The following is a 72,089-nucleotide window of genomic DNA, read 5'->3' as shown; positions in this document are numbered from 1 at the left end:
AAATAATTTTAGTTATAAAATTGCTCTTCATTAAAAGAGAATGCAATAGATAGACTATTCAATGAGTCTCTTGATATATATTTTTTCGTAACACACTAGTTCTAATAATATCCTTCAGATTTTTCAAGTTACACTATGAACTTGCAGTTGCTTTAAAATATTTTTGACTATGACCTATAGTACTAAATATATTTTACTTCATACACAAGTACAAGCAACACAAACATATACAAACATTTGTATAAAATTGAATTAAAAATCCAGCAACAATTACCCTTTCCTTTATAAGGCATGCTAATGTTTCCTCTTCTATTAGGTTCTATCCTATTCTATTTCATTGAAAAAGATACTGAATGCAAAATACCAAAATTATTTTATAATCAATTAATGCACTTACCAAAATGATTTTATAATCAATTAATGCACTGCAATTCGTAATTTGTAAAACTTCTTCTATCCAGTAATGGGTGCATTGGGGAGCTATCAATAAACTCCATGCATCAAATATTGAAATAAAAATATGAAAATATTTAATTGCTTGATTTTCTCATACAATGTGTGATATTCAGGCAGCTATTATTTATATAGATAGTATTTATATTGCCACATAAATAGATGCATAAGTTATTTAAGTTAACCTCATGCTAAGGATCATTCATGTTGAATTGCAAGGAGATTTTGAGGAACTTTCTTTTCACATTTCATTTGGAGGTATATGAATGAAGCTCTGATGTCTATCTTAACTTCAGAAATCCTTTAAATTTTGATCATCATTAAAAAAACTATTCATAACTCTCTTATGGGCAATTAATCAGACAGATCTCAAGTACTAATTCTAAGCATGCACCATTACAGGACTGAATAACTGTGTATATGAATCATGTGACTGCCCTTGTGTATCTATGGTTACTGCAGTTTCCTCTTATGTTGTACTTTGTAAAAAATATTCAAGAGAAAGTGTTTATAAATTGTAGGGTGTAATTGTGACAGGTGGGTGAGTGGGTACAGGGCAAGTAAGCTAATAGGATATAAAATAATCTGCCTCAACTGCAAACACCTGGGTGCACCCACAATGAGTCTAGGTAAGACAAAGGGATCATGGGGAGCTACAGCCAGGAAGGCAGAAGAATTCACAAAATAGATCCCTGAAACCCACGTTTTATCTTTGGGTAATAAAGAATACCTATAGCTTCTGTTGCATTAATGGTGAGTATTAGACATAAGTGTGTAACCTACACATTATTTTAGGTCACGACCCACTGGGGTAATCCTTCTATCTGTTCACAGTGTGAAATTCTACTATAAGGCCATGGTGGTGGTGTTTTCTTCAACCTTTCTTGGTGGAAGAAAATTGCCATTTCAAAGCTGCAATGGGTTCTCTGGGTCACACGAATTGGAGGATGATGGTTTCGTTGTTTTGGTAAAAATATGAAAACCTGAAAGGAGCTTTTAATTTCACAAATGTAATACCAGACCCTCTTCAGAAATAGGAAGATTTGAAATGCTGTGATTTTTCCAAGGTCACAAAGGCAAAAATCACGTTTCCTTTGGAGAAATGGTTATTGGTGCTGCATGATGTAAAGCTTACTGTATGTGAAATGTTGCTTGTCCTCACGGGTTCTATGTAGCTTTGTATGAGCTATTTATTTGCAGGAGACATGGAGCTGAGAAGCAGGGGGGCTGCTAGAAGACTTATGGACAGAATCCTCATCTCACACAGTAGCAAATGGCAAGTATTAACAGTATCAGCTGTTAATGATCTGACGTTTGTATTAACAGCGGTGGGAATCTAGGAAGGATGGCTATCCTGAGAAAGCAATCATCTAATGCAAACCAGCGGAAGCAAGGCAGCAGTGTGGTGGACCAGAATTAACTAGAGGATAATTGGAGTGGAGAGGAGGGATGAATTCCTGCATGAACTTGTCTTAAGATAAAAATAAATCAATTTGTATACTTTAATGGAAGTCTGATTTATTTATTCTCTCATTCTGCTGAGGCCTGGATATGCCATATAAATGGGTGTTCAATAATAGAATCTATACTCATTGATTCTCAGTGAGAACTCACCAAAGAATTGGGTAGCAATGGTTGAATGAGAAGTGAATACATATCAAACGACATCCATATGAAATAGTCAGCTTCCTTGTTTGATTTAGGAAATGACTTGGGAAAAGAAAGCTTTGTATTTTGAAACCTCCAAAGTACCACCATTCAGTTAAGTTATGTTTATTTTCAAGACTATAGAATAGCAGGTTTACCTTCATATGAAAAAAAAGTATATATATCAAAGATAAAATGTTAAATGTCCTCTTGCAGGTAATACCAACAATAGAAATATATCACTAGTGATTTTGTTCCAAAATACTTAACATACTTCACACTGTGAAGTACTTATTGAAATGCCATATGTCCGTGGCGCAGTGTCATGCAATATTTTGCCCTTGGGAGCTTGACACAAAAGATCATTACTTTCTCTTAAAGAAGGCAATGTTTGGCAGAGAAGTAAAGTGAAGGTTACAAATTCAGTATCAAAGTTGAGTCTAAAACGTATCACTAGTTCAAACATTGTTTTCATACTGTAATAATGGTTTTAATATTTTAATAATTGTTGGACCTTATTTCACATAAATCATCAAGATGCTTCATAAATTAGTCTCCATATTTACATAATTGAAATCAAAATAATATTACAGTATTTATGCTATATATACTCAATATTTACAGTATTTAATAACACAATATTTATAAAAATTGTGTTGTATTGACAGGTATCATTGACTTTATTTTAAATGAGGCTTAATTGACAATTATCATATTCAGATTAAAGTAATAATGTATTTTGTGATTTTTATGGTACTCACATAACTTGTTAAACTTTGAATAGGAATTTGATGGGCTATTCTTACTGCTGATGTCCCCTCTGTCCAAGAATTCCTCACAGATTAATGTCCACCAATGAGGATGAGAATGATTATAATTTCAATAAATACTTTTTTAAAAAATGTTACTACAGTATTAATAGTGAGGTAACAACTCCATGACCTTAGAACATTTATACAGCTCTGGTAATATGCGTTGGAACATTGGCCTTAAGCTTAGATACCTAAGTAAGCTTCCTGCCAAACCACCATCTCCCACCTTGCAATGGGATTATATAAATATGTGTTTATATATCTATGCATGTATTGTATATAGTGGACCCCCAACTCTATCAACTAACAATGAGAAAAAGCATGAGTGCAAGGACAACAACTCAGTTCACTCTTTAGGATAGCTTGGAACCAGCACGTTCTCGAGGCAGCAGGTGACAAAATGGCTCATAGTCTAAGCTGATTTATAAAAGCTACCTGTGAGGGTTTTTAAAATGTGGCTTCAAATTCTTCAATATACTTTTCATTAAGAGGTAGGATCTGTGTATCATTCGCTCGAACCTGATTTGGCATGTGAGGCTTCAACTAATATAGTAGGGTGGGAGTGAATCTGTGTGATGTCTGAGGCCGGCTCATAAAAGGCCATGCAATGTCACCCTTGCGTTTGCTGGAATACTTGCTCTTGGAGCCCAGAGCCACCATATATGAAGTTTGAATACCCAGATGTTGCCATGCTGAAGAAGCCATACCTATTGCTCCAGTTGACAGAATCAATTCTGAAGCCAGCCTCCTAGCCATGTCCATCTAAGGACAAACTTATGAGTGAAGCCAGCTTGGCATCATCTTTCAAGCGAATACCACTCAGAGACATCTGTAAATACCATTGGTAATGAAGAGTAACCCAGCTGGACCCCGCTTGCCCTAACATACAAATGTGTGAAATATACTAACATGATTATTGTTTTAATACACTAAGTTTTGATGTAATTTCTTATGTAGCAATAGATAACTGAAACACCATCACTTCAGGAAAATGGGATCTTCTTCTCCCATCAGTGAATTATTTTTCATTAGTGTATACATTTAGCAAGTATTTATTGAGTGTCTGCTATGTGCACATATCTGTTCTGGGTTATATGGATATAATGGTAAAGAAAAAAAACAAAAGATCCTATTTTTATAGAGCTTACATTTGATACAGGAAAGACAAAAATATAATACATATAATACAAAAATATGCTACATGTCAAGTGGTGGTAATTGCTAAAGAGTAAGCAAAATAAAGCAGGATAACATATTGGAGAGTGCTCGAGGTGAGTTACTGTTTTATATACTATGGTCACAAATGGCTTCTTTGATAAGTTGTTATTTAAGCAGAGAACTGAATGAAGTGAGGGGTGTGAATCATGTGAGTATCTGGGAAAGACCATTACAGGTAGAGCGAACAGCCAGTGAAAAGTCTCTGAGGTGAGGATGTTGTTGGCATGTTTGAAGAAGGACACAATAAGGCCAGTATGACTTGAGTATGGTGATCTATAAAAAAAAAGAGTTGGAAGTAACCCCAGATAGATAACAAGGTATTAATTCCTGTAGAAACTTGTAAGCCATGGTACAGCCTGCGAATTGTATGCTTAATGAGAAGAGAAGTCCCTAGAGAGTCTCGACCAGAGGAGTGATGTGTCAGGATTTAAATTAAAAAGGGGGCTCTCTGGGTGCTGGAGAGAGAATAAAGTATAGGACTCTTTGGACATGAAAATGAAAACTTGTAATTTCTGCGATAGTCCAGGTAAGAGATGATGAAGTAGACTAATGCGGCCCTTATGGAAGTGATGAAAGTGGTAAAAAGTATATTTAGGACATATATCAAAGACAGAATTGACAGGGATGCACTCCATGCAGCAATGCATTCTGGGAGGAAAGGTTGAGAACTTGCCATATGACATTTAGCCCATTTAGATGTCTACAAGATTAGAGAAAGAAATGTTTACTGGACTTAAGAAGTTGCTAGGCATACAGACTCCTCACATTGCCTTTTGTTTACATCCCCAACACCATCTCTCTAGAGAGATCAAAAGAATCAAAAGAGATCAAAGATTAGTCTATTCTTCAAATTTCCATGTCTGGGTGCACGGGTGATTCAGTGGTAGAATGCTTGTCTGCCACGCAGGACACCTGAGTTCGATTCCAGGCCTGTGCACAAAAAAAAAGAAAAGAAAAAAGAAAGTTCTCTATCTCCCCCAAGCAACTCTCCAATTTAGAACTAAAGATCTGGCCTCTTTGTCCCTACTTACTATCAACCTCATCGTCATTTGCATTTTCTCATTATAATATGAATAAAATGCTAGGCTGTAGTCATGGAGACTGTGAGCTGAGAAAACATAGTTTAGTCTTTGTTGAGAGCATCATTCTACTTGTCTAAATTCTAGTCTTGTCCTTGGCTCATCTTCAAAACAATTGATTCTTCTTTATCTCATTTCTATCGGTCACCCATATACATTTATTACATTTATATACTGACCAGGACATTATTGGCACAACAATTAACACTCTCCAAATACTCCACATAATCATCTGTACCCTCTTTATGGGCTGCTTTATCAATATATTTACATATATTGCACTTTATATGTTTGCTCCTATTCTATAATAATGTATTTCTTCTCTTTATCAGATCTTAACAACCCTGACTCCAATAAAACCATGGTCTATTCAACACCTCAGACTCTGAGGAGTCTGCCTAATATCATGGTTTGGATACATGCATGAGTATGTGGGAACATGGGAAATTACTAGGAAATGGAATACGAACAGTTTTCCTTTTTTTTTGTAGGTGATTAATGGAACACAACTGAAGGGATAATTATTTACATCTTGTGCTGGTTTGAAAGGATGTATGGACCCTAGAAAAGCCATGTTTTAATAAAAATCCTATTTCATAAAGGCAGAATAATCCCTATCCAATACTGTATGTTTGGATCTGTAATTTGATCATCTCCCTGGAGATGTAGCCCAATCAAGGGTGGTTGTTAAACTGGATTAGGTGACGACATGTCTCCACCCATTTGGGTGGGTTTTGATAAGTTTCTGTAGTCCTATAAAAGAGGAAACATTTTGGAGAATGAAGGAGATTCAGAGAGAGCAGAACAGAACGGCATAGCCATGAGAAGCAAAGAAGCCACAAGTCAGCGACCTTTGGAGATGTAGAAGGAAAACGCCTCCCGGGGAGCTTCATGAAATAGGAAGCCAGGAGAGAAAGCTAGCAGATGACACCTTGCTTGTCATGTGCCCATCCAGCCGAGAAAGAAACTGTGACTGTGTTCGCCATGTGCCTTCTCACTTGAGAGAGAAACCCTGAACTTCATCAGCCTTCTTGAATCAAGGTATCTTTCCCTGGATGCTTTTGATTGAACATTTCCATAGACTTGCTTTAACTGGGACATTTTCTCAGTCTTAGAACTGTAAACTAGCAACCTATTAAATTCCTCTTTTTAAAAGCCATTCCATTTCTGGTATATTGCATTCTGGCAGCTAGCAAACTAGAACACATCTCTTCTCAACACTTATAAGCATGGTACTAGATATATTTCCCTGTTCCTAAGAAATGATATAATACTAATAGTTAATTCCTGTATTAATATTTAAAACATAGTCTAGAAATCAAGAAACCAAGAAGATATAAGATTACAGTGAGAATAAATTTTATTTACATTCATCCTTTATTTATTCATATATCCATTCATATGTACATCTACAAAGTGCTAAACTCTTTGCTACTAGTTCCCATAAATTGGTAACTAATTAGTAGTAAAGAGGGAATACTATTATCTAGTGTGATAGGGTTAGATAATATAGATAAGCAAAGAAAATCCAAGTGTGAAGGGGTACTGTGTCAGAGAAAAGGCTATGTGTTCACCAAATGTTATGTTTCCTCATCCTGAAAAGATCATATTTCCAAGTCCCCTAAGTACTTAAGTTGGGGTCAAGTGTCACTTCCAGGCCTGGCCATAAAACTGCCTGTACAAATCATCTACATTCTCTCTTTGTCCTTCCATGGCAATCTTGAAAGTCATGTGCTTTAAGGTTTGGCCACATGATGGAAGGAACTTGGATCCCTAAATTACCTCTTGAAGTACCGCACAGGTGAGTCACTCTACTCATATTGAAGGGTGACATGAGGAAGGAATAAATCTTTTCTTATTAAACCACTGAGATTTCATGGTTTATTTGTTACTGTAGCAAAACCTAGCTGTATTCTATTGGAAAGAATGAAGGAAGGAAAGAAGGAAGGTTGAAGGAAAGGAAGGAAAGAAAGGGCAGGGCAAGAAAGAGGGAGAGAGGATGTAGGGAAGATATTTTCTTGACCCAAAGGGTACATGTATTAGATACATTACATTCTCTCATTCTAATCAAACAACCCCCAAAGCAAAGAATTTCCCCATTTCTACATGTTGAGATGAAGATTATACATGTTTGTTGACTTCACATTGATTTCCTCAAATTAAGCAAATCAATTCCCAATTGCCACAGTGTAACTTTATTTGTCGATAGCTTTTGATTTTAGTTATTTCCCAACAATTTCTCATTGGTCAAACTCATACTTTAATGAGTCTCAGTAGCATCTTCTTTAGCCAGGAAACTTATACGTGCCTCATTTCAAGTCAATACACACTGGCAGCTGAGGAAAGGCAGCTGTTATCCAGCCTCTATAAATGTGCTGTGGAGGCTGAACTTCAGAATCACCAAGATTCTTGGTGATTTTGAACCAGCTGTGTTTAAACACTTGCATTTTGATGAGCCTCTCCTTTTGCTGCCTTCCATTATATAGATATATAAACATGGTGACAAATCAGATGTCTAGATTCAATTCAGGACAAAGGCAGCTTGTATAAATGAGACATGCTTCCTGGTGAAATGACCAGATCCTTACCTTTGAAAACAGTGAAGAAATCACATTTACTCTCCCAAATGTCTCAAAACACTTGTCCTAACCATCATAAGTATTGATTTCATGCTGATTCCTCATATGCAAAGCATCACTTTTTGTTTTTACTGAACAAATCAGTGATGCTCCTTACCCTTCCTTCAGCTGTAATATATCCTTCCCTTATTTCAACTCTTCAGGACTTAAGATAGCATCTACAAATATCTGATGTGTCCTAATAGAAGAAGGGTAAAGAACAACTGTAATATACCTACTTTCTTTCTTTTTTTTTTTTTTTTTGTATGCTATATGGCGGGGTCACATTTCATTAGTTTTCCATGTGAGTATCCTATTATTGCAGCACCATGTGTCGAATTTTTTTTGCTTGTTTATTTGTTTTGGGAAATGCATGGACTGGGAATCAAACCTGGGTCTCCCACATGGCAGGTGAGAATTCTACCAGTGAACTACCCTCACATGTTAGTGTGTTTATCATTTTATTGTATGACCCACTACTGACTTTTATGTATAGGTATCTGTACTGATTGGTTCTTCTCATGCCACTTCTCTCACTGAGTCTAGCTGATATTCTGTGAACCAACATGTTTAACGAGTCTTGCTGGTACTGTGATGGAGAAAGAAGCTCAGAACTCACCACATTACTTCTAGATCTCAAAAGGAAAATGAGATTGAGTATGATTTCACATCTTGGAAAAATAAGGTAAATGGTCCTTTAGTTAAGCATTCCTCTATGGCCAGGTCACTGTTCACGAATACCAGAAATAAAACAACTTCAGTGGCTAAAGGCAATTTATGCAGCAAATCCAAGTTCCTTGGCCTTGTCTAATGTTGGTTGCATTCATCACATGGACTTACAATTTGATGGCACTCTCATGTTAATCCATTAGTGCATTTTAGTGGATGATAAAAGATGTTATAGGTAATCATAAAAGTATGTATTTGAGAGATGTGTCTCATTGAAGTAAGAAATTTAATTTTCTGTCGAAAAAAGCCAAAGGAGACCCCGCTGTGACAGAATGAAATTAATTTATTAGGAAAACAGATGAAATGTTGACAAGACTGGCAATTCAAGAATCATAAGAAAAGTAAAGTTTAGGGAGAAGTGATTAAAATTGAGAGTGAAGGCATTTGAGAAGTGAAAAGTGATCTAGGTCCCAAGAATTACAAACCGTGTGTAATGCATTTGACCAAAGTTAAAGTAACATGTTCTTTCTCCTTGTGATTAATCACTACAGTAGCCCTTGAGCACACAAAGTAAAGTGAGACATAAATCAAATTGACCCAAAACACCACTCAGTAACTCTAACAACATAAACAAGCAGTCAGCCTTTACCAACACCTCACTGCATTTGACAGTCCTATATTGCGACTCTGTGTATGGAAACAACACAGCAAACCACAAAAGAAATTGTAATACAGGATTCCGGTTTTAGAGCCCTCACTAGTTTACTGTATTAGGCAAACTGTGAATATTGCAGCCCTCCAGTTCCCCCTACATAAGGAAAATAAGAGGACCCATTCTTCCTTAAAAGAAATGTTTCTGGAGAAATTTGTTTGGATGCATAGCAATGGATGGTTCTTCCTGGGGAAGACAACTGCTAGACATCAATTGCAATCTCATATCTATAGATTTCAGGTAAATCCAAGCCAGGTTTTAATAATAAAAAGAACTCAAATGAATCATGTAGGCTATGCATAAGGTGATGATTCAATTTAATTGATTATGAATGTAGGTCCACATCTGTGACCCTCAGTAGACTCTAATCAGCCTTCATTAAGACACTGGGACTTAATACTGGTTTCCATGTTTTATAAAGAACTTGAAGAAACTGAGCAGAGCCAAGGGTATGAAAAAACTGATGAAGCACAATTATATAAGGGAAACTAGGTGGAGGAATTGAGCAATATAGAAAGCCAAAGGTTTTCAAGTACTAGGTAGTTATTAAAGGGAGGTCAGTGACAGTTCTTGTTAGCCATTGCATATATATTTTTTTGTATGCTGTATGGTGGGGTCACTTTTCATTTTTTTTCCATGCAAGTATCCTGTTATTGCAGCACCATTTGTGGAATTTTTTTGTTTGTTTGGTTGGGTTTTGTTTGTTTTTCGGGGGAAATGCATGGACCAGGAATCAAACCTGGGTCTCCCACATGGCAGGCGAGAATTCTACCACTGAACTACCTTTGCACCCCCTAGTCATTTTATTTTAACCAACCACATATACAGATGCAATTCTGTGGTCAAAACTATTGTATTAGACAGATTTAACTACAACAAAACCAAATGCAAATTTAAATAAAATGGCTTGCCAAGCAGCCATGCAGGATTTTGCCATCAAAGTGAAAAGAAATGGACAATCGCCATCAAAGCAGTTAAGCAGCCATGCTTCCTTTGTATATATCAGTGTAGTCCAGTGATCCTGGATTCCTGTCATGTGGCAAGGCACATGGTGGCATCTGCTGGTCCCTCCCTTCTCTTCCAGATGTTCTTGCCTTCAGCTTCTTCTTGCTTCCATGGCTTTCTCTCTCTCTCTCTCTGTGTGTGTGTGTGTGTGTGTGTGTGTATTCATCTCATTTGTAAAGGACTTGGGTAAGAAGATTAAGACCCATTCTAAATGAGGTGGTATGCTGGTTTGAAACTGTTGTGTGCCCCAGAAAAACCATGTTCTTTAATACTGATTCAATATTGTTGGATGGGATCTTTTTGATTCAGTTGTTTCTATAGGAGATGTGGCCCACCCAATTGTGGGTGGAACCTTTTGATTAGGTGGTTTCCATGGAGATTTCTCTCCACCCATTAAAGGTGGGATTGCTTACTGGAGTCCGTTTTGGAAAGAGCTGACAGAGTTCTTTCTATATCTTGGAGATACAGAAAGAAAATACCCCTGGGGAAGCTATTTGAAATCAAAAGCCAAAGGACCAGCAGATGCCAGCCATGTGCCTTCCCAGCTGACAGAGGTGTTCTGGACCCATCTGCCTTTCCTAAGTCAAGGTAAATTTACTTGAATGCCTTAGTTTGGACATTTTTACAGCCTTAGAACTGTAAACTTGCAACTTAATAAATTCCCTTTATGAAAGCCAACCATTTCTAATATATTGCATTCTGGCAGCTTTAACAAACCAAAACTGGTGAGCCCTGCCTTAACTGAAGTAGCCCCTTTAAAAGATCCTGCTTACAATGGGTCCATACACACAGGAATGGATTAACTTTAAGAACATGCTTTTCGGCTTCCGGAGAAGATGGCGGCTTAGTAAGACGCGCGGGTCTTAGTTCCTCCTCCGGAAAAGCAACTAAAGAAACAGAAACAATACGAAACAGATCCCGGAGCCATGACAGAGACCAAAAAGACAGCGTACCCCATTCTGGAACGGCTGAACGGGCAGGGAGAATCCGCTGCGGTGAGATACCCGAGGGGCGCGCGTTTTCCCAGCCGGGGCGGCTGGCGACTGGGGTCCCCTCCACGCACGTGGCTCCCCGGTCTGACTGGGAACGTTGGATAGCGGGGCCCTCCCGCCACGCTTGGCGTCTCGGGCCAGCTGGGCAATTTGGACCAGTACTCCCCCAAGCCGCGGCGGCCGGCGACCCCCCCCCACGCGTGTTTTCCCAGGCCCACTGTGAGATTCGGATTGGCAAGTTAAAGGAGCCACAGCATCTTTTACTGGTGGGACCCGCAGACAGACGAGTGCCACGAGCGCCACCTACTGGGCAGGAAAAGAAAAACAGAGCCCAGAGATTTCACAGAAAAACCTTTCAACCAGCCGGGTCCCACACCCAGGGAAATCTGATCAAATGCCCAGACACCAGCAGAAAATAATGGATCACGCTCGGAAAATTGAAGATATGGCCCAGTCAAAGGAACAAACCAATAGTTCGAATGAGATACAGGAGCTGAGACAACTAATGCTGAATATACGAACAGAAATGGAAAAACTCTTCAAAAACCAATCAATAAATTGAGGGAGGACATGAAGAAGACATGGGCTGAACAAAAAGAAGAAATAGAAAATCTGAAAAAACAAATCACAGAACTTATGGGAGTGAAGGACAAAGAAGAAAAAATGGAAAAAACAATGGATACCTACAATGGTAGATCTAAAGAGACAGAAGCTACAATTAGTGAACTGGAGGATGGAACATCTGAATTCCAAAAAGAAACAGAAACTATAGGGAAAAGAATGGAAAAACTTGAGCAGGGGATCAGGGAACTGAATGACAATATGAAGCACACAAATATACGTGTTGTGGGTGTCCCAGAAGGAGAAGAGAAGGGAAAAGGAGGAGAAAAACTAATGGAAGAAATTATCACTGAAAATTTCCCAACTTTTATGAAAGACCTAAAATTACAGATCCAAGAAGTGCAGCGCACCCCAAAGAGAATAGACCCAAATAGGCGTTCTCCAAGACACTTACTAGTTAGAATGTCAGAGGTCAAAGAGAAAGAGAGGATCTTGAAAGCAGCAAGAGAAAAACAATCTGTCACATACAAGGGAAACCCAATAAGACTATGTGTAGATTTCTCAGCAGAAACCATGGAAGCTAGAAGACAGTGGGATGATATATTTAAATTACTAAAAGAGAAAAACTGCCAACCAAGACTCCTATATCCAGCAAAATTGTCCTTCAAAAATGAAGGAGAAATTAAAACATTTATAGACAAAAAGTCACTGAGAGAATTTGTGACCAAGAGACCAGCTCTGCAAGAAATACTAAAGGGAGCACTAGAGTCAGATACGAAAAGACAGAAGAGAGAGGTATGGAGTAAAGTGTAGAAAGAAGGAAAATCAGATATGATATATATAATACAAAAGCCAAAATGGTAGAGCAAAATATTATCCAAACAGTAATAACACTAAAAGTTAATGGACTGAATTTCCCAATCAAAAGACATAGAATGGCAGAATGGATTACGACCCAGCAATATCACTGCTAGGTATCTACTCGAAGGACTTAAGGGCAAAGACACAGACAGACATTTGCACACCAGTGTTTATAGCAGCATTATCTACAATTGCAAAGAGATGGAAACAGCCAAAATGTCCATCAACAGACGAGTGGCTAAACAAACTGTGACGTATACCTACGATGGAATATTATGCAGCTTTAAGACAGACTAAACTTATGAAGCATGTAATAACATGGATGGACCTAGAGAACATTATGCTGAGTGAGTCTAGCCCAAAACTAAAGGACAAATACTGTATGGTCCCACTGATATGAACTGACATTGGAGAATCAGCTTGGAATATATCATTGGTAACAGAGACCATCAGGAGTTAGAAACAGGGTAAGATAATGGGTAATTGGAGCTGAAGGGATACAGACTGTGCAGCAGGACTAGATACAAAAACTCAAAAATGGACAGCACAATAATACCTAAGTGTAATGTAACTATGTTGGAACACTGAATGAAGCTGCACCTGAAATATGGTTTTTTGTTTGTTTGTTTGTTTGTATCTTTTATTTTTGTTTTTTTCTTTTTCCTTTATATATATATATATTTTTATTAGTATTATCTTAATTCTCTTCTCTATATTAACATTCTATATCTTTTTCTGCTGTTTTGCTAGTTCTTTTCCTAAATCGATGCAAATGCACTAAGAAATGATGATCATACATCTATGTGATGATACTAAGAATTACTGAGTGCATGTGTAGAATGGAATGATTTCTAAATGTTGTGTTAATTTCTTTTCTTTTTTTTGATTAATAAAAAAAATAATTAAAAAAAAAAAGAACATGCTTTTCTGGGATACATACAGTTTCAATCCACCACAACATACTTTACATATAAATTCTTCAATGTATAGAAAATAGCTGTCTCTGGTAAAACTACTCATTTAAAAATTAATTTTCTCAATAATTTGTTTTAAAGTTATTTTAAAACTATATTCCAAAATGTGCTGATTTTTATAAACCCATGCATTTTAGGAAAGTATTATGTATCAGAAGACAGAAGTATCCAAATAAAGTTGCAGGTTGTGTGTTTTTTTTTTTTTTTGGTAATGATTAAGCAAACATTTGATTTATCATTGTATTCAGCTGAAGTATCTTCAGAGGGTCGAGTATATGTAAGCAATTCCCTGAAGCAGCCAAGATGGTTTAAGTTTGGGGTTTAGAGCATCACACAATATTGCAGGAATGATGGAGTCACTCATTTTCAGAGCTAAATAATTGAAATTTTGTTTCTACTCATGATTGGAAGGCATAAACTTATGAGAAGACAAGCCAGAAGCCCCTCTTTAGCTCTATTAGACTGCATAATGATGGTGTACTTGTATTTGAAGGATTCATTCAGAAATACTCCAATGATAACTAGACAAATAGTTTCTATCATCATGTAGAAAGCAGAGAAAATCCTTGAGTAGAAAGTAGGGAAAAAAAACTTCCACTTGGGCTTTTGATGCTAACCACAGCTGAAGCATCCTCAAACGAGTAATTCTCAGGCTTTACTGATTATAGGTTTGACATGGCAGATTCCTTGTTAAAATGCATATTCCTATTCAGTAGGTCCTGGGGATGGCCCAAGATTCTGCATTTCTAAAAAACTCCCAGGTAATGCTGATGTTTGTTACAATTTGACTAGCAAGACTAATATACTATGAGCTTTTTAAGGGTAGGAACATCATTTTACTTACGTTTGCTCTTAAGTACAGCCGTTTACTTGCTTGCTTTTATCCCTTTGTTTATCTATCTATCTAATCTATCTCACTGTTAAAGAAGTAATTTACTATGACTTATAGGGATATATTCAGTATTTAAGAATAGGTTGAATTCAATACTCATAGCACAGACATGCACACACACATACACACTCATACATATATGGGAATCAGGGCAAAAGGAAAAGGAATAAGAAAGAGGAAGTAGTTATATTTAGGTTCCTACTAGATGTGTGCTTAAAATTTGGCTCTCAAATATTTCCTTTTCATGGGAGGTGTCCTGGTTTATTCCTATTGTAATTGTTATTATTATTTTGCATGGGCAGGCACCGGAAGTTGAACCCGGGTCTCCAGCACGGCAGGTGAGAACTCTGCCTGCTGAGCCGCCATGGCCCACCCCTATTTTAATTATTAAAAGTGCTTCCTATTCTGGATTATATGAGAAAGTATATGAGCACCCTACAGTTAACCCTATTAAATGGCTGGTTTTTATTAGAGAAGTTGTAGATTTACACAAAAATCATGCAGAAATACAGGGTTCCCATATGCCACTCCTCACACACACAATAGTCTCTATTATTAAAAATTTAAATTACTTTACTACAACTGATGAAGCAATACTATTATAATTACATGATTAACTATACTCGATAGTGGCATTTGAAGTCACTGTTTTTGTTGTGCAGCCCTACGTTATTGGGGTCCTTAAAAATTTTTATTCTAGTAAAATATATACAACCTAAAATTTCCCATTTTGACCACATTCACATGTATAGTTCGGTGCTTTAATTATATACACAATATTGTGCTACCATCACCATGATGCATTACAAAAGCTTTTCCATCACCCCAAATAGAAACTCTGTACCAATTAAGCATTAACTCCCATTTCCTACCCTCATTATGCCTCCTGGTAACCTGTATTCTAGTTCCTGAGTTTATAAATTTGTTTATTCTAATTATTTCATATCGATGAGATCAAACATATTTATACTTTTGTATCTGGCTTATTTCACTCAAAATGATTTCTTCAAGGTTCATCCATGCTGTTGCAAGTATCAGAACTTCATTCCTTTTCACAGCTGAATAATATTCCATTGTGTGTACATACCACATTTTATTTATCTATTCATCTGTTGATGGACAGTAGGGTTTTGTCCATCTTGTGGCAATTGTGAGTAATCCTGCTATGAACATCAGGGTGCAAATGTCTATTTGAGTCCCTGCTTTCAATTCTTTTGGGCACTATTTTAATGTTCTTATTGCTAAAGCAAATACCCTACAATGGGTTGGCTTAAACAATGGGAATTTATTGGCTCACAATTTTGAGACTAGGAGAGGTCCAAATCAAATCATCATTAAGGCAATGCTTTCCTCCCAAAGACTGTCATTCTGGGGCTGGCTGCCAGGATCATTGTTCCTTGACTTCTCTGTCACATAGCACATAGTGGCCTTTCCTTGCCTCTCCCTTCTCTTCCAGGTTCCACTGATTTTCAGCTTCTTGCTTCCTGTCCCAATTTCATTCTGCTTATAAAGGACTCTAGTAATTAGATTAAGACTCTTACTGACTAAAGTGGGCTATACCATAACGGAGTAACTTCATCAAATGCTCATACTTACAATGGGCTCACACCCACAAGAATGGATTAAGTTTAAGTTCATGTTTTGCTAGGGTACATAGCACCCAACCACCACAGGTATATACCTAGAAATGGTATTGCTGGGTCATTTGGTAATTGTATACTTAACATTCTAAGGAACCAAAAACCATTTTCAACGGTAGCTGCACCATTTTACATTCCCAATAACTATGAATCAGTTTTCCTAATTCTCCATGTCCTATCCAACACTTATTTTCCAGTTTTTTGAGTAGTAGTCATTCTAGTGGATATGAAATGGTATCTCATAGTGGTTTTGATTTGTATTTCCCTAATGGCTAATGTTGTTAAGCATCTCTTCAAATGCTTATTGACCATTTGTAGATCATCTTTGGAGAAATGTCCATTCATGTATTTTGCCAGTTTTTAATTTTGCCAATTTTCAGGGTTAATTGTTTGCCTTTTTTATTGTTGACTTGTAGAATTTCTTTATATATTCTGGATATTAAACCTTCATCAGATATGTAGTTTCCACATATTTTCTCTCATCCATAGGTTATCTTTTTACTTTTATGATGAAATTCTTTGATGCCCAAAGGCATTTAATTTTGATGAGGTCTCATTTATCTGTTTTTTTCTTTTGTTGCAGCTGCTTCATTGCGGCCTTTAAGAATTCCACCATTTATAGGAATTCTAATACACCCTCAACTCCCTATGGAATGGAGCTTCTTCCCCTTTCAGGTGCTCTATTGTGTGACTTAAAGCAGTAATTCTTTGCCCCAGGCCAGTTTGAATTGTTTCTTACCCTCCTTTAACTGTCCACAAGCTACTTCTGTCTGCAGGACAATTTCTGAGGGGGCAAGCCAGAGATGAGTTTCCTAATCCAGACTTTCTTGTTGCCACCTGAGAGACTGCACTGAGATAAAGGCATAATTCACATAGGGGTTACTCTGCTCCCTTGGTGTGGGCCAGGGATCTACAATAGTAGCATAGACCGGGGAATGTGTAGGGTAGGAGCCAGCAATGGTTCCATGAACTTCTACCAATTTTCAAAGCTGCATTTTATTGATTCAGCACTCACCCAGTTACTGCAACCCTTTAATTGTTTGCAGGAGTTCTAAGGAAGATGGATCAGCCAGTTTTTGCTGGTTATTCAAAGATTCTGTAGGAAACGATGCTTTGGAACATTTTAAGCCACCATCTTGGTTAACTGCCTAAACAGTTAACCTGGAATAATATAACGCTCACAATGAATTTTTTTTAATTCAATTTCATTGAGAGATATATTCACCTACCATATAATCATACAACTTGTACAATCAGTGGTTCACAGTATCATCATATAACTGAGCATTTGTCATCACAGTAGATTTTTGAACATTTTCATTACTCCAAAAAAAAATAAATAAAAGTAAAAAAGAGCACCCCAAATATCCTATAGTCCCCCTCCTCCTCCCATTGTTTATTTATTTTTTGTCTTTTCTTTCTCTTACTCATCTGTCAATACACTGAATAAAGGAAGTGTCAGTCACAAGGTTTTCACAATCACATGGTCACACCTTAAAAGCTCATAGTTATTGAATCATCATCAAGAATCAAGGCTATTGGATTCCAGTTCAATAGTTTCAGGTATTTCCCTCTAGCTACTCCAATATACCAAAAACCTAAAAGGGATATCTATATAATGCATAAGAATAACCTCCAAAATAACCTCTTGGCTCTACTTGAAATCTCTCAGCCACTGAAACTTTATTTTGTTTCATTTTTCTTCTCTCTTTTAGGCAAGAGCACTTTCTCATTCCCACATTGCCAGAACCAGGCTCATCCCCAGGAGTCATATCCCACATTGCCAGTGCGATTTATCCTCCTAAGAGTCATGTCCCATATAGGGGGCAGTAAGTTCACCTGCCAAATTGCCTTAGAGAGAGAGGCCACATCTGAGCAACTAAAGAGGTTCTATGGGGGTGACTCTTAGGCATAATCATAAGTCGACTTAGCTTCTCCTTTACAGAAATAAGTTTTGTATGGACCCAAGATTGAGAGCCCGGCCCATCAAATTGGCAGTCACCAATGCTTAAGAAAATTTCAATTCTTCCCCTGGTGGGGAAGTTTAATATTTCCACCTTTTTCCCCAGTCCCTCAAGGGGACTGTGCAAGTACTTTTTAATCTTCTTCCCAGCTTACTCTTGGATATATTGGGGCATCACACCAACCTGTACAAACTAACAAGATTTCATTCCCTATTCAAGGTTCCATGTAGTTATAGTGTTCAAATAAGCTGACCGCACAAGTTAAATTACATAATGTGCTACTGAAAATATAAATTTTGCACCAAATAAACATCTCTTCCTTTGGGCTCATGCAGAAGTTGAAGTTTTAAAATATAATCAATATCCCATGGTAAAGGTAAAATCGGATGCTTATAATGCAGGATATAGGGGACTTAGAGGTATATAAAAGCTAGAGATGGATGAATGGTTAGCTATTGAGATTGAACTCAAATGTAAAGTAATAGGTAGAAGTTCTCTAGTGGGTCTATAAGTAATATTATCATATTGAAGGTGAACATGATTGAAAGGGGTTGTATAAACCTATGTGTCCCACTGATTAATACTAGAAATATAAGCAAATTTTTGCAAGAACTACTTCAAAGGCATGCTTCATGTACAAAGGGTGTTTAAATCTAGGGTACAGTGAGAAAACTGCTATTGCATGCTGTAGTCTATGTTTAACAAGAAAACATTAGCAGTACCACAGCGACAGCAGGGGTCAATAATGGGGAGAGGGAGAAGAGTTAAAGGGAGGTTTAGATTTCCTATTTGGTGAGGGTGTGTTTATTGATTTATCTTTCTCTCAGGAACCATGAAATTATCTAAACTTGAGAATGTTGATGGACTGGGGACTTTGGGCATTATAAGTGATAGCTAATGAATGCAGGAGGCTGAAGGATACACCAACTGAGAAGTAGATTGGTGAGTGATGGAATAAACGTATAATCAAATATTGTGCTGCTGCAAAAAGGAAAGAAGTTATGAGACACGCAACAACGTGAATGAACCTGTGGGACATTTGGTAAGGCAAATTAAGCCAGAAATGAAAGAACAATTATTGTATGGTCTCTTTTGTAAAATGCTTATAAGAAAACAGGGCCCTAGACTGTAAGCACTTATAGCAGACACATTTACTCTAGAGTGGTAATTATTATTTCCAGATTTTGAGAGGATGTTTTACATATGTATAACCTGGTATTTACAGATAAGAATGAAGCCAATCATGTCGGGATTAAGATAACACAGTGGTAAGGAAGACACTGTCTATATTTTAGAACCGTACTTACTCTTTGGACCAAAGGAAGGAAGGATAATTTTGTCTGGAACCTAAATTTTCTGTAGCACATAATCTAACTTAACCAGTCTGGATAGATCATTTGAACAACTGAACTACATGGAGCACAAAATAAGAATGAAGGCCTTTAATCTTGTATAGCTTAATGTAATGCCTGGCTACATCCTGGAATATACTAAGCAGATAATCAAAAAGTATTGGCAACATCCCCTGAGGGATGGGAGAAAAAATATGGAACTATTAAACTTTACCATCAGGGAATCCCCTGATACTGTGTCAAGTATTAGGGACACCCAAATCAATAGGCCAAGCCCTTGATCTTAAGGTTTACTCTTGTGAAGCTTATTAGGTAGCTGAGAAGTTTAGCTTGCCTATAGGTATGCCTAAGAGTTACTTCTGGAGAACCTCTTTTGTTGCTCAGATGTGGCTTCACTATCTCTAAGCCCAGCTCTGTAAGTGAAATCAGTGCCCTCCCCCTTTCATGGGACATGACATCCAGGGTGAAAGTCTCCCTGGTGACATGGGAGATGACTCCTAGGGATGAGTCCAGCCCTGGCACTGTGGGAGTAACAATTGTATCCTGACCAAAAGCAGGGAAAAAAGAGTAACTAAGAAAGTATCAGTGGCTGAGAGAGTTCAAATAGAGTTGAGAGGTTACTCTGGAGATCACTCTAACGCAAGATTCAGTTAGACATTGCTACCTATCATAACTTGCCAAACCCCAGCCAAAACTATTCCAGCCAATCCCAAAGAACACCTAAGGCAATTATTAGATTCTATAAAGGTTCTAACTTTCCAGAAACCTACAACCTCCAGATGGGTTCCTGGACCAGATAAGTCCTGCAATGCAGAGGAGCCAGCCTCTCCAGAACATCAGCTGGTTCCATCTCCCTACTCTATATTATTGCCAGCCCCATCTAATATGAAAAACTTGGAATAGGCATAGCCCTAATACCCCTGAAGAGTGGGATAGAAAAATCAAAGGTGATGGTGGAGTTATACAGAAAAGATAGGATTTAACAAATGAATATGAATGCTGAATCATTAAATCAGTATCTCCTTTAGTCTCCAGTATCTTAGAGCAGCTAGAAGTAAAAAACCTAAAATGGTAGAATTATAACTCATACCAAACTCTGAAATCTGTTCTACACCTAATTTTTTGGCTGTACTTTTAAATTTATTCATTTTTTGTGTATACGTTATTTTTCAAAAAAAAAAGAAAGAAAGAAAAAAGAGTCAATTGTGATGATAAAAAGATTTATTCCTTCTAGCTTCCTATTTTCTGGAGCAGCTAAAAGGCAAAATCTGAGATGATGGTATGGTAGCCCAGGACAAACTCTGGGTTCTGTCCTATAACTTCTTGTTGAAGAGTGCTTTGAAAACTATTGCTTTTTTCTTTCTTTGCTTTGTATATATGTTATACTATACAAAAAAAAAGTTAAAAAGTATATATAGTCAATATTATCCTTTATTGTTTATTCTGATTTACCTTAGACCTACCCAAATCAACTTCATTCATATCTCTAGTTGAAGTCTGTTCTAATTTGCAAACTGCCAGAATGCCATATTCCAGAAATAGAATGGCTTTTAAAAAGGGGGGATTTTTAAGTTGTCAGTTTACAGGTGTAAGACTGTGAAAATGTCCAAATTAAAGCAAAGCTATAGATATGCCCAATATATTGCATCCAGGGAAAGATACCTTGGTTCAAGAAGGCCAACGAAGTTCAGAGTTTCTCTCTCAACTGGAAAGGTACAGGGCAAACATGGCAATGTCTGGTAGATTTCTTTCCAGGCTTCTTGTTTCATGAAGCTCCCCTGGAGGTGTATTCATTCTTCATCTCCAAAGGTCTCTGACCTGGTAGGCTCTCATGGTTCTCATGGCTCTTGAGGTTTTCCAAAAAATGTTTCCTCATTTAAATGATTCCAGTGAACTAATCAAGATCCCCCTGGAATGGGCAGAGTCACATCTCCCTCTAATCAAAAGTTAATATCTACAATTGGGTGTGTCAAATCGTCCTGGAGATAATCTAATCAAGTTTCCACCCTACAATACTGAATAGGGATTAAAAGAAATGGCTGCTTTAGGCAGTGGACTGTGGCTCAGTGGCAGAATTCCCACCTGCCATGCCCTAGACCTGGGTTTGATTTCCGGTACCTTCCCAGGAAAAAAAAAAAAATTAAGAAACGGCTGCCTCCAGGAAATGGATCAGGATTAAAGCATGGCTTTTTCAGGGTACATAATCCTTTCAATCCAGCACAAAGTCATCACTTTTTCAGTGTTTTTAACTGCTGCTGTATGGGGTAATGCTGAACTTCATAGCTGCAGAATTCTACTTCTGATTCTCAGGTGTCACCCACATACCTGGCTTTCCAGGGAATGATCAGGTTATATACAAAGAGCTGAGCATCTCAGAATTTAGAAATCACAGTTACAACTCCGGAATAAATGTGACTGCTTTAAGAGCTTACAATCTAGGAACATCTACAATAGGCCTTCACCTGATACCAATACTCTCAAATTTAATTCTCAGAGTTTGCACATTATAGTTAGTCCATATTAGTGTGTCATGATAATATTTGTTTTTTCGTTTCTGGCTTATTTCATTCAACACACTGTCTTCAAGGTTCATCCTAGTTGCATGCCTCACAACTTCATTCCTTCTTGCATCTGCTCAATCGTCCATTGTATGTTAGCACCATAGTTCCCTTTTCCATTTCTCAGTAGATGTACCCTTAGGCCACCTCCATCCATTGCAAAAATGTTAACTCTCCCATCATAAGCACCAGTTTGCAAATGTCTATTATTGTCCCTACTCTCAGTCCTTCCAATTATACACCTAACTACAGGGTTCCAGGATCATATGGCAATCCAACCCCTCACCCCCTGTGGAGCCACCACACTCCAGAGGAGTTGCACCAATCTACTTCCCTACCACACACTGATTTTTGATCTTCTCAATGCATGGGTAGAAAGAGTTTTAAGTAAATTCTCAGATGAGGGAAAGGTAAAATAATTATAACATCCTTAAAAGTTTTATTCATTTCAGCACTATGACTGTCGATAATATGGGATGGGGCTGAAACTAGTTGATTATCTTGGATAGGCTGGCCTTTCTGGGTTTCAGGATTTATCTGGCCTTAGAACCCATCAGGAGGTTGTACATTTCTAGAAAGCACTCATAATGCATGGAACCTTTGTAGAAATTTAGATAGAGCCCTTGGTGTTTTTTAGGGTTGGCAGTAATAGTTCTGGTTGGGGTTTGGCAAATTATGAGAGATAGCAATGTCTAACTGAAGCTTGCATAAGAGTACCTCCAGAGTAGCCTCTCAACTCTACTTGATCTCTCTCAGGCACTGAGACCTTATTTTGTTACTTTTCTTTTACCCCTTTTTGTCAGGAAGGCATTGTCAGTTGAATGATTCTTTAATTCTTTTATACTATGTCCTTCTTTTAGAATTACTTTCATGTTTTATGTAAATGTGTGCCTTCCCTACCAAACTATTCATTATATGAAAGTAGATAATGTGTTTATCTTTCTGATCTTTATGATATCTAGCACCTAGCATGATACCTTAGATATAATAAAGGCTCAATAAATATTTATTAGTTAGACAATTAAAAAAATGAAAAGAAATATATATGAGGCAAAAGTTGATAAAGCTTTAGATATTATATTTGGAGAAAAAATTCAAAATGTTGTTTAACTTTCCTGAATCAGAAAGTGGTAGATGCGAACAAATTTCTTAACTGTCTAATTTGGACTTATAAAAAGTATTAAAATAATCATAAGTTTTATGATGCCTGCACTGCAAATGTAAGATTACTTTAGTCTATTTCACTATGTTATTCTCTGTTCCTTGCAATTTCCCAGACTTATATATTTTTTTCCTTTCATTGTTAATATTCTTTCTTCAAGTTTCAACTCAAATGTCATGTCCTCAGAGAGGCCATCCTGACTAATGTACATAAAAATATCTATATGTGACTTCTCTGTATTTCAACATCCCATTTATTTCCTTGGAAAACTGCAGTCATCTCATTTATTGGTTATATCTATTTCACTGCCATTTAAATTCCATTAAGTTTGCAGGGACCTTGCCAATTTTCACCACTATATCTTCAGCATCTAGCAGAATGAGTGAATCAGTTAATAAATAAGAATTAATATGCTATACAGGTATATATCAAAGGAAGTGCAATTAAACATACGTGTTCATGAAAATATGGAAAAGGTGAATAAATGAGATGGAACTATTCTATTTCTCATTAAGTAATTCCTGATATATTTTCATTCTTGGGCATATGGGCTTGAGTCTGAAACTATTCAAATCTATTCTGAGTAATTTGGGCTCAAATACTATTTTAAAGTTAAATGTTTTTAAAATCTATTCTGATTTGAGTGTAGTTTAGGCAATAAGACTTTTTTTTTTTTTACATGGGCGCCTGCCCTGGGAATCAAACCCGTGTCCTCTGGCATGGCAGGTGAGCATTCTTGCCTGCTGAGCCACCATGGCCCGCCCTAGGTACTAAGACTTTGATGCCTTAGATAGTATTTGTGCTAGTCATGGTTCTCTAGAGAAACAGAAACAACAGGAGAGATCTGTAAATATGAGATTTATAAAGGCGTCTCACACAACCATGGGAAAGGAAGAGTCCAAAATCCATAGGATAGGATGAGAAGCTACTGGCGCTGACGAAGGGTCTGGAAAAACTCCATAGGAAAGACTTGCTAGCTGAAGAAGCAGTGAAAGAGTCTCTCTTCTTCCTTAAAAGCCACCAGCTGATTGGATTATCCCTTTGTGGGAGACGCGCCTTAGCTGATCTCATATGTAATCAGCCACAGATGCAATCAACTGACTGATGATTTAATCAACCAGCCAGAAAACATCCTTGCAGCAACGGTCAGGCCAGTGCTTGCCTGACCAGACAACTGGGCATGATCATTTGGCCAAGTTGACACCAGAACCTAACCATCACACTACTACTTGCTAAAAAAAGAAATTTATCATTTCACCTCTTACTTCTTTAGCAACTAATTATAAATAAGCACAGTTCCTGTGTTGGTTTTAAGAACTAAGGAATAATATTTATACATATTTGAGATTATGTAATTTGGCATGACAGTTTAAAATTTCCAAGGAAAAGTATTACATCTGAAACAATTACTCTAAATTGGATAATTGCTATTCTTTATATTTTCTATAATGTCATGTATTCACAGGACTTTAATAGGTAATCAGAGTCTCAATGTAAGAGCACTCATTTAAGATGATAATGTTTGCCCATTGTGTGTACTATTTCATATAAGCAGGATTATTTTTAGGGAGATGACAAGAAACAAATGGGTAATAAAGGAAAGCTTAATAAAAATGGACTAATGTCAAAGTTGTGGACAGGGTTAGGGGACCGGCAAGAGATAGTATAGGATGAGAGGCAGGCAACAAGAATCAGTCATGGACCCCGCAGAGGTCAGCCTTCCAGGACAGAGCAATGCCGATAGAAATAAAGAATGGGGCAGAATAACTAAATGGAAAAATTGGAACACAAGTCAAGATAATGCATATGTGACAGTTCTGGAAATGCTTGATTTTGATAACAAAATCTTTATAAAACTTCAGAAAAGATCAGTAATTTTTTAAATGTCTTCTCTGTCTGTCTTTTTTTAAACAAGGAAAATGTTTTACATCTAAAAGGATAGTTAATTTGAAAAAAAATCAAGTGTTCCCCTACACATCTGTTCCTGCTCATATCATTAATTTTGGGGCATATTAAATATAACACTGTAGATTTATTTCAAAAATTACTGTCTGCTGTCCTGTAGTAAAATTAAATATATTACTTAGCCTGGTTCCACAGTAAAAATAGCACAAATAAAATGCTAACAAGGGTTTGAAAACTTTTACTACCTGAAAATAATATAACTTAAAAGGGCCTCTTTCCTACAGAAGTTTCCAGATTCACTTTTTTCTTAGAATGTTAAATATGTAATTTGGGGGGGGTGTTTGGTGTGCATTTGAGGAGCTGTAACCTAGTGATACAGTACAAGGATGCAGAGGAATTCAGAGGAATTATATAATATTATATTATAATTGTGCTGGTTTGAAAGTATTATGCACTCCCAAAAAGCCATGTCCTTTAATCCTGATTCAATATTGTAGGGTAGAAACCTTTGATTAGATTTTTTTCCATGGAGATTTTCCCACTCAGCTGTGGGTGTAACCATTTGATTAGATTACTGCATGGAGATTTGGCTTGCATAATTATAGGTGTGGCCTTTTGATTAGATGGAGATGTGACTCCACCCATTCTAGGTGGGTCTTGATTGGTTTATTGGAGTACTTTAAAAGGGGAAATATTTTGGAGGAAATACAGTTGCTTCAGAGCCGAAAGAGACACAAACATCTGGAGTGCTTGGGGAACGCCAACAGAGAGTGTAGATACCTAGACACAGGCGTTTGGAAATGCAAAACCCAGCAGACATCACTATGTGCCTTCCCATGAGATGTTAAGCAAGCCAGAACCTATAACTGTATCCCTGAGGAGCTAAGTGATGGCTCACAGATGCTTAGAGAGGAAACCACTGCATCAGAAACTGGACGCAACGGAACCAGGAACAAGGACAGCAGTCACGTACCTTCCATGTGATAGACATTGGACTTTCTTGAGTCAAGGTATTTCCATGGATGCCTTAGTTTGGATATTTTTATGGCCTTAAAACTGTAAACTTGTAACTTAAGAAGTTCCCTCTTTAAAAGCTATTGCATTCCACTAGCATTTAACAAACTAAAACAACACTCGATTATGTAATTGAGTGCCTTAAACTCAGAGTGGTTTCAAGGTAATTCATAGACCAGCATATCCAGGTTACCACAATTATTCTGTTCCCTTTCACCTAGGACTGAGTGGCTGATAAAGATGCTTTCTCCATGATGAATTTCTAAATCTGAATATAGCAAGAATTTATATGCACCACAGACTGGTTGCAACTCCTAAACCAAAATTAGTGAGAGAAACCAGGGAAAGGCCATGACCATTGTTTGAAACAGATGGTTTCATTTGTAGAGTCACATATGGATAGAATCAGTAAAAGAAACTGTCTTTTAGAGCATTTCTTATCTCTCTGTTTGAAAGCACTGAGGTTGCTTTCAGAGAGGAAAGCCTAATTCCAGCAGCAAGAACTCTCTGATGATTACCAATGTTTAGGGTAGATTTGTATGTATGAAGGAGAGAGAAAAATTTAATGATTACTTGAAAGGTTATAGGAAGCTAGAAAACTGGTCAGGATAGAGCTGATCTCAGCGAGGGACTGTCTTCACCCCCTAACCTGAAATCAGAAAATAGATTATACAATGACTCTTGGGAAAATCAGGGTCGAGTAGGAATTATATTGATGTGGAAGTTGCTACTTACTGTTGTTTTGGACAGAAGCAGCTGCACATGACCGGATGATGGCAGCCCTACTTAAGGTTCATCTTCATATGAGAAAAACAGTTCAATATTTATGATTAGATATGTTATAGACACTTATTTTTAGACTACAATTAATTTTTCCACCCAAGTATAGTGAATTAACTTGTAACCCACAATATTTTTCATCAGTATTTTCATTTATCCCTATCTGGCACTTTTTTTCATATTTTCTCTTACTATACACTATCAGCCTTTGTCTCAGTTTTGAAGGCCAGTGTTTGAAAAAAGATGAGATGTGGTATTACCCCTGGAAATATGACCCAAATTTAAAAGTCTCCAAAGAATGCCACAGTCTTTGGGAGAAAGCATCTGCTTGATAACCCCTTGATTTTGGACTTCTGCTAGCCTCAAAACTGTGAACCAATAAATTCTCACTTTCTCAGTCAACCCATTGCATAGTACTTTTATTCTGTAGTCAGAAAACTAAAACAAATATTGTAGCTTTGAGAATTAATTTTTACTGGTTGAACTTCTAGCATTATAAACATTGTCTTTATATTCCATTTCAGGGGCTGCTGTTTTTGAATAAATTTGGTCCTGCTGAATGTATCATACTGCCTTTACCCCTCATAAACATACCTCCTTAACTCCTCATTTGTCAAGTAAAATAAAAGCCACAGATTTTATTAAAGAGCACTAGGATTTTAACATTTTAATAAAGCATAGATATTAAATTAAGCACACTAGGAAATTGATATTATCTGAAAGTTAGGCTATTTGGGTCAAGATATATATATAAAATGAGAATCTTTTGAAAATGAAAATTAGGTTATAATGAATCCATTCCTTTTCTTGAAGTAGCAAATAGATGCTATGTGGCACTAGATTAAAGAAATTGAATACCTGTGCAGATGACCAGTACTCTTATCTGATGAAGTTTAACTGGTAAAATTCACTCACAGATTCAGAAAGTTATGATTATAAAGAATGTTAGAGATCATCTAATTTATTGCACTTTTTTTTGTTTTGTTTTGTTTTCCATTCATCTTTTCCCAAAGCATGTGGTTCTCATTGAGCTATGGATTACAATAAATTGCCCCTTGATCATTTGAGCAGCCACACGACCCAGGCTTGGCCAACAGCATTTGTCCAAATGAATGCCAAGAAAGAGAGAAAGAATGAGTCCCAATGAAACAGTTTTAGTTTGTTTAATTTCCCAGACAAACTTCTTCAAGTTCTATGTACTAATAAATTATCTTCTTTGCATGAGTTAGCATCCGTTTATTTTCTATCCTGTGAAACTGAAAGAATTCTGAGTAATGAGCAATGTTAGTATTCTTCATTTTACGGAAGATAAAACAGATAAGGAAATTACCCAATACTGCTTTACTAGTTAAAAAGCCAAGAATAGTCAGAAATTCTAGTATGTAGTCTTCCTTTTTTAAACTCATCTTTTAAACTTCCCTGATTCTTTTCTTGTCTCTGCTATTTCTTTTTACTTTGTGAAACCATCTACTTTTGTACTATTTATGTGTTAGGCTACATATACTATTGGGCCCTTTCGGTTAAGCACAACTTCTGTCAGTTCTGCAACTTCATGACTACTTAGTGGATTCGATAACATCAAATGGCTCCAACCATCTGTTTGCAGCTTATTACAGAAATGGGATTAATTTGCCTTAGGGGATACATAATGAGCTCCAGAAAACTCTAAATGTCCTCTCCATGTTGAGCTGTCTTACTAATTCTCAAATTTCTATTTCCTATCTTTTTTCTCATTGGATTAAAAAGCCCACAGTCATCACCAACCACTACTTTGTCGCTCTTCTTTTTCTCTACTTCATTTTTTTCTACTTTATTTTAATAATACATTTTTTTCAGGAAAAAATCCATAGATATTTTTTACCCGGCTGTGATACAGACTGCCACTGGCTAATAAAATCCATTCCCTTTTCCATAGTGGACAGCTGTAATTGAAAAGTAGGTGACAAGACTAAGTATGTATTTTGTGCCCCATCCCATTTTTAACTTTGACTAGATCACCTCAATGGAATTTAAGTGAAAATGAGTACCAACTCTGGGTCAATGCTTTGAAGAAAGAACTGTGTCTCTCCTTGCCCCTTTTTCCTTCCACTGGCTGGATATTTAAAATGGTAAAGCCTTAGAACTGCATTGTCCTATACAGCAGCCATTAGCCATAGTAACTATTTACATTTAAATTTAAATAATTAAACATTAAATAAAATTGAAAATTAAGTTTCTTGTTCAAACTAGACACCTTCAAAAGTTCAACAACCACCGTCTCATCATTTGCAGAACATACTATCAAGCAGCATTGGCTTAGAAGATGGTAGAGTCACATGTTGGAAGGAGCCTTGTTCTTGTTCACTGAACCTTAGTGTAAAGGAGGTTACTTACCCATTGGATATGTATAAGAATGTGAAATAAACTTCTACTGTGTTTAGTCAACTACACATTTATATGTTCTGAGGTCTATACTTCATAGCATTTTTAACTTATTCTAGTTGATACAGTAGACATCTATCTAGAAGGTCACCTACCTCCTTTTGCATTTTATTTGTTTTTTTTTTACATTTCAAAACAAAAAAAATAGAACATGTGTTTTAAAGGTGAAGGGTTTAAGAAGTAGTATTCTCAAGGAAATAGTCTAAAAGTTGTTTCTCACAGAAATGCATTCACAGTGTAGTATCAGTGATGGAATTTCAGGTTTCTGGTAACTCCTTCTTGCCTTAGAAGATAATATCCTTAAAAGTATGGGATCGTGAAGTTGGATCAGTTTTTGGGCTCAGTGTCTTTGGGTTTGAGTTCTGATTCCACCACTTGGTATCTGTAACATTTGAAGTTTTGTTGGTATCCATAAATAACAAAAATTAAGTGAGTCAAGAGAGTTAGGGAGATGGAGATCAATGTATCAGCATAATCACTGATGACAGCTGGGTTGCAGAATAAGGATGAGATGTGTGGCAGTAATATTTTCATGATACTGCTGTCCAGTCTAGGCCTTGGCATGGCCCACTCAAAGGAAAGTTTGGGTCTACGTGGGAGACTCACTCAGGTTGGTTGCCTGCCACCAGTGGGGGTGAAAGAGAGAGAAAAAAGAGTGCGAATTCCGAAAGTTTGGGAACTGTGATAGATTAGCACCACCCTTAGACAAAGGTCTATCTTTCCCAACCTTATAACCTATTCCCCATTGTGGAGAGGCAAAAGAATAGCAGAAAGCCAGAAGGATATAGGGGAAATTTCTCTTCAAGAAATAGAGGGAAACAAGGGAGAAGATTATGGAATGGTGAGCGTCTGTTTCTTCCTATGGAAAACAGAGATGGGAATAGTACTTGGGATTGCTATGAACATTAAATGAGAATCTGTGTGAAGCATTTAACCTAATGCCTTATAAATAGTAAGCTCTAATGAATGCTATCCTTAGTAATAATGATAGTTGTAACCCTATTTTTGTTATTAATTGCCTGATATCCCCAAATTGGGGATTCCTTATTTGGTAAATATTACTGGAAATGTATGATTTTTTATTTAGTCAATTATATCTCATTTTGTATGAAACGAAGTTTATTTTTCTTTTTAATGGAGCTGGTTGGAAAGAGTGAATTATGCTAGATTCCTAATGGAGGGCAATAACCAAAGAAAATTTTATAGAAACTCTAGGAACTTTGATTGCTTTGTCTTCTTGACAAATTTGTCTGGGTCTGGGCAGCACTTAAGATATTCGCTTGCAAAAGCATGAGCAGAAAATAATATATTTTAATCAAAACTGAAGGAACAAAGTGCTGATTCTCTGAAATAAAAGTGATGTAAAAGACAAACGTTCTTATAATTAACATTTTTAATAGGAAAATATTATGGAACATTGAGATTTAACAAAAATTGAATCATTCATCCATTTACTGATTTGGTGCCGGCCTAGTGAACACTTCTTTAGTGTCTACTGTGTACCTGACCATGTACTATGGATCTGTTGGGAATTTAAATGAGTTCAACATTTATTCTAGCTTCAAAAACATATAGACTAATGTATTTCATATATTATGTGCCTACATATAATCCTGTGTAGAAAGTAGTATGTTCCATAATAAAAAGCAAAAAATTAAGCCTTTGGGAGTTCAGAGGAAAGATATTTTCAGCTGCAGAGTTCAGAGGAAAGATTATTTTCAGCTGTGGGGTAGTTATGGTGGGGAAGAAAGCAACAGTGTAAGCATCAGGGAAGGAGACAGCATATGGACTGGGTAGCTTTTGGACAGAAGTCATGGCAGCAGGGTTTTCCATGCCGACAAAACAGGTGGTGTAAAAATTATGACACACAGACTGTTTCCTTTTGGATAAAGAGAGGGTACATGAAGAAATCAGGAGCAGTAAACAAACTTGTAATGAGAATAAATGATTTGCAAAATAATTTATAGTTTTTACTTGGTAAAATTTTCAAAGAAAAACTGAAACTCATGTTAATACCTCCAGATATTAACAAAGCCATTGCCTATTTACTTTTGCAAAATAAAATGTTTAGGATTGACTTGAACTTTTAAAGTTTTGAATTGGTTGTGAAACAAAGAAAAGATAAAAGTATATCACCTTGGGTGGTTTAGTGGTAGAATGCTTGAGAGACCCAGGTTCGAGTCCTGACCCATAACCCCTCCCCCAAAAAAAAATATTTGACACCTAGGTTAGGCCCCTCTCAGTTTGGTTGAAAGCAAAAAATTGGAAACCACCTGAACTGCAAAATGATTTGATAACTAGTCATTAGTAATATTAGCCTTATTAACATAAACACCAATAATGCAGTGTTCCATTGATAAGCCTAGAGAGATTTATACCATTGGACAATCCGAACTAAAGCAAAGCCTTTCTTTTATAAAGTACAAGGGCAAAGTGAAGAGGAGGTAGGGAACTAAGTTAATGCCTTACCCTGATGTTCATTCCCAGTCACGTACATAACTTTTTAGACAGATTACATGCAGTAGTTGAGTATGTGGAAATAGCTTCGCTTAAAACTATTTTGTACTCCTGTATCCTTTTGAAAGTTCTCAGGTACTTCTGGATAAAATTTCTCTAATTCTTTTTTCCATTATTAACCTGTTTTTCCTCCTCACCTTCTTCTGATAGCAATGGGGATAAGAGGACCTGGAAGCAATAAGATCAGACGGAGGCACTTAAATATCAGAAGCCAAATGGGTGTGATTATCATATGAGTAGCAGAGCTGGAGTGACAACCATGGAAGTCTGACCTCAGAGATGGTAAATCCTAAGGGAAATATATATATGGGCATCCAACAAGGGTATTATTCACCTTGCATGGAGAAAAGAAATAAAATATCAAGATACATTGCCAAGATCCCATACATGAGCTAATATTCAGACTTGAGTTCCCTTGACTTGAAAGGAGTTGTACCCAGGAAGAAAAATACAAATCTTCAATACCTTTGTGTTCAAACTTGCTAGCTGTTGGAATGCAGTATACCAGAAATAGGGTGGCTTTTAAAAGGGGGGATTTAATAAGTTGCATTGATCCACTCTGTTATTTTGTCAATAAGTCTAGATGAACAAGAAAGGCTACCATGCCAAAAGCCTTGATAAAATGCATGCACTCAAGAGGGCAAAAGATATACCCTATGTTTAGCATGATTTATTTTAGCAGCATGATTGGGCAAAGTAAAAGAAAAATCATTCAATCTAAACCTCCTGCCATGCAGAATGAAGTGCCACACTGGTAAGCATCTTAGGTTTCTAGAGGCAGCTTCTTCCACACTTATGGATACTTCTTTAGACTTTGCACTGGGGTCACAAAAGTTTGAGAACAGCCCAGAGTATGTAAAGCACTGCAGCAGATCCAAGCTATGATGTCAACAGACCTGCCTCTTGTACAACATGGTGCACTCTGCAGTATTAGAATTATTGTTTGGGAAAAACAATGCTGTGCACGGATGATAATAAACCCTAGTGGTAGATAGGCTATACAGGCTCTCAGGGTTCTAAAGAAAGCCATGCCACGTACATTGGAAAGTTTCACACTTTTGTAACAGAACTCCTGGAATGCTACTGGTCAGTTAAGACAAGATCAGAGGGTAGAGGTAAGTGGATGGACTTAATAATTGAGAGGTTTATAGTCGATGTGTATGGGGCACACACGGTATGTACCCCAGAAGAGCAAGTTCTTAAAATCAATCCATTCCTGTGGGTGTGAACCCAGTATAAATAGGACCTTTAGATGAGGCTACTTCCATTAAGGTGTGTCCGACCTCAATTGGGGTGGATCTTAATTCTATGACTGGAGTCCTTTATAAAAAAATCAAATTCGGACAGAGAGAAAGCCATAGAAGCAAAAAGCTGAAAGCAGGAAGGGAAGAACCAGAAGACACCACCACATGCCTTGTCATGTGATAGAGGAGTCAAGGATCACCAGGAGATAGTGTTCAGGAAGAATGCCTTGATGATGCCTTGATTTGGACATCTTCCTAGCCTCAAAACTGTGAGCAAGTAAATTCCCATTGTTTAATCCAAATAATTTCATGGTATGTGGTTTCAGCAGCCTAGGAAACTAAAACCCAGTGATCCACTGGGTTTTGAATTTGGCTTCTTGTTACTGCAAGTTGGGATCTGCACAGGAAAATGTTTTGGTCCCCAAAGTAAGCACACTTTCTCAAAGATATACAGCAAAATTCACAAGAGCCATAAACTGTGACATCCACCTGTGTAACTAGGGTAACTTGTATCCAGGGTGCAGCAGGCAACTAGGAAAGTTACCCTCTTGCCCAGAGTGATGCTTTGATTATCTGGTTAGGTAGGGCTGCTGTTACACAAGTGGAGCAGTGAGAAAAATACATAGTACTTAGATAATCCACTTGGGTATCACTTGTTTCTTCTTTTCCTAATGGTTACTGTATTAGCTAGCATTCTTTAGAGAAACAGAATCTGCAGGAAATATCTGTAGATATAAAATTAATAAATGTCTCAAGTACCCATGGGAACGTAGAGTCAAAAATCTGTAGGGCAGGCTGTGAAGCTGAAGACTCTTGATGAAGGGTCTGGATGAACTCCACAGGAGAGGCTCACCAGCTGAAGCAGGAAGAGACACTGTCTCTTCTGAATCCTTCTTAAAAGCCTTCCAGTGATTAGATTAAGTGTCACCCATTGCAGAAGATATGCCCCTTGGCTGATTACTAATGCAAGCAGCTGTGGATGCAGCTGATGTGATCATGATTTAATTCTATGAAATGTCCTCATAGCAACAGATAGACCAGCACTTGCCCAACCAGACAAATGGTCACCACCACCTGGCCAAGTTGACACATGAGCCTGACCATGATAGTAACTGTGAACAAGAAAAATCATACTGGCCTGAGAAGGGCAGGGTGATCAGAGGCTCAGAACATTCAGGACTGAAGTCTGGGTCAAGTCACCAGATCAGCCACATAGATCAACAGAAATGTTAGTTGATCATAAAGGGAAATGAAAATGAATAGTATTATAGAGAGGGATGAGTACTCATTCCAGACCTGAGACCAGCTGCAAAGGTGGAGGATATAGTCTTTCCTGTGTGTCTTCCACTTTCTGAGTTTTCCTCAGAAAAATAGGCACTCTGGAATCCTGGAGGAGCTGGATTAACATGGAGCTGTGCAGTGCAATAATTGGCCTGTTGTGAACATGTAGATGCACTCCCCACACATGTCCCCCTCAGCTTCTTCAAGTTCTGCCTCAACCTCAGAGAACCTCTTCACCCAAGGTCACACCACTACCATGGTGACCCACATTTAATGGCTGATTACTGCAAGATTAGAAAGGCCAGGCCATTCCAGCCTATTGTGGCACAACTCTAATAGGTAAGTACATTTCAGAGCTCCTGTGCTAGAATGAAACTGTTATGTAACCCAGAAAAGCCATGCTCTTTTCCTAGTCCAATCTTGTGGGGCTAGACTGACTGTTTAGGGTGGAACATTTTGATTAGGTGGTTTCCATGGAGATGTTACCCACCCAATTGTGGGTGGAAGCTTTTAATTAGGTGGTTTCCGTGGAGATATATCACTGCCCATTCAAGATGGGTCTTTATCTGCTTACTGAAGTCCTTTAAGAGGGAATTATTTTGTAAAAAGCTCAGAGCTGATACAATCAGAGGTGTTTGGAGATGCAGAAAGAAAATGCCCCTGGGGAAGCTGTTTGAAACCAGAAGCCAAAGGACCAGCAGACACCAGCCACATGCCTTCCCAGCCAACAGAGGTGTTCTGGACGCCATCAGTCTTTCTTGAGTCAAGGAATCTTTATCTGGATGCCTTAGTTTGGACATTTTTATGGACTTAGAACTATAAACTTGTAATTTAATAAATTCCCTTTATAAAAGTCAACCCATTTCCTCATTTCCTGGTCTGTGCATTTCCCACACACACCCCCAACAAAAAATCAATCCATTTCTGCTATATTGAATTCCAGCAGCATTTGCAAAACCCATCCCCATGAGGATGGCCAAAATTTTGTTTGGGCTGAATCTCAGTTCAATTTCTCCCTCTGCCCAATCCTGCTTCCTCCCCTCTCTCTTCCATTGGAGTTGATCCTTCATAAATGTCATTCACCCTAAATACTATCTCAGGGCCTGCTTCCAGATAATCCAACCTGTAGCAGAAGGCAAAGATATATAGTTTCCTCTGTGCCTAGGGAGAAAAGAAAATGGTTTTATGGACATGAAACATAAGCTCTACCACACCAAGAGGTTCTTTCCCCTTCTGAACCTTTCAGCTCCCCCTTCCTCCCATTTTATAGAAGAGGATAATGAACATATTGAGGTTAAGTAGTTTGCCTAAAGTCACACAATTACCAATCCAAGAGTTGGAATTTGATTTCAGGTAGTATGGCAAAAGAGTCAATGCAAATGTTTCAAGTATTTGGAAGCATCTATTCATCATTATCTCATTTTGCTCTATACTAGATGTTACCTCTATTCCTTCCTTCAAAAACCATTAATCAAACATATCTAGAATTATCAGAGTTTTACTGAATGTTTTTTGAGTAATACAGGGTTATTACTTACATGATGAATACAAATGTAAAACACAATGTTAGTGGGAAAAGAAATGAAGCAAAATAAAATTCCATTGGCTAAGAGATTTCAAGTAGAGTCAAGAAGTCATTCTGAAGGTTACTCTTATGCAAGCTTCAGCTGGACAATGCAGATTGTCACAGTATGCCAGGCCCCAACCAAAAGTATTCCTGAAAACACTAAAGAGTACCCTAAGCTCTATCTAAAACTCTATAAAAGTTTTACTTAGTAAGTTTATTTTTTTGGAAACTTAAGGTCTCCAGACTGATCCTATGCCAAATAAGCCCTGAAACCCAGAGGCACCAGTCTCTCCAAGATCATAAACCAGTTTCATTCCTCTATCCCATAAGTAGACACCCTTTTACAGCAGAAAGAAGTCAAAATGGTCATTACCCAGATATCCCTCAAGATTGAGAGAATGATTAAATTAGAGGGAGGAGGTGTAATTGAGAAGTTAGGATTTAACAAATGATTACGACTGCTGATTCCTTATGTAGATATTTCCTTTTGGTTTCTAGTGTATCAGAATAGCCAGAAGGAAATACCTAAAATTGTTGAACTGTAATCCAATAGCCTTGACCTTTGATGATGTTTGCATAACTATATAGCTTTTATCATGTGTCTGTGTGATTGTAAAAACCTTGTGACTGACACTCCCTTTGTCCAGTGTATGGATAGACAAGTAATAAAATAAAGACATGTATGGAAAAAAAAAATACATCAGGAATACAGAGGGAAAAAATATGCCCCTTACGTAAAATATGGACAATAGTTATAGTACTACTTCAATAATCTTTCATCAATTGCAACAAATGTAACTACTGTTAAAAATAGTATAATTACAAGAAAAGTGTTATCATAATTGTAACAAATTTTTCATACCAATGCAAGTGTTGGTGGTGGGGTGGCATATCGGAATCCTGTATTTTATGCATGATTGTTCTATAAACCCACAACTTTTCTAATAAAAAAAAGTTTTTAATTAAAGAAACACAATGTTAATCTTCATCTTTCAAAGACATTTATCAGCCTTTACTGAAGTTTCTCTTTGGCTGTGATCTTCCTACATCCCTAGGTTTCTGCTGTGATCTAAGATCCTCTTCTCTCACTATAAGTCAACCATACTGATATCATTACTCTCCATTTATGAGCTGCTTTCTCCCAAGTCTCAAGAAACAATTCTCAAATTCCTGCCGTTTTCTAAAATATCCTGCTACAACCCTTTCTTCCTTTTGCTCTCTTTTTTTATACAATATGCCATGGCAGGCTGAGAAGAAGAGGGATTACTCTTTCTCATAGAAAAAGTATTAGAAAAGAAACAAACAAAAAAAATATTAGCACAGACTAAAGAAAAATTAACTCTCCCCCAGGAATACAGTTCTCATTCTTTAAGAAGTTTGAGAGGCTTAAATTCAGTAATTATCAAAAAAAACAGTTTTCTCACACTCCATGTAGTAAATATGCATATATAAAATATCACTCATTTAAGTTTTTTGTCTTTTCATTATGAGTTATTTACCTTGTTGCTAATTCTTTCAGTCCTAAAGAAACATTTTAATTATTTTAACTTTGCAATGTGTTTGAGTTATTTAAAGAGAGCACTTTTCTCACTTTTCTTTTCCTAAATGACTATAGTTTTCTTAACCATTTATTCTGCCATGCAAATTTAGAATCATTTGTTAAGTTAAAAAAAACGTTGGGGCTTTCATAGGAATAGCTTAAAATTAACGAATCAATTCAGAGAAAACAGACATTATGAAGAGACATAGTTTCATACGGCCTTTTCCACAATTTATACTGTGAAATATTCTGTACATAACAGAGAAATATATAAAGAACTTTTTGACCAATAGAGTTGTTAAGACTATGATTTCTATAAGCAAATAGCCAGGGTTCAAATCACATTTGACCACTCATTAATTATATTACCTTATGCAAATTACTTATCCTTAATGAGTCTTAGTTTCTCATCTGTAAAATAGACTAAATTAAGCCATGTAGTGATTTGAAAAGGCTTTTGTTTCTAATTGCAGAATATAGATTCAAATGGACAGAAAGTCTATGAGAAGAGCTCTTAAATAGATTTTGACTTAGTTTTCCTGACGGCAGCATCAGCCAAGCCAAAAAGTTTGGAAGAAGTCCCTTTGTAAAGTTACATCTTAAATATCAAATTTCCTAGGTCCAGATTCATTTCAATTTTAAGGCATCTCAGTTCTCTGCCTTTGCTAATATTATCTTGAGTGACATTCCTGTCTAAAACTGGCATCAATGGCATCTAATTTTATTTGCTTCTAGGTGAGTCCTTGGATAAAGTGCATTCCTGTGGTTTCTAGGGGACTAATCTGAACTCACCAGAATTTATTAAGAAATCCATGATTTGAAGTAGATGACACATTAGTTTAATGCTATAGTTGGTTATTTGAGAAGTATTGAGTATCATAACCCAAAAACCCCACCTTGTAGGAAAACAAAACTCTCCCAGAATTAATATGGTATTTCCAGTAAATGCTTCATTTTATGGGGTTTGACACAGAAATGCATTGCTCTTCAATTTCCATGATCCAATTAGACCATGATTTACATGCCGGGCTGCTTTTTTGTTGCTAGGGGATCCTGGTAGGCTATTATCTCACTGCTAATGTTAGCCTTAGCAGCTTTCCAGGGTGTTCCTTCCAAAGTTTCCAGGCCATTGTTTAAAAAATATGTTTAGGTCCTTTGCAACAAATGTTTGTTAGAGTACAGGAAACACGGAACACCACGATCTATACTGGGGGAGACCCATTTCAGTAGACGCTTTACTATTAGCAAAAAAGGATCTTAACGTTTTCACAGAAAATTTAGCCCCTTTTACTCAACTTGCAGTGTGCGTGGTTAGAAGCATCTATATAGGATAGAGTCCTGTATTTGAAAGAATTAAAGGAAGTTATCTGTGGGTTTAGAAATGGTACTTACGTGTATATGATGTGCGTTTTCACTTGTTATACATATACAGAATTTTAAAAAATGATGCATCCTCTTTGCTGTATCCCATTCAAATCTTTATTCCTTTGTGGTTAATTGCAGTTACAGATATGAATCTATAGCTTAGACAGTTTTAAAAATAGAAGAGTAATGTCTTGATGATTTTTAAAAATACAGCAGAAATATTAGATCGTGTAGAGGTATATTTAAAATGCATTATTGACTTAGTTAAAAATTCCATATGAGTAAATTCCTGTGACCTAATATAGGTGTCATTTTTCTTTGCATGCTTTTGCATGGCGGGGTCACATTTCATTCTTTTTCCTTGTGAGTATCCCGTTATTGCAACACCATTTGTTGAACTTTTGTTTGGTTGGTTTTTTTTGTTTTGTACGTTTCCTTGTTTGTTTGTTTGGGAAGTGCATGGACCAGGAATCAAACCTGGGTGTCCTGCTTGGCAGGTAAGAATTCTACCACTGATCTACCTTTGTACCCTCTAGTACCTTTGTAATTATCACCACAAAATACTTTGAATTATTTTGCATCCTATCTATAAGGATTCCAAAGAGGATTCTGGTAACTAGAGATAGATAAATCATGATTTTATATGGGGCAACAAATTCAGAAGAAAATGTATAAATAATGACATCATTGATAACTTAAACACATGTCACAATCTACCTATGATTTACTATTTATTTACTTACTTATTTTTTATCAATTGCTTGTTGTGTGTTGGGCACTGAGAATACATAAGAACAAAGAAAAATTATTGGAGATTTTGATGTCAAGAAAACCAAAGAAAGAGTGATTCATGAAGGAAGCATTGGCAAATGGTACCAAAGACTGCTGTCATGTCAAGATTTCAAAAGAAGTAGTCTGAAATATGTCCAGTATTTGCATCATTAAGAAGTCATTAATAACCTGGTGAAAGCAGTGGGTTGAAGGGCTTATAACAGTAAAGAAAATGTAGACCACACTTTCTTACAACTTGCTTAAGAAACGTAGCTCTAAAGTGGAAAGAGGGATGGGACATTGGCTGGAAGTCCCAGGGGAAAGCATACTTACTATCTTAAGGACTTGAGAAGCTTGTAGAATGATGGGAGCCACAGAAGAGGATAGATTAGCTTTGGTCTAGTGCAAGGATACCTTACCCACTCTAGCAGGAGAAAATGCTGAGAGATACCTCAGTGGATTCCCACATTTCAGATATCATGACTCCATGCCCTCATTACATATTAGGTCCTAGTGGTAATCAAGGTTAATTACCTCAGTCAGTACAGTAAATCTTTTCTTGTGTCTGGTGGTTAGTTAGCTTGAAAAGCCCAAAATGCTCAGCTATTAGTCGTGGATTCCAGTATACTACAAATCCCCTGAATCATATATCAGTCTTGCTGTTTTATAAAATAACTTGTCTCAGTAATCTCAACATGAAGTAAGTCATGGCTCTATTTAAAGACACAACTAGTTCCAATTGGTTATAACTAGTTCTTATTTTATATTTATTTATTTAGATGTTGAACTTGTCACTATTTATACAAGGACAAGTTTTTCAGCTGACATTAATATATTTAGCATATAAGCATGATAAGAAATGGTGGTCCTTGTTGACTTTTTTTTTTTTGCATGGGCAGGCATCGGGAATCGAGCCTGGGTCTCCAGCATGGCAGGCAAGAATTCTGCCACTGAGCCACCGTTGCACTGCCCCCTCATTGACTTTTATAAGATGCAAAGGTATGGTAGACTTTTTTTTAAAGACAAAATAAGAGGGAAAAAAGTCCTTAGCTCAAGGTAATTCCCCCAAATGCTCAATGTCCCACACCATAATCTTTCCAGACAGTTCTTCAGAAGACTATTTTAACCTGGTGAAATAGTTTGATATAAGGGTCAGAATCACTGCACTATTCTTGTAATAATGCAAAACGTTTGTAACATGTTACAAAACCTCATTTCAGATTATGTTTCACAACCCAATTTCAGAGTTTTCCCCGACTTTACTATGGAAGGAGTATCTTCTTTAGTACTATAGAACAAACCCTTGGTTAGGGATTAATTACCAAGGTAACCAGGTCAATGCCTCTAAGCTGTCCAGCTCTATCCTATTCATTTCAAAAAGCATCCAGGCTTTCTGGCCCATATTGATGTTTTGGCACATATTGATTCCCCCTGCCCCTAGAAACAGCACCAGCTAGGTCCCAAAGAGTCTTTTTCATTATAGCAAATCTAGTGAAAGAAAAAATACTGTATGCTAGTGGTGCTCAATAGATGATTTCACATGAACTTGCTGCCAGAAAAAACAAATGTAGGGCCACTTTAATGGTTGTGTGGTAGCCCTTTAAAATCGCTCTCAGTATGACATTTTCATTTAATACTAACTAGCTATACTAAAGTTTTTTCTTATTTTTTTACATGAAAGCTTTAACCCATTCATTTTCTTTCTTGGCTACCAGACTGCTGCTTCTTTGTCTGATGTGGCAGTGAAGTGAGCTCCACAGCCTATTCAAAAAAGTCTGCTAGGATCTAGGTTTCATTCACCCGTACTCTTCCTTTTGTGCCAATCCAAACACTGAATGTCTCTGAGGCTTGGGGATACTTTTTTCCTCTTTGCATCAGCCCATACATTGATTCCCTTTAATCGAAAAGAGGTAGTGATTTCAGGATACCAGTAAACAGAGACTCGTTAAAAGCTTTTACAGACCCTTTATTTCTTTCATGGATTCAGTTAAATCATGAAACGCAATATCCAGGTATTGCCTGTCTTCCACAAATATGTACGTAAAGGTGGGAATCCTTAATACTTGAACCAATCTTGACCCTCAGAGCTGCTTTGCTCACTGAGTGAGCAGGTATAGGAAATGAAAAGCTCTGGCCCATAGCAAACTTTATGTAAAGATGTCACAGGAATGTTTCACCAGATGGTGGGAGCATTCTAAGTCCTTTTTCTTACTTCCCCTGAGGCAGAAATCATGAATCTACGATGAAACAATTTCTTTTACTGTATTTGAGATGCAAAAAGACACATCTCCTTGATCCCTCTATGGAGCTATTTCTATCGTAAGTAAAAGGATCTAGATTCCTAAACTAAGCAAATAATTTGAAAATGTCAATTATTTTCACTCAATGTCAATAGTTGATATGCAACTTCTTGAGAAAGGGCCTAGCAAATGTTATTAAGAAAAATGGTTCTCATTTATTAGTCTCATCTGTTCTCACCAAAAAAAAAAAAAGCTTTACATGGCAATTCCAGGTGTCACAAGACATGTTTAGAGAATACATTTGGGGGTTTCCTGTAAGAGAAATGCATGTTAGACAGGTATAGCAGTTTATAAGTTTTAGTCAGTTATTTTTTCCCTATAAAAATCATCTCATTTGATTGCTAAGAGCTAAGATATGCATAAAAAAACTATGTTTAAACTTGTTTAAGAAAAATTTTAGAATTTTTAAAATTTTCTAAGTATTTTCTTAAACTTTTGACAATTTAATCTAAAATCTACTTATACTATGTAATTTTTTTTTTCAGATTTACTTACCTGTAAAGTTAATTTCTTTAAAAAATTATGAGATTTATTTGTGGCTTCAGGAAGGCCTTTAAAGGGTTTTGTCAACTTGATGTCAAAAGTCCTTGGAAACTTAAAAATAAAAAATGACAGAGTTTGTCATTTTAAACCTTTTAACATGTGTAATTCAGTGAGTGACATTAATTATATTATATTAATTATATTCACATTGTTGTAGTTGTCTGCATAGTCTATACACTAGACCATTATCAGGTATATGATTTGCAACTATTTTCTCCCATTTTATAGGTTTTCTTTTCATTTTCTAGATAATGTCTTTAGATAAGCAGGTGTTTTTAATTTTTATAAAGTCAAATTTATATACTTTAACTTTTGATGTTAAATTAATCTCCATTGTTTCTATAAAGAATATATCAGAGAATATTCATGGAGACAGAAATTAGATTACAGATTGACAGGAGCAGGGGGTAGGGGGAAGAGCAACTTAATGCAGTATGGGCATAGGGTTTCTGATTAGGAAGATGGAAAAAGTTTTAGTAATCAGAGGTGGTGAAAGTATTACAAAATTGTGAATGTGATTAATCACGTTAGGAGTGTTTGAGATGGGAAAATTTACATTGTATGTATATTGCCATAACTTAAAAAAAATAGCAAGAGAACAACTAAAAAGACAATGACAAATAATGGAATATGTGGTCCTGGATGAGATCTAACAAGGAACGAGAAAAGACTCTAAAAAACATTATTGAGACATATAAAATTATTGAAATACAGACTGTAAGCTTGATATCAATGCCAAATTTTTTGACATCAAAAATTAAGGGCGGGCCGCGGTGGCTTAGCGGGCAAGAGTGCTTGCCTGCCGTGCCGGAGGACCCCGGTTCGATTCCCGGCCCCAGCCCATGTAAAAAACAAACAAACAAACAAAATATAATAAAACAAGAAAATGTTTAAAAATGTTTCCCCTTCTTCCTCCCTTCCTTCCTTCTCTGTCTTTCTTTCCTTTCCTCCCTCTCTCTTTAAAAAAAAAAAAAAAAAAAAAAAAAAAAAAAAATTAATGACAGGACTTCTGGAGAAGATGGCAGCTAAGTAAGACGCGCGGGTCTTAGTTCCTCCTCCAGAACAGCTACTAAAGAAATAGAAACGGTACAGAACAGCTCCCAGAGCCACGACAGAGACCAAAAAGACAGCATACCCCATTCTGGAACGGCTGAACCGGCAGGGAGAATCCACAGCGGTGAGATCACCAAGGGGCGCACGCTTCCCCGGGCCAGGGCAACTGACGGCCGGAGTCCCTCCCTCCCTCCTTCCCGGACCAGCTGGGAGAATTGGACAGGCGATCTCCTCAAGCCACGGCGGCTGGCGCCCCCCTCCCATGTGCGGCCCCCCGGACCGGCTGGGAGAATTGGATCGGAGGTCCCCCAAGCCGCGGAGACTGGCGACTGGGGTCCCTTCCACACATGTGGCTTCCCGGTTCAGCTGGGAACGTTGGATAGGCACTCCCCAATCCACGGCGGCCAGCACCCCCCCGCCATGATTGGCATCCCGGGCCGGCTGGGAGATTTGGACCGGCACTCCCCCAAGCCACGGAGGCCGGCGACCCTCCCCACGCGCGGATTCCCGGGCCGGCTGGGAGATTCGGATCGGCACTACCCCAAGCCACTTCGGCTGGTGACCCTCCCCCACAGCGAGAGTTTTCCAAAGTTAAAGGAGCCACAGCATCTTTTACTGGTGGGACCCGCACACAGACGAGCGCCACGAGCACCAACTACTGTGCAGGATAAGAAAAACAGAGCCCAGAGATTTCACAGAAAAATCTTTCAACCTGCTGGGTCCCACAGCCAGGGAAATCTGATTAAATGCCCACACACCAGCAGAAAATAACAGATCACACTCGGAAAATTGAAGATATGGCCCAGTCAAAGGAACAAACAAATAGTTCAAATGAGATACAGGAGCTGAGACAACTAATGCTGAATATACAAAGAGAAATGGAAAACCTCTTCAAAAACCAAATCAATAAATTGAGGGAGGACATGAAGAAGACATGGGCTGAACAAAAAGAAGAAATAGAAAATCTGAAAAAACAAATCATACAACTTATGGGAGTGAAGGACAAAGTAGAAAAGATGGAAAAAGCAATGGATACCTACAATGATAGATTTAAAGAGACAGAAGCTAGAATTAGTGAACTGGAGGATGGAACATCTGAATTCCAAAAAGAAACAGAAACTATCGGGAAAAGAATGGAAAAATTTGAGCAGGGGATCAGGGAACTCAAGGACAATATGAAGCGCACAAATATACGTGTTGTGGGTGTCCCAGAAGGAGAAGAGAAGGGAAAAGGAGGAGAAAAACTAAAGGAAGAAATTATCACTGAAAATTTCCCAACCCTTATAAAAGACCTAAAATTACAGATCCAAGAAGTGCAGCACACCCCAAAGAGAATAGACCCAAATAGGCGCTCTCCAAGACACTTACTAGTTAGAATGTCAGAGGTCAAAGAGAAAGAGAGGATCTTGAAAGCAGCAAGAGAAAAACAATCCATCACATACAAGGGAAACCCAATAAGACTATGTGTACATTCTCAGCAGAAACCATGGAAACTAGAAGACAGTGGGATGATATATTTAAATTACTAAAAGAGAAAAACTGCCAACCAAGACTCCTATATCCAGCAAAATTGTCCTTCAAAAATGAGGGAGAAATCAAAACATTCTCAGACAAAAAGTCACTGACAGAATTTGTGACCAAGAGACCAGCTCTGCAAGAAATACTAAAGGAAGCACTAGAGTCAGATACGAAAAGACAGAAGAGAGAGGTATGGAGAAGAGTGTAGAAAGAAGGAAAATCAGATATGATATATATAATACAAAAGGCAAAATGGTAGAGGAAAATATTATCCAAACAGTAATAACACTAAATGCTAATGGACTGAATTCCCCAATCAAAAGGCATAGTCTGGCAGAATGGATTAAAAAACAGGATCCTTCTATATGCTGTCTACAGGAAACACATCTTATGCCCAAAGATAAACATAGGTTGAAAGTGAAAGGTTGGGAAAAGATATTTCATGCAAATAACAACCAGAAAAGAGCAGGAGTAGCTATACTAATATCCAAAAAATTAGACTTCAAATGTAAAACAGTTAAAAGAGACAAAGAAGGACACTATATACTAATAAAAGGAACAATTAAACAAGAAGACACAACAATCATAAATATTTATGCACCGAACCAGAATGCCCCAAAATACGTGAGGAATACACTGCAAACACTGAAAAGGGAAATAGACACATATACCATAATAGTTGGAGACTTCAATTCACCACTCTCATCAATGGACAGAACATCTAGACAGAGGATCAATAAAGAAATAGAGAATCTGAATATTACTATAAATGAGCTAGACTTAACAGACATTTATAGGACATTACATCCCACAACAGCAGGATACACCTTTTTCTCAAGTGCTCATGGATCATTCTCAAAGATAGACCATATGCTGGGTCACAAAGCAAGTCTTAACAAATTTAAAAAGATTGAAATCATACACAACACTTTCTCGGATCATAAAGGAATGAAGTCGGAAATCAATAATAGGCAGAGTGCCAGAAAATTCACAAATACGTGGAGGCTCAACAACACACTCTTAAATAACGAGTGGGTCAAAGAAGAAATTGCAAGAGAAATTAGTAAATACCTTGAGGCGAATGAAAACGAAAACACAACATATCAAAACTTATGGGACGCAGCAAAGGCAGTGCTAAGAGGGAAATTTATTGTCCTAAATGCCTTTATCAGAAAAGAAGAAAAGGCAAAAATGCAGGAATTAACTGTCCACTTGGAAGAACTGGAGAAAGAACAGCAAACGAATCCCAAAGCAAGCAAAAGGAAAGAAATAACAAAGATTAGAGCAGAAATAAATGAAATTGAAAACATGAAAACAATAGAGAAAATCAATAAGATCAGAAGTTGGTTCTATGATAAAATCAATAAGATTGATGGGCCCTTAGCAAGATTGACAAAAAGAAGAAGAGAGAGGATGCAAATAAATAAGATCAGAAATGGAAGAGGAGACATAACTACTGACCTCACAGAAATAAAGCAGGTAATAACAGGATACTATGAACAACTTTACACTAATAAATACAACAATCTAGATGAAATGGACGGGTTCCTGGAAAGACATGAACAACCAACTTTGACTCAAGAAGAAATAGATGACCTCAACAAACCAATCACAAGTAAAGAAATTGAATCAGCCATTCAAAAGCTTCCTAAAAAGAAAAGTCCAGGACCAGACGGCTTCACATGTGAATTCTATCAAACATTCCAGAAAGAATTAGTACCAACTCTCCTCAAACTCTTCAAAAAAATCGAAGTGGAGGGAAAACTACCTAATTCATTCTATGAAGCCAACATCACCCTCATACCAAAAACAGGCAAAGATATTACAAAAAAAGAAAACTACAGACCAATCTCTCTAATGAACATAGATGCAAAAATCCTCAATAAAATTCTAACAAATCATATCCAACAACACATTAAAAGAATTATACATCGTGACCTAGTAGGATTCATCCCAGGTATGCAAGGATGGTTCAACATAAGAAAATCAATTAATGTAATACACCATATCAACAAATCAAAGCAGAAAAATCACATGATCATCTCAATTGATGCAGAGAAGGCATTTGACAAGATTCAACATCCTTTCCTGTTGAAAACACTTCAAAAGATAGGAATACAAGGTGTATTAGTTAGGGTTCTCTAGAGAAACAGAATCAACAGGGAACACTTGCAAATATAAAATTTATGAAAGTGTCTCACGTGAACGTAGGAATGCAGAGTCCAAAATCCACAGGGCAGGCTGCTAAGCCGAGGACTCCAATGGATGGCCTGGATGAACTCCACAGGAGAGGCTCACCAGCCAAAGCAGGAATGCAACCTGTCTCCTCTGAGTCCTCCTTAAAAGGTTTCCCATGATTGGATTTAGCATCACTAATTGCAGAAGACACTCCCCTTTGGCTGATTACAAATGGAATCAGCTGTGGATGTAGCTGACGTGATCATGACCTAATCCTATGAAATGTCCTCATTGCAACAGACAGGCCAGCACTTGCCCAATCAGATGAACAGGTACCACAACTTGGCCAAGTTGACACCTGTCCCTAACCACGACACAAAGGAACTTCTTTAAAATGATAGAGGGAATATATGAAAAACCCACAGCTAATATCATCCTCAATGGGGAAAAATTGAAAACTTTCCCCCTAAGATCAGGAACAAGACAAGGATGTCCACTATCACCACTATTATTCAACATTGTGTTGGAGGTTCTAGCCAGAGCAATTAGACAAGAAAAAGAAATACAAGGCATCAAAATTGGAAAGGAAGAAGTAAAACTATCACTGTTTGCAGACGATATGATATTATATGTCGAAAACCCAGAAAAATCCACAACAAAACTACTAGAGCTAATAAATGAGTACAGCAATGTAGCAGGTTACAAGATCAACATTCAAAAATCTGTATCATTTCTATACACTAGTAATGAACAAGCTGAGGGGGAAATCAAAAAACGAATCCCATTTACAATTGCAACTAAAAGAATGAAATACCTAGGAATAAATTTAACTAAAGAGACAAAAAACCTATATAAACAAAACTACAAAGAACTGCTAAAAGAAATCACAGAAGACCTAAATAGATGGAAGGGCATACCGTGTTCATGGATTGGAAGACTAAATATAGTTAAGATATCAATCCTACCTAAATTGATCTACAGATTCAATGCAATACCAATCAAAATCCCAACAACTTATTTTTCAGAAATAGAAAAACCAATAAGCAAATTTATCTGGAAGGGCAGGGTGCCCCAAATTGCTAAAAACATCTTGAGGAAAAAAAACGAAACTGGAGGTCTCGCGCTGCCTGACTTTAAGGCATATTATGAAGTCACAGTGGTCAAAACAGCATGGTGTTGGCATAAAGATAGATATATCAACCAATGGAATCAAATAGAGTGCTCAGATATAGACCCTCTCATCTATGGACATTTGATCTTTGATAAGGCAGTCAAGCCAACTCACCTGGGACAGAACAGTCTCTTCAATAAATGGTGCCTAGAGAACTGGATATCCATATGCAAAAGAATGAAAGAAGACCCGTATCTCACACCCTATACAAAAGTTAACTCAAAATGGATGAAAGATCTAAACATTAGGTCTAAGCCCATAAAAGAGTTAGAGGAAAATGTAGGGAGTTATCTTATGAAACTTACAATTGGAGGCAGTTTTATGGACCTTAAACCTAAAGCAAGAGCACTGAGAAAGGAAATAAATAAATGGGAGCTCCTCAAAATTAAACACTTTTGTGCATCAAAGAACTTCATCAAGAAAGTAGAAAGACAGCCTACACAGTAGGAGACAATATTTGGAAATGACATATCAGATAAAGGTCTAGTATCCAGAATTTATAAAGAGATTGTCTAACTCAACAACAAAAAGACAGCCAACCCAATTACAAAATGGGAAAAAGTCTTGAACAGACACCTCTCAGAAGAGGAAATACAAATGGCCAAAAGGCACATGAAGAGATGCTCAATGTCCCTGGCCATTAGAGAAACGCAAATCAAAACCACAATGAGATATCATCTCACACCCACCAGAATGGCCATTATCAACAAAACAGAAAATGACAAGTGCTGGAGAGGATGCAGAGAAAGAGGCACACTGTCCTGAGGCAAAATCTCCTCTGGTTCTTGACCTGTAAAACTCAGAACACATTATCTGCTGCCAACATACAAAGGAGGGACAGTCATAAGCTACATATTCCCATTTCCATAGGGAAAAATTGGAAGGAACACAAGGATCACTGGACCCAAGCAGTTTTGAAAACCTGATTTCAAAGTCTGAGGGTCACTTATCACCAGGGCTTTAGAAAACAACAGTCCCACCCTTTCCAAGGGCCTCCACAGAGGCCTGCCTCTCTTGGAATGCAACTATGGGGGACATTGGGGAAACCACCTTTTTCTCGACTTCACCCTCTCCAAGCATTCTATTTAAGACTTTATCAAGGTATCTCTAGAGTCCACAATTCTACCAACAATCTCTTCAAAACATTCTAAGCCTTCTCTATCAAGCTCCTAACAACTCTTCTAGCATCTTCCCTTTATCTATTTAAAAAGCCATTCCAACATGTTTGGTATTTGCAAACTGCAGCAGCACCCCACTTTTCTGGTACCGTAATCTGTTCTAGTTAGAAAGCTGCAAGAAGGTAATATACCAGAAACAGAATGACTTTTTAAAAGGACAGTTTATTAAGTTGCAAATTTACCAGACATCCATGAATTGACTGATCTCCCACAACATTCTATGGAGGAGCTCCGTGAGCGGCCTTCTACATGCAGTGCAAGTTTCGGGATGCCACACTTAAAGACAAATAGCCTGATTCAGTCCCTCAAGTTTTCACCAGACAGATTGGGCCAGTTATACATACTCCTAATTTGTGCACAAGGGTTACTGTACTCCCTCTAAAACCAGGAGCAGTGATCTTCACTTGGAGAGCAAGCCAGCTCCACATCTAGTTGGTGAGGGGGGGGTGGGACCAGCCAGGAAAAGTTGTCTTTTTCTTGATTTAGTTTTTACACTCATACTGTAATCCTTTAACAATTTCTGGGGCTTTACAAAAGTTGTTTCTGACAGTTCTTGCTGGCTACTCAAATCTTTTATGGGGAGATGGAACCCTGAAGTTTCCCACTCTACCATCTTTACTGGGGTTATGTGCCCAGGCAGTTTTAAGAGAAATATAAAATAATTTAACTGTTTGCCTCTCATGACTACTCTCAAATTAACATAGGTAGTTTTAAAGAGATTTGGAAAGATATAGTAAAAGAAAAAAACAGGTAAAATTGAAAGAGTATTCTTTCTTTGATGACTTTGTTAATAAGAAAAGGCTCGCTGCCTGATGCACACAGAGGCCGCTACAACATCAGGATTTTGAGAAAAGAAAGAAATTTATTGCAAGATTGGCAAGGAGACAGGAGGCAAAGCTTAAATCTGTCTCTCTGATCTGAGAGCTAAGGTAAATATTATGGGAATGGAAGGTGCGAGGTAGGGACAGAACTAGGGAGTTTTGACTTGTCATCATGCGATTGGTTAATTATACAGTTGTCCACATGTGTTAGTGTGGATTTTAAGCTGGATCTTCCTTACTGAAGGACCTCCCATACTTGATTTGCTTCTGATATGTCCTTGCCCTTAGTTTTAGTTTGTTAATACTGCTGGAAATGTAATATACCAGAAATAGGTTGGCTTTTATAAAGGGAATTTATTAAGTTACAAGTTTACAGTTATAAGGCTATAAAATTGTTGAAACTAACTCATCCAGAGAAAGATCTCTTGACTCAAGAAAGGGTTTCTCTATCAGCTGGGAAGGCACATGGCAATGTCTGCTAGCTTTCTCTTCCAGCATCTCACTTCAAACAGCTCCCCCAGGGGCATTTTCCTCCTGCATCTTCAAATAGCTCTGTCTTTGTCAGCTCTGAAGCTTTTTCCAAAATGGTTCCCTCATAAAGGACTCCAGTAAGGGACCCACCTTGAATGCATGGAGATGCATCTCCATGGAAGCCACCTAATCAAAGGTCCCCACATCTCCATGGAAACAATTTAAAAAGATCCCACCCAACAATACTGAATCAGGATTAAAGAACATGACTTTTCTGGGGTACGTCACAGTTTCAAACTGGCACACCCTCTTAATCTTGGGTCCAAGTGAAGTGAGCATTGTCTAGTTAACTGCAGATCTTATCACCTCAGCATTCGCAGAAACAGACTGTTGTCCTTTAGAAGACTTTTGAAACGCTAGACAATGCTTTCAAGATAAAAGTGTAATATCCCTAACATAACTGTTTAGCTGGCAGGTTTCTAAAACTTTGGCATTAGTTTATCCTCAGGACATTACCACTAGGCCTATTTCCACCTTTGCATAGGAAGTATTCTTAGATATATCTTTGACATCTTTGTATCAGATAACCTTTAATTCTCTAGAGATTAGAGCAATTGACAATCAGATTGTGTTGTCCCAAACATACTCACATAAAAGACATTTAAATAAGCTTCATAGTGGTTTGCCCAAGAGAAAAGGTTTCCCTGTAATTAGGAAGAACACTTACCATACTACCATCTGTGCCTTCTGTCAGGTTTTTAAGCATACTGCTTTCAGATATGCATCTTCCATTTCGAATTTAATTTGTCCATTTTTATTGAACCCAGATTTTATCACACTCAGTGAATATTATCCACATTTTAGATAAAGATAGCATTTTAACATCTTGTTTGTTTTTATTAAAAATAATTCTAAACAGTTGTCGTTTTAAAAAATCTGGCAGATGCAGAAGCATGAGTTGTTTACTGCACAAGAAATAGTCCCTTTTTCTTCAAAAATAGATATATATGACAGAGTAAGAGGACATTTTCAGCATCTTTCAAGCCATTTCAAGTTTTTATTGTGCTTTACAATATGAACAAAAGTTATTTTAATGCAAGTGACAGTATGACAGATTTTATTGTTTGGGAAGTAATTCAGGTTTATTTAATAGCCTTGAACCCTATTTTGATGCTTTATCATTTAAAAATGCTAACTGCCTAGTTCAAAATAGTTTGTAAATTCTATTTGGTTTTGAGATGCATGTTTTGTTTTGTTTTTTCCAAATATGGTCCCTCAGGCTGCAAACCCTGATATATGATCTTCCTGAAACAGGGATTTCTGGGCCCATCTTTTATGCAAAATTACCACTCATTGAAAAAAGAAGCTACAAATATAAACACCGACATTTTATTTTTATTAATTAATTGTTTCAACTTGGGAGCACAAATAGATACCTCTACAGTACCTTCAGATATACCTGAATTTGAACCTAATCTTCTGAAAAGTCATATTTAGTCTTTTAATTGTAATCAATGCAATTTCTTTAAAATGTCCTTTATGAAATAATGGATGGCCCAGAAATAAGTTGTCACATATATAGAAACTTGATATTGACATACTGGATACTGCAAATCATTAAAGATGTGACATACTATGCCATAAATGATGCTGAAACAACTGGATATCATAAAGACCCAGGGCCCAGGCTGTGCCCCTCCTACATTTTGAAAGCAAGTCACACAGCCACCTATATGACTCTGCCAAATCTTGCGGAAGTCTATTTTAACCAAAACTCAGGAGAGTCTTCTGAACGTTACAAGCACACCCACCTTCTCCCACCCCCCACCCCAACCTGGCATGCCCTTTCTCTTGGTTTTGGGTGGAGTGCAGGTTTCCATTGCCCAACCAGCCACCATTGGGATGAATTATTCTCCTGTCCGTTCTTGGGTCTCGGGCTTGTGCTGGGCTGGAACAGTTATTTACAGGAAAACAAATGTAATTGATTCTTGACTTTACACCACATACAACACTCAATTCCAGGAATATTAATGATTAAGTAACACTTTAAAATGTTTAGTATAAAATGCCAAAGAATATCTTTTGACCAACGTGTGTACGAGGATTTCTTATCCAAAGAACAAAAAGGGTGAGGATGTGTGTGCATGTACATATGTGTATGTTTATATTTATTCTTATTTGTATGTATAGAGAGACTGTTAAGGATTTTTTTTAGTGTTCTTATATGTGTTTTTCTAAAAGTATGAGTCATTTTCACACAAATTCATGCACACTATTATTAAAGGTAAATCCATTTTTTAACTTTTTTATTGTATACTGTAACATATATACAAGGTAAAGAAATAAAATAAGCAATAGATTTCAAAGCACTCTTCAACAAGTAGTTACAGGAGAGATTCCAGAGTTTGTCATGGGCTACCATACAATCATCTCAGATTTTTCCTTCTAGCTGCTCTAGAATATAGGAGGCTAGAAGGCTTAAATATTTTATCGTCACTACAGTCGATTCTTTCTTTCTTTTTTGTGAAAAATAAGACATATACAAAAAAGCAATAAATTTCCAAGCACAGCACCACAATTAGTTGTAGAACAGATTTCAGAGTCTGATGTGGGTTACAATTCTACAATTTTAGGTTTTTATTTCTAGCTGCTCTAAGATACTGGAGACTAAAAGAGATATCAATTTAATGGTTCAGCAATTATATTCATTTGTTAAATTCTATGTTCTCTGTTTCAAATATTATATTTTCAGTTTTAAAAATACAAGCCAAGGACTTGAAAAAGAGATTCTCAATATATGTGATCAACATGGAATTAATCTGGAAAATACCAAAGATCTTCTAGAAATCAAAAAGAGAAATACAAACAACTAAATGGAAAAATGCACAATAGAGATGAATTGGTAAGTCATAGAGTAGGCTAAGGAAAAGAGGGACAAACATGTAGGAAAAGTTGTTTCACCTCTCCAATAACCAGAAAAATGCACATTGAATACAGTGAGAGATCCTTTCACACCAGTCAAATAGCAAAATTTAAAAAGTCTGACAATACCAAGTTTTGGCAAGGATGTGGAATAGGACGTTTTATTAATGATTGGCTGTAATGTAAATTGGAATATCCACTTTGGAAAATAATGACATCACCTAGTAGATGTAATGCCAAGAATTTCAAACCCAGACATGTGCCTTAAAGAGACTCTCATATATATATGAAGCATGTGTGCATGACTATTCATGACAATATCATTTGTCTTAGCAAAACATTAGAATCATTCCAAATGTCCAACAATAGGGAAGTAGATAAATTTTGGCTTATGAACTTAAGACTAACAACTTGGATAATGTCCACAAACCTGATCTTGTTGTTTTGTTTTCTTTTTAAAGCATATTACAGAAGATTACATACTTTATGACACCAATTATATAAAGCCTTAAGCCGTGCAAAACAAGAGAAAATCCATATGTGTGTGTTCATGTATGTAATGTGTGTTTGTGCACATATGTTTTGTATAAATATAGAGAGAGATAGATTCAAGAATGAAGACATGCATGAGAATGAAAAATTAAAAACACCAACTTCAGGTTAATAATAGCTAGCACTTATAGTGTTGATTTGGTATGAACCTTAGTCTGAGTACTTTCTATAAAATAATCTATTAAACCTTACTCCAACTCTATGAATTAAGAATCATTATTATTTGCATTGTAGATGAGGAAATTGATGCATGTAAGAGATTACTAAGGTCATCGAAACAGTGGTGTTAGAACTAGCATTTGAGCCCAGGCAGGCTAACTCCACACCGCCCTTGTAGCCCTGTAGTAAACTGCCTTGGGTGGGGAGAAAGGCCAACTAGAAAACAAATCAGGGGAGATCTGACAGGAAGTACTGTGATGTGGTTGAAATTCCATAAATCTTAAGTGTAGGGTTTTCCATTGTTTATAAATACCACAATGTATTTACCCATTCAGTATTGATGAGTACCTGGATAATTTCCAATTCTGAGCTACTATGAATAGTGTTGCCATGTACATTTTTGTGCATTTCTTTTGGTTAATGTATGCTCACTGTTAGGGATAGAGAGACGAGTGGGACTGTGAGTTAGAGGGTGTGCATCTATTCAACTTAAAGCAAATATCATCAGCTTTCCAAATTCCTTGTGCCAATCTCAGTTCCCACCAGCAGCAGATGAGCGTTCTGGTTGCTCCACATCCTTACTAACATTTGGCAATTTTTGTCTTTTTTATTTACCAGTAATCATGCCTTCGTGTCTTAATGTACTTTGAATGTCAAAACTGTAACATCTTAAAAAAAAAAAAAGGAAAAGCCTAATAAAGCTGCTGAATTAGTGATTTTTATACTTACATTCTTTGCCATTTCTTATTTTTAGCAAAGAGAAGAAGTGACATATCAACCCATGCCCAATCGTTGTCATCCTCATGCTGCTCCCCCCACCAACCCCCAAAATTTAGGTACCAACTTTTAAAATTGGATGGAAATTATTCAAATTGTGAGATCATTCTCCAATTCCTAGAGATGGAAATTGCTAGATGCTAGCAAGACTAAGGGGCCATGTCTCCATGGAGGAGCTGTTTTTCATTTATTTAGTGCAACAATTTCTAAATGTACAGCTCTTGGCCTAGTCCTCTAACTGCCTTCTCAGCAACTGCACACTGATAGTCTACCAACACTTAAAGCCGATTAGTGTAGGATGGAAAGAGCATTGCACTGGGAATCTAGGGATGGTGTTGATTTATCTCTGCCTCTAAATAGAATTGAACTTTTAACCAAGTTATTTAACCTTTTATTTTGTAGCATCCTGGAAATGTTCCAATCTTAGAGACTTTGCAATGTGGTTCCCTCTTTTTCATGGCTCACATCCACACATTCTTCAGGTCTTGCTCGAACGCCACATAATTAAGAGGAATTTCTTGTTCTTTCCTCTTACCCCACCCCACCCCAACATTTCTGGCATTGTCATTTAGCATTTATCACCATTCAACATCTATAAATAGTAAAACCATTTTATAGTCTCTACAATTATTAGAATGGATTCAATAATCAATAAAATATTGTCTTTGCCTAAAATTTTGACTGTTTGACTGTAACAGAACTTACAGTCTTCTCCAGCATCATGGCTCCCCTCCTACAACAGAAAGGATTCTCTTTATTGCCTAAGTGTGAAATCTCAGATTCATTTGTACTTCGTCCATCTTTTCTATCTTCCTAAGCTCCATTATCAATATTTCTCCCCAGCTATTCTTCATTTTAAAATGACTTACATTTCTTTTGTTTTCCCACTCTGTCCATCTTATCCCATCATACTAAATCCATCTTGCACATCACTATAGTAGATGTGCATATTTTTTCATACTAAATCCATTTTGCACATCACTGTAAAAGAATTCTACTAAAAGATGGCCCCTCCAACCAATTTTGTCTGTATTATGTCAGCATTCCACATATGTTCCATTATTTTAAGAAACATTGGGAAAAATAAAAATTAATTTCCTATATCTCTCATTGTGGCACTGAATTTTAGACTGTTTTTATTACTACTTACTGTGTATGTGTGCGTGTGTGTGTGTGTGTGTGTATGTAATATATCTTCAATATTATATATCTCTCAAAATTGCAAAAAAAGGTGGAAAAAGTATCTGGCATTTTGAATGTCTCTCTTACTGGCATAGTGAATACATTTCATGTACAAATTTCATAGCACACAACTCAGGTGAGCATATTTTCTTTTTGTTTCTAAAATGTATAGTGAGTGATCTCTCTACTGAGTTCCTCTTCAGCCCAGAAGGGCAGCCCCCATTAACTCAACTTTTTTTTTCTGGTTTGTCATTCAATTCAGAATATTCTACATTATGAAAGGGTTTATGTTCCCTCTCCTTTACCTTAAAGTGGTACTTAATTAGGGGTGTAAATGGGAAGCTTCTATAGAACAATGGCTGTGCTGGTGAGGGATGGTCTCTAGTTTGTCAACTGTCCGTCCTACATATCCTTTAGAATATATATTATCAACTCTTCTTTCCAGATGTAATACTTTCCATCCTGGTATCAACTACAGTAGTCTTGCCCCCTTTGAACTCCTGTCATAAGAATTTTCTGCTTTACTATTCCCTTATCTCAACAATGAGACCCATAGGAACTGCCAGCTAACTCTCTTGCTTTTTGCCAATCTCTCTTTCTTAGCTCACTTTTGAGCCTTCTCTAGGAGTGGAGGAATCTCTGTCTTTTCTCCCTTGACATTTTGCAGTCACAGAAAGCTGTATGAAATATCAGGCTAGACTGGTCTGCCTAGTCATATCTCACTTTCTTGTCTAACTTACCTGGTGTCACACCATGCTGAGGTGTATAAAATGTGGGATTCCTGAAGATGTCTGGGTCATATGACCAAAAGAAGTAGGGTTTCTGGCTACTTTTCAGTTTATTCTTTGTTTGGGGGTTCTATTTCCCTCCTACCATCCCCAAAATGTGCCATGCCTTAAGTGAGGCAAAGTAGAAGTTCCCACTCAGAGACTCACCTCCAGCATCTAAACTGGTGCTTTCTTTATATTTTTGCTTCCTCTTACCAGCAAAATAGTTTCTAGCTAATTTTTTGCTTTGACCTCACTTCCCTTGTGCAAGAACAGTCTAAATATAGTTTGAAAAGTGATCAAACCTATTGCTGCAGGGAGATGCACACACACACACACACACACACACACACACACACACACACGCATACCAATAAGGAAATGTTTCAAAACATTACTAACCCTAATCAGCTAACCCTATTCTGATTTTACCTATAGAACCTACACCATTAATACATGCTATAAGCTCAGTATATTTGTGAACTTAAAACGTATTGGCTCTATTATTTGCAAGACAGAGATTATTATATATTTTCTTAGTTTGCCAGGTTGCTATGACAAATACCACATGACGGGTTATCTTAAACAAAAAGAAGCTGTTGAATCATACTTTGGGGGGCTGCAAGTCCAGAATAAAGCATTAGCAAGGCAAAGATTTCTCCCCCAAGTCTGCAGTGCTCTTCTGCTGCCTTGCCACAATCCTTGGGGTACTTTGGCTTGCTTCTCTGCCTCTTGTAAATGTGGCGAGGTCTTTCTCCTTGTGTTTGCTCTTCTAGTTTCTGCTGACTTCTGGCTTCTTCCTATGGTCTTCTCTGATTCTGAATTTCTTCTGCTTATAAAGGACTCCAGTAATATGGATTCAGGTAGGCCATACCTTAACTAAAAATAACATATTCAAAAGGTCTTACTTGCATATGGAGGCTAAGCAACACACAGGTAAACAACCAATGGGTCAAGAAAGAAATGATAAGAGAAATCAGTAAATATCTTGAGGCAAATGAAAATGCAACATAACAAAATTATTTATGAGATGCAACAAAGATAGTGCTGAGAGGGAAATTTATTGTCTTAAGTACCTATATTAAAAATGAAGGAAGAGTAAAAACCAAGGAATTGAGTGTTCACTTAGAAGAACTATAGAAAGAAAAACAAACTAACCCCAAAGCAAACAAAAGGCAAAAATGGGGGAGAACAAATGAATGTCAACATTGCAAGGGGTTGAAAATGGGATGGTATACAGGAAAAGGTACAATCAATGCAAGCTAGGGTTGATAGTCAACAGTAGCATTGTAATATGCTTCCACTGAATGTAACAAAGGCATTATGTCAAAGCTAAATGTCAACAGGTGGGGGGAGGGGGAGGGGTATGGATTCTATGTGGAAGGAAAGGTAATGTCTTCATATAGATTATGATGGTGAAGGCATGTCTATTTACTTAGGTTGAATTGTATGATGTGCGAATAAAATTGGTTAAAAATGAACACAGAGAAGCAAGTGCTAGAGAAAATGTGGAGAAAGATATATACCTATTCACTATTAGTAAGGAAGCTGAGAGGTGCAGGCCTTTGGAGGCAGTATGGTTGTTCCACAGAAGACTAAGTATAGGGTTGCCATATGACCCTGCAACCCCATTGCTAGGTTTATACCTGGAAGAACTTCTAGGTATATACCTATCATATAGAGAGTGGGGACACGAATGGTCATTTGTGCACTCGTGTTTACGGCAGCAGTGTTCAAGATTCACAACTGATTCTCAAAGCATAAGGTTACAATGACTGAGGAATGGAAGGGGGAACTATAGTGTATACATATAAGGTACTACTGTGTGGCTGCAAGAAGGAATGGAGTTGTGAGGCATGAAACTAGGTGAATGAACCTTAAGGGCAGGATGTTGAATGAAATGTCAGAAACAGAAAGACAAATATTACCATGCATCACTCATATGGACTATCTAAGATGTACAAACTCAGAGAATTGAAGTCAAGAGCATGGGTTATTAGGTAGGGGCCTATTCTAAAGGTTCCTAGATTGTAAGGTCTTACAGAAGTCACATGTATTGTGTTCTAGTTTGCTAGCTGCCAGAATGCAGCACACCAAGAGACAGATTGATTTTTAATAAAAGGGGATTTATTTTATTAGTTCTTCAGAGGAAAGGCAGCTAACTTTCATCTGAGGTTCTTTCTTACATGGGAAGGCTCAGGGTAATCTATGCTGGCCTTCTCTCCAGGCCTCTGGGTTCCAACAACTTTCCCCAGGGTGATTCCTTTCTGCATCTCCAAAGGCCTGGGCTGAGCTACGAGTGCTGAGATGAGGTATGCCGAGCTGCTTGGGCTGTGCTACGTTGCGCTCTTCATTTAAGTGCCAGCCAATTAAGTCAACATTCATTGCAGCAGGCATGCCTCCTAGCCAACTGCAGATGTAATTAGCAACAGATGAGGTTCACATACCATTGGCTCATGTCTGCAGCAACAAAACTAGGTGCCTTCACCTGGCCAAGTTGACAACTGAATCTAACTACCACATATTGTAACTGATATTTCTAAATTCTGAGATACTGAGCTATTTGTATATAACTTGGTGATTTCCTGAGACTCAGAGTTAGAGCACTGAAGCTATGAAATTCAGCATTATCCCATTTAGCAACTGTTTTAAAAGCTGAAAAAGTGACCAGATTTCATCTAGAGATATAAATGAAGCTGATCTGGATAGGACTAAGATAAATCAGAATACTAGGCGAAGGATGATTTGGCCCATATTTTCAAACTTTAACCTCTGAGTGAGATGAAAAGGGGAGATGTTTATTTGATGCAAAATTTATATTTTGGGGATCACATTATCCAATTTAATGTGTATGGTCAATTTACTTGAACATCATAATTACATGGAATCTTGAGTAAGGCGTGAGACCTTGTTGGTTTGTACAGGCTAATATGATACCCTGATATATCCCAGAGTAATTTGGGCAGAGATATAAAAAATTATTTGCAAAGTCCCCTTGGGGGACTTGGAAGAAAGAAGGAAATATTAAACTTCCCCAACTTGGGAAATCCTGATATTCTCACAAGCAGTGGGGACAACCAACTTAATAGGCTGAGCTCTCAATCGTGAGTCTCACCCCTATGAAGCTATTTCTGCAAAGGAGAGGCTAAGCCTACTGATAATTATGCCTAAGAGTCACCCCCAGAGACCCCTCTTTTCTTACTCAGATGTGGCCTCTCTCTTTCTAAGCCAATTGGCAAGTGAGCTCACTGCCCTCCCCTCTACATGGGACATGATTCATATGGGGTATAAATCTCCCTGGCAATGTGGGAAAGAACTCCCAGGGATGAGCTGGGACCCAATATCATTGGAATGCAAAAGCCTTCTTGACCAAAGGGGGAAGAAAGAAATGAGAAAAAATAAAGTCTCAGCGGTGGAGAGATTTCAAACAGAATTGAGAGGTTATCCTGGAGGTTATTTTCATGTGTTCTATAGATATGCCTTTTTAGTTTATGGTGTTTTGGAGTGGCTAGAGTGAAGTACCTTAAACTGTAGAACTGTGTTCCAATAGCCTGTATTCTTGAAGAAGTCTATATAACTATATAACTTTTACAATGTGACTTTTTTTTTTTTTTTTTTTTTTTAAAGGAAAGACAGAGAGAAGGAAGGAAGGATAGAAGGAAGAAAGGGAAACATTTTTAAACATTTTCTTGTTTTATTGTATTCTGTTTCTCTGTTTTTGTTACATGGGCTGGGGCCGGGAATCGAACCGAGGTCCTCCGGCATAGCAGGCAAGCACTTTGCCCGCTGAGCCACCGCGGCCCGCCCACAATGTGACTTTTTTGATTGTGAAAACCTTTTGCCTGATGCTCCTTTTATCTAGGGTATGGACAGATGAGTAAAAAAAATAAAGATAAAGAATAAATAAATAATATGGGGAGATGAAGTGTAAAAATTGGATAGATTGAAATACTGTGGGTCAATGAGAGAGGGGTAAAGAGTATGGAATGTATGAATTCTTATTTTTTTATTTTTATTTCTTTTGCTGAAATGATGCAAATGTTCTAAAAATATCATACTTAAGGCGAGCAATGGTGGCTTAGTGGCAGAGTTCTTGCCTGCAGTGCCAGAGACCTGGATTCGATTCCCTGTGCCTGCCCACGAAAAAAATAAAAAATAAAAAATCATTCTTCAGAATACACAATTATGTGATGATATTGTGAGCCATTGATTGCATAATATGGGTGGACTATATGTGTGTAGATATTTCTCAATAAAAATATTTTTGTAATAAAAGGTCCAATTTGCAAATAAATTATAGCCATGGGAATGTGGATTAAGATTAAGAAATATTTGTTTTGTCTAGGTATTAATTCAACCCACCACGTGTATTCATGCATGTAAGTTTAGTTTTGCATTAACTTGCTATGGATTAAAAATAAAACAAACAATGTATGCCAGACAAATGCTCAACATCTTGAGGGACACTGAGATGAATTTGGACATAAAATCTGTCCTCAAAAAGTTTGTATGCCAATAGAAAGAGAAATATTTGTTCACAAATAACTGTAACACAAAGCAGAATGTGTTATAAAAACAAGTATGATTACAGGTATAGTTTATTGAGCTTTAATATCTGCCAAGCCCTAGCCTTGCTACTTTACACACTTCAACTCATTTATTGCATACAACCAGTAATGTAGTTGTTGTTCTTTAAATAGATGAAGAAATATCATGGGGGTGAAGCCATTTGTTCTTAGTTGCTTCATTTTATAAGAACCCAGAGAAAAGTGAGATGAATGTCAGTAGAGTTGAATTCAAAACCTGCCTCACGAAGAAAGAAACATTTGAACTGAGTCTTCTTGAAATGGTTTTACATACATATTTGGAAATCTTGTTATTGAAATCAAACTAAAAAAGTTTTTTGAGTAGGGGAGTAAAATGATTAGGACTAGATTTTGATGACAGGTCTGACAAAAGTATGAAGTAAAGACTGGTGAGTAAATATTGGAGAATAAATGCATTATAATGAATGACTAATTCACACCTTAACTAAGAATTGTGTATTTTAATAACTCTCTAAATCCGTACAATTTTAGCCTGTCTACAGAACCAGAGTCCAGTTGCACATTAGGATTCAAATACACAATGAACTTAAACACCAATGTCAAGTATTTGGTCTTTAAAATAAACCTGATCCACAAATGTCTATTGTTATTACACACATACAATTTTTTTTTTAAACATGAGCAGGCGCTGGGAATCTAACCCAGGTCTCTGGCATGGCAGGTGAGAATTCTGACTGCTGAGCCACCATTGCACCACTACATACAAACTTTCTTTTTTTCTGTGCATGGTCCGGGAATCAAACCTGGCTCTTCTGCATGGAAGGTGAGCATTCTACCACTGAACCACCCATGCACCCCCATACAAAATTTTTAAGATGTCATCTGAGAACTGACTTTTATCCATCTATTAATGAATATTTTAGGAATATTTTTCAATTGTGGAAGAAAGATAAACAGCTAAAATCATCTTGCTGATGGGAGAAACTTATTCAGTTTTAAGGAACTGCTAAAGTTGTGAGAAGAATCCATCATTAGCAATTCAATCTAACAGTGATTTATTGATGTAATAAAAGGGACCTTTCTGTTGCACCAATAATACAAATATTTATAGTCTTTGATGGAATGTGTGTAGACACTAATTTCGTTACCTCAATATTATATTAGCATGTGGTAATCAGTAGATCAAAATGTCAAAAACATCACACATTTTGGAGGACTAAGGGACAGATTTTGATTTCAGTAAAAGATCAAATCAAAGGAATCTTTAATGCAATGGAGCCAATAGATTTAATAATTAATCACTAATGTCTCAGAAGTTTTGTTTGATTGGTAAGATTATATGGCTAATGAAACCAAGATCACAACTTTGATAATTGTGTAGGTCAGTTAGTTTCCCACTGGTAACAGATCATATTTTTCATTGCTATTGAAGAGGATTATGTTCACCAGAACACTGATTTCACTGGATATCAATAGAAGTTATGTGAGAAAAAGTTTCTCTGGTCAAATTAGTTTGAGAAATACAAACTTCAAATGAAGACAAACTTTTTGTTTTGTACTGTTTTTCCTATAAAATCTCTCTTTCTTTTTTTATTAATTTCTAATTTTTTAAATACCAAAAACACCAAACAAATGCAAACATTCATAACTTTTGATCATTCCATTCTTCATATATAATCAGTAATTCACAATGTCATCACATAGTTGCATATTCATCATCATGATCATTTCTTGGAACATTTGCATCTATTCAGAAAAAGAAAAAAAGAGAAAACAGAAAAAAATTCATACATACCAAACCCCTTACCCCTCCCTTTCATTGATCACTAGCATTTCAAACTAAATTTATTTTAACATTTGTTCCCCCATCATTTATTTTTATTCCATATGTTTTACTCATCTTCTGATAAGGTAGATAAAAGGAGCATCAGACACAAGGTTTTCACAATCACACAGTCACATTGTGAAAGCTATATCATTATACAATCATCTTCAAGAAACATGGCTATTGGAACAGAGCTCTACATTTTCAGGCACAGATTGTGCAACAGGACTGAATGTAAAAACTCAGAAATGGACAGCACAATACTACCTAACTGTAATACAATTATGTTAAAACACTGAATGAAGCTGAGTGTGAGAATGATAGCAAGAGGAGGGCTGGGGGCACAAATGAAATCAGAAAGAAAGATAGGTGATAAAGTCTGAGATGGTATAATCTAGGAATACCTAGAGTGTGTAATGATAGTGACTAAATGTACAAATTTTAAAAATGTTTTTGTATGAGGAAGAACAAAGGAATGTCATTACTGCAGGGTGCTGAAAATAGATGGTTATCCATATTTTAAAATTTTAACTTATGTGTGAGCCTAAAACAAAAAAATGTTTATTTGGTACAAAATTTATATTTTGACTAGTGCATTTCCTAATATAACTTATGTAGACAGCTTATTTGAACACCATAAGTACATGGAACCTTGAGTGGGACATGAGGTTTTGTTGGTTTGTCCAGAGTGATGCTCTCTTTCTTTTTAATGTGGTCATATGCACTGAATCTATAGGAGAAGAAAATAATACATAGTATTTCTGAAAATTATATGATCACTGAATCCTTTATTACCTAAATATTTCATATACTTTGCTCATTCTGCCACATGCTGCATAACAAACTTCTTGTAATACAATATTGGTTATATGTTCATATTCAAATGACCATGATACATGAGCAAAAATATAGGATTACTTGATATATGCATAACTGGTTTAATACTATAATGAAATAATCTTTAGATGTATGCTAATAAGACACACTGAATTAACATAATATATATTTTGTGCATGTTAATTGCTTAAGTTTGGATTTCCTGAAAAACAAAGATCTGTGTATGAGTTGTTGATTTGGAAGGGACAGGGAATGTCAGAGGGGCCATATGGATGGGGTAGAGGGAAGGAAAGGCAGCTGATAATACATGTATTCTCAAATCAGTAACCATAGTAGACAACTAGAGATTGATCCCTCAAGGTAACCCCGGAAAACCTTAGAAACCACATGCCTCAATATTATCCCAGCTACAGGATTATGAAGCTGGGATATAATTATCCCCACACCAGTTAGTCATTTCTAAAGGGCAACCAAGGTGGGTTTGGATTAGGATGGGGTTGGTGAGAGGCATTACTTCCTAGGCACTTTTGGTCAAAGTGGGTTCTGGCAATACTACCCAACACATTATCTTCTGTTAGAAAATGTTGACTCATTACGGACAAAACTTACCAAAATGGAAGGGGGTGTAGACTTGTAAATAAATTTCACAAAAACATCTAATAGAATAATGGGCTTGAGAACAAGATGGCTAACTAAGCATGCATTGACAACTTTCCACTCAGATGAATTCTCAAGAAAGGGGGGGAAAATACATCGCTGGAGAAAAATTACTAAAGCACTGGAAAATAAAGAAAATATCACCAGTGGTCCAGAAATGTTGATAGATTTCTAAAAGGGGGGGAAAATACATCGCTGGAGAAAAATTACTAAAGCACTGGAAAATAAAGAAAATATCACTAGTGGTCCAGAAGTGTTGATAGATTTCTAAAAGGTAGAAGGGTAGATAAAGTGGCATTGACTGAGAAAATCAGATCTCAATATGTATAAAGAGGCAGCTTAGAGTCCACTAGTTCTATGGAAGCTCCAGGTTTAGAATTAGTTCATACTGTATGGTTAATGCTTTAAGTGTTATCTTAACACGGTAAGCAAACTGAATTTGAGCTTTAGTCTCACAGAGGAGCAATGTGTAAGGTGTGCACTCAGATATGAATAGGCTTTCATCTATCACCCCAGATTTGGAGGCACTGTGCCCCAGGTATGAGGATGTAAATCCGAAAGGAAATAATAAATAACTGAGATAAGGAACTAATGACGCCTCCAGACCCCCGTTACTTGTTACCCAGAATGATCATCTTTGTCTCTAACATGTATAAAAGCCAAGTGGAAAATCACATAGAGGAAAGTAGATTTGGGAAGTTTCCCCTGCCCTTCTGTTAGTGTAGAAACCCTGTTTTCCTTCACAGTCCATTTGGTGTGTCTGTGTATTAAGCCACATGCCAAATGGTGAACTCAGATTTGGGGGTGATTCATCTACAATACAAGGAATGGAAGAGGGTCCTGAAGTGTACATAAATATGATTAATTAGAGAACTTTGTATGGGACATCTATGCTTATTGTTCCCTCTTCCTCCTCTTTTATTTACTCCCATCACCTGTCAAAAGGCCACAGACTAAAGCAGTGAGTGTGAATACTGAAACTAGAGAGGCAAGGCAGAACTTCGATTGCCCTTAGATCCCCAGGAAAGGCAGGGAATCTCAGACAGAAGACACCCCCATCAGGGCATCTTCACTTTCTCTTCATTCAGCCAGGGCCCAGTATGATTAGGCAGAAGAGAGATATTAAAAAAACAAAACAAAACCAAAAACAAACCACGCTGAGCAGACAAATGCAAGTTATATGTGTATTCGAGGTAATATTTGAGGGAAACAAACAACATAAAAAGGTGAAATGCTAAAATCAAGCAAGAGTAAATTTACTCCCCACCTCTACCAAAAGGGGGGAAAACAATGAATATTGCATGGTTGTAGAGTAGAATAGACTTTACTATAATGTACGGTTTGAATGTGATATTTATCCACCTGGGAGGTTGGAGGGGGGCAGATTGGGGCTGCCATTGAGAATTTCTGTTTTGGTATGCATTTGGGGCTGGTAGTTCCTGGTTTCCAAGTTTACGGTCTGGCGGGCCTCTTCATTAGACTTAACATCTCCCCCAGGTTGTGGAAGGGCACACAATAGAGGAGTTAGAGGTGGCAGAAGGCCAGAGGATGGCCTCTTAGCCTGTGTTTGTGAGTTCCCCAGGGAAGCAGGTAAGGGGAGGTGAGGGCTGGGTGATGGCCCCTTAACAGGTGTCCATGACTTCACTTACAACTAGGCTAGAATTCAGGTCCTTTGTTTCTCAGATTATGCTATTCTGAGGGAAAATGGATGCAAACTTTGAATAGAGGAGTTTTCATTGTTAGAGAGAAGCAACCACCAGGAAATTTGGAAGGAAAAATAACAAGAGTGCTGTTACAAATATAACTTTGTAAACATTGAAAAGCAGACTGAAGTCTGAGAGCAAAACAACAACAATACAGTTCTATCAAAAGGTAATGCAGTTCACATTTCAAGTTTGTAGCCTGAGAAAACACTAATGTTTGTATAAACAATACAATATATATTACATTCCACATACACACCCACAGAGTTGTACTCAAAACAAGAAAGGGAAATGGAAAGGCATGTCTATAAACACTTGCAACAAAATAACAAAGCAATAAAGAAACCAAAGCAGTTACAAAGCCACAATATAAACAGAGATTGATGTCTTCCTGCAAAATAGACCCATATGCATTCCATGAGGCTGGATCTGATGCTAATAGCATGGTTTGAAGACAATTACAACGCAGGATGCATACAAAGGGCAGGGGAAAGAACTCTAAATGCTTAATCCAGAATCCAATTATCCAATAATCCAATAATCAAGGAAACACCCCAACAAATGATACTATTTATACTGAGGCACTAGAAATTTTCAAGTAATCTGTAAAGACCTAAAAAGTAAGTATATTTAATAACCTCACAACCAAGGAAATCATGCCCATCACATTAGTCAGAAATTATGAGAGGGTAAGAGTCAGGGAACACATAACAGGAAACACAGTTATGAAGAAAAACCAATTTGACGTTTTGAAAAAAATTAGCGCTGAATAAAGTAAAAGCCTGGACACAGGTTTTTCCCTAATGAACGCAGCTCAAGATTTTTAAAAAGATTTTTAAAAAGTAGATTTTTTAAAAAGTAATACAAATATAAAATGAAAGCCATGAAAGAAAAAGGCTAGAGACATAAAATGATCCAGGTGCTCCAAACTTTCTCTGTTAGGGTCTCTGCATGAGAAGGTGGAAGAATGATGGCTCAGACACACTTGAAGAAATCATGAATGAAAGTTCCCAGAATTGAAAGGAGACGTGAGTCCTGCTACATTATGTAGAGGAGGAGAAATGGTGAAATGAAATTAGCCTAGAATTTTTCAGTTTAAATTCAGAATCAAGGATAAGGAGAAAATTCTACAACTGAATAGTGGTAAAGATTCTTCAATTACCCAGGAGAATGGTTAAAAAATATCAAGAAATGTATCAATACTTTTACAATGCCCAACCTAAGAAACAAGCATTGGATTTAGAATATGTGTGACAGCGGGTGCATTTTTTTTCTTTCAGAATAAAAGTAATATTTGAACACATTAATCATATTTAGATTTCTTTTGACTCACCTTAAAATTGCTGGAGCAATTAAAATATGATTTACCGTTCTAGATCTTATGTCAAAGATTTGAAAATTACTGCTATAAGAGATCAGCAGTAATTCCTTTTAATGACTAGGGAGCATTGTCTAAGTATATTCTGAAATCTTGCAGTCTTGCTGCTCAGTTATATTAAATTATATGAGTTATTGATGGGAGAAAAATTTCATTAGTAAACAGGAAAACCAGGACAATGTTCCCATTAGAGCTCAGATACTCTTTTTCTCCTTGCTATAAAATGCATTCAGCTTGGTAAAGTGTTCTACATTTATCTGCTTTATGAAACAACTATCTATCCATTTATCCTTCCATCTATATATCTTCTATCTATATGGTTGAATATAGATCTGTTTGATCTATTTTCTATGTTTAAATTTGAATATATAAAACTCATCTCCATAGTTACTTTTTAATATAATAGTCCTCCTTTTATTTCATGTGTTAAATTTTCTTGTCTAAAGTTTCAAACATTTGATATTATGACATTGAATTTCAAATTCTAAAGAAAATGTAATGGAATATCAAAACATATCAATGGGATGACCTATTTATAAAAATTCACTTAAACCAAGTATGATATACTTGGTTTTTATGTGGGACTATTTCCATTAGAAAATTGTTTCACATATGGGATTATTTCCATTAGAATTCATGTGCTTTCAAAGGTAACTAACATGAATTTTCTTTACTTAAAATTGTATTTTCTTTGTAAGATAACTTTACCATATATTTAATCACTCAAAATGAAGGAGGAAAAGATGTGTCAACATATAAGCCCAGTGTATAAAATAAAACACCACTTTTGTCTGTAAACTTAAAACTGAACAAAATCAATTGAAGACATGGATACTGATTAAATCATTTTTCTTTACTTCCTCCATATGAGAACATCCAGCCCATTTATTTACTATGAGAATTCCTGCTGGTTTTTTTTTAATGTATGAAAGATTGATGTTAAGGTTTTTAAAAAAGTTAACTAACAACACAAATAGCAAAAATGAATTGCACATCTCCTTCTCAGACTGTGAGTGGAGGAGATATATTATGTCCTACAGCTAAAAACATACTTACACACTTCTGTATATAGCCATGTTATCCTCAAGTACAGTAACCATGTCGTATTTAAATCTTTACCCGTGATGCCTATCATGTAGTAGACATACCATAAAATTGGCACAGTTGTGCAAACTGCCTATATAAACCAAGGCTTAAAGGAAAGTTCACAAATACTAAATTAATAGAATTGATAGTAAACATCCAAATAAAATGTTATGACCTGGTTTCCTATAATTTTCTATTCTAGAGTAGTGGATTAAAAGACATGAGGGATATTCTACAAGATTCTTAGTCTGCCAACTTCAAAAAATGCCAAGGTCATGAGAGACAAAAAAAAAAATCAGAGCAAGACGGAGGAGCTCTTCTCAATTAAAAGAGACTAAAGAAACATAACTGCATGTGATACTAGATAGGATCCTGAACCAGAAAATAAAAGAATTTTTTGCCTTTTTTTAATTTTTTTTTTTTGGCTATAAAGGACATTAGGACAATAGGCATAATTTGGAAAAGCTTATAATATTAAACAATAGCACTGTATCAATGATAATTTTATGATTTTGATTATTGTACTATGGTAATGTAAGAAAATGTCTTTTTTTTTTTTTAGAAAATACTGAAATATGTAGAAATAAAGAAGCATCATGTCCTTAAAGTAAGAGCACGTGAGAGAGATGTAGTAATATGCATTAACATTTGAGGAATCCAGGTGAAGAATGTACAAGAATTCTTTGTACTATTGAAGCATGTCTGTAAATCTGAAATTATTTTTAAAGTGAATTAAAACAATGATCTTGTTGAGTCATTTTATTATTTTGACAGTCTTGAAAAAATACAGACATGACAGTGACTCAGTAAGATATTCAGTGTTATTTTAAAGGATTGCCTGAAGCAATCAGATTTTCAGCAGGTAAAGAGGGAAGATACACAAAAGTAAAATTTGATGATGTTTACATATATAATCACAAAAAAACAATAATTTAGCAGAAAGCAATGGTAGTTTTGAGGTATGGATTTCTCACTTTTTTAGCTCCAATAACAGGAAAAATCTTTATTAGTTTTAGGATGAGAAACATCCTACTACTAATCTCAAAGAATAAATGCCCTGATGGGATGAATTAAGGCATAGACTAAAAATAGAGTTCCAAAATAGCAATAATTTATAGGTGAGCTCAATAAATTGGGGAGGAAGGAAATTACAGAAAAAAAGCGATTGGAAGATTTTGAACATTAACGGTCTGCTATACAACAAACCTGCAGTTGCTGCTTTCCCTTCAATGCTTCAGGGTTGTTTTTAGTGGGGCTTCAAAGGGAAGAAGTGGCTGCTTACCATTTTCGGAGTTTTCATCCAGCTGTTCACACAGTTAAAAGCCTTAAGTTGTAAAGCCTGCCGTGCAGTCTGCCTGTGAGATGCAGGTAACATCTTACTGGACTATTTATGAATTTATATAAAATGGCAGTCATTAGTATTGATAGAAACGAAAGAAAAACGATGTTCTTGCTTAACTAAAAAATAATCAATAAACCACATATCTGAGTGTTGTCTTTTCCGCTACCTTTTTTTTTCTCATTGCTACAATTCCCTGAATGCTCAAAACTTAGAATAAACAAAGTAGAAAAGCATTAGGCAAATTTACCGATTGTTTTAAAGTACAAAATAACAGCTTTACACAGTAAATTTGCATAGGTATTGCATAGCCCCTATAGATTAACTGACTTCCCATCTTTTAAAACCAATAAGCAATAAGGATAAATTAGAATCTGTAAAGCACATTTAAGTCTTTCAAGCTCTTGGAACCAAATTGTTCATTAGCAATATCTTAATGATAAAAATTCAGGGCAATGTAAGAATGTATTCAAAAGTACGCAAACAAACAGGAACACTTAAAAGTTATTTTACTGTTTTGTGTGGAAGCTTATATTTGAATTATATTAATAGTGAGAAAGTACATTTCCTTTATAATTCTAAATAGAAATTAAAAAGCCACTGCAACTAGTTCTCTGGATTCCCAGCTTTGATGATAGAAATACTGTGTTCATCTTTGTAAAAGACTCCTGAAATTAATTTCCTTAGTCCCCAGAGGAGGTAATAACACTATGCTGTTATCTTTTACCTCTCCCAGCTCTGCTGACTTTTCTGATAAAGGGAGGATCAATCAACTTGAATAGTAAACAGACTTCCAGGCCTTGATCAAATGTTTAGCCCTCTGCATTTTAGTTACATTTTAGCAACACCTAATAGGAAACTAGATTGCCCTCTCCTAAACTTTTTTTTTTTCATCATGGACGCAAGAAGGCAGTGATATGTTAAGATCCTGAACAAGAAAGGCTTCCAGCTAAGAATTCTTTTTTTTTTACTTTTTAAATTGTGTAATATAACATATATACAAAGCAAAGAAAGAAAAAAGCAATAATTTTCAGAGCACCCTTTAATAAGTAGTTACAGGACAGATCCCAGAGTTTGTCATGCGCTACCATACCATCCTCTCAGATTTTTCCCTTTAGCTGCTCCAAAATATGGTCTCCTAAACTTTTTTTTTTTTTGAATACCGTATGGCAGGGGTCACATTTCATTCTTTTTCCATGTGAGTATCCCATTATTGCAGCACCATTTGCTGAATTTTTGTTTGTTTGTTTGCTTATTTGTTTGGGAAGTACATGGACTGGGAATCGAACCCGGGTCTCCTGCATGGCAGGCAAGAATTCTACCACTGAACTACCCTTGCACCTCTAACTCCTACACTTTTGATTACATTCTCTAACTTCTCTCATTTCCCTAAGAATCCATAAATGTCATCTCCCTGATTTACCTTTGTTCCTCCTAAATTCTCCTTGATCCAAATAATGCATGTAAACCTGATTTTTTTGCAGTCCTTCAGACAGGCAGATCTTAGGCTTAGAGCCTCTGCTGGCTGTTAAATCACTTTCCTTTGCTACC

This window comes from Tamandua tetradactyla, chromosome X, assembly GCF_023851605.1.
Source record: "Tamandua tetradactyla isolate mTamTet1 chromosome X, mTamTet1.pri, whole genome shotgun sequence".
In the NCBI taxonomy this organism is placed as follows: Eukaryota; Metazoa; Chordata; class Mammalia; order Pilosa; family Myrmecophagidae; genus Tamandua; species Tamandua tetradactyla.
The sequence above is the reverse complement of the archived record's forward strand: the minus strand, read 5'-3'. Positions refer to the sequence as shown.